This window comes from Colossoma macropomum, unplaced genomic scaffold (genome assembly GCF_904425465.1).
Source record: "Colossoma macropomum unplaced genomic scaffold, Colossoma_macropomum, whole genome shotgun sequence".
NCBI classification, from domain to species: Eukaryota; Metazoa; Chordata; class Actinopteri; order Characiformes; family Serrasalmidae; genus Colossoma; species Colossoma macropomum.
In genome coordinates this window covers 37,249,799-37,312,714 of record NW_023494785.1, presented here as the reverse complement: position 1 = coordinate 37,312,714, position 62,916 = coordinate 37,249,799, and the positions used below count along the sequence as shown (strand labels likewise).

The following is a 62,916-nucleotide window of genomic DNA, read 5'->3' as shown; positions in this document are numbered from 1 at the left end:
AACGATTATTAACCCCAGGAATACTGCTTTGGTATCATTCAGTGTGTGAAATACCCCCTTGGTATTCGGGGGGTGCCATGTTGGCTTACTAATCTAGCCTTGGCTGGATGCTCGCTTGCCATAGCAGCGCTGAGGCTAGCTTCAATTAATTCTTTACACCAATCTCTTGGGAAAACTGTGCAAGTTTTTGGAATTACAAATATGCCACGTCATATCAAAAAGGTATCCTGGACATAATTACAGCTGCTAGGCTATGAGGGGCTAATTGGGTCAACCAAATGGCTACAACGCCACCCTGAGGCAGACCAGTGCTGCATTTGTAGTTAGTTGAGAGAAGCAGACTAAACAATGACCTTTCTCTGAATTTCTATTTGAGCGTCTATTTTACCCTAACATCATCATCATCATCACTTTTATTTATATAGCGCCTTTCCCATGCTCAAGGACGCTTTACAATCGATACATAATCACAACACACACACACACACACACACACACACACACACTCTAGCGGAAGAAATTTCAGTGACCACAGCACAGTCACTCAGCTAGCTAGCCCGGAAAGAGTCGTTAGCGGCGGGGGAAAGTCTCACGCTGCAACTACGGTGCATCACACATGAGGCCGGCCCGGGAAGCCTCGAAGACTGAAGATGTCCTTTGCCACAAAGAGGTAGCATTTTCCTGCAGCCGAACACCACCAGTCCAGGCAGCCTCACAGCTGCAATGCAGCGTTACCCAAGCGGCCGGCCCGAGAGGCTTCGTGGCTGCACCGTAGCGCTGCTCATGCAGCCGAACACTACCGGTCCAGGCAGTCTCACAGCTGTAGTGCAGCGTCAACTAAGCAGCCAACCCAGGTCATGTGATGTCACATCGATCAGGTCCCCAGTCCAGAGAGCCCCGCAGCCGCGCTGCAGCACCACCCGAGTGGCCTGTCCAGGCCAAACAGCCAATCCAATAAGCCCCCAAGCCACAGTTGGAAAACCGCTCTCAGCCACTGTCTCAGTGGACATGATGGCAAACTTCTCAGGCAAACATCAAAACAAACACACAAACAATACAAAGCTAACAGAAAACCGATGTAAAGCGGCAGCCATATTGCGCCAGTATACTTATAGCGGAACACGCACGCGCACACACACACACACACTCACTCACACCCCAACAGACAGCATAGACCACTGTAGTTTGGAAAAATCGCCTCTATCGCACCCTGTGTTAAATAAAAATGTTCTGTTATAAATATTGCTACATGTAAGCTAATGCTACTGCGCACTGAACTCACATCATTAGACTGGCAGTCTCCCTAAGCAGGCTTTGGCAGTGTACAAGAAGTCAGAACAAAATCAGCAGGTTTCCCTGTAGTTCTCTGTTCTTCATCTGAAGCTCAGTGAAACAAGATAGATCTTTCCTTTTAGCTTCATTTGAAAAGATCTACAAACGTACCTGCACTCAGGCTAATCCAGTACAGACTCATCTTAATATCACTGCTCACACCCTGATCAGCTGATTTAGGCTCTCAGAATATCCTAATCATTCTTTTAATGCTGGTAACATTTTCTGCGGACACTTTCTTGGGACATTCGCCAGCTTTTTGTTCAACTTTTCCTGTTCCACCTTAAATGGTACAGCAGCCACATTCTGACATGCTGCGCCATTTAAGATGGAACAGGAAAATTCGAACAAGTAGCCTGCAAAAAAGAGCTGAGTATCTTTAACCTTTTTTACTGTTTCACAGAACCAACAGGTCAGTATTTTGTCTTGTTTGCTGATGTTTGTGATCGCTAGTCACAGTTGCTGTACCATTTAAGGTAAAACGGGAAGATTGAAACAAGAAGCTGTGAAAAAAGAAGCTAAATTCAGCCTCATAGTTTTAACACGGGTAGTATTTTTGATAAGGAGTTTTAGGTTATCAAAATATCCCACCCAGAGGTTTTATTTCCGGGTATAACTGTAATTATGTGCTACGGTAGAAGATTTTGATAAGGTAGCACAGCTCGTCAGAGCACCGACACAGCACGCCTTAGCTTTATGTAGCTTAGTGACATCAAATTGATGCGCAGTAGCTTTAACTCGCATTTAGCAATATTAGTATTAATATAGGGCTCTTTAATGACCTCGTAATTCGGAGGATCCAGTAGTATACGGGAGAAAAACGTACACAAGACAAAACGTATCGGGTTCTGAACATTTTTATTTAACACAAGGTGCGATATTTTTATTTGAGATCGAGACATTTAGGGGGTCCAAGAGGTTAATTAGGGAGTTCTGGACCCCCTGGACCACCTGTACTTGGCACCTTCAGCTCATCATGGAAAAGTATGACATTTTATCTTTGTCATAGTTGCCAAGATTGAAATCTGCTCAATGTCAGCTGAGTTTTTGGTTTGAGCTTGAGCACCTGGGTGTGCCTTAAAATGCCTGTATTCAGTCACCGTATTTCCTGTTATGCGTTTCTGAACCTCTTTCTGGTGTGATCCAGCACATTTCTGCTTTCTTTTTCCAGAAAAGCAATTTCTTAAAAATCTTTCATCCATACACAAAATTTGGCTAACTGTTCGATATGTTGGAGCGTGAAGTTAATTTTTAAACATTCTGCATCACACAAATGATTGTTAAACTCTGTGTTGTGTAAATGATGTTTAGATTATGGGAAATTGCTTATATGTTGCCTAGAAGCAAAATTGTGCTACAGTAGAATGGATATAGCTAGTAACAAGTTTCACATGCCATTTATTTTATTTATTTATTTTTGTTAGGATTTTGTGTGTTTATCTTTTATTTAGAATTCAATTTTACTTGATGTGAATCTAACATTACTGGCTAGAACTCCATTCCAGCCAGTTCTGTCCTTACAATTCTGTCCATAAAGTGGCCTTTAGGGCTCCTCAGACAGTCCACATTCTTCCTCTATTCTTATGTGCACTGTTAGATGAGTTGAAGTAAAAATGTGGACCATCCGGGGGCTCTGAGAACCAGTTTGAGAACCACTTGCAATAAAGGGTCAAAAGGGATATGTATTTGTCTTTAATTATTATAATGAATGTGAATCAGATTATCTCCGCAACCCCTCTCCACTGTAGTGTTCACTGAAATGCAGACATTGTGAAATACAGGGGCATCACTAGAGATTAAGCCTGTACTAGGGGGGTCTGGGGTATGGTCCCCAAAGAGAATTTTTTTAATGGCCCCCAAATATTTATAATGCACTTTTAGAGTGGCAACAGCCAGAAAATGTCAAGTACATCAGCCGTGTTAAGTATATTAAAAATGGTGTGATTTTGCTCTGTGGTCATGTTTAATTAGCTAGGTAACAGAATTTCATGGTCATGGTGACAGGTATTATTATTCTCTCAGTTAAATTAAACTAAATTCAGTATTAATTTAACAGAAGCTTAAACAACTCTCCCTCGCTTTCATCACTAACCTCAAATCTGCTCCTTCAGTCCTGTCAGTCTCCGTCAGCTCCTTCCTCTCCCTCTCCTCCTGTGTTTAGTAATAAAATTTATTTTATTAAACTCGGATTTACAAGAACAAGGAAATAATTATCAATCAATTAAATATTTAACTGGTAAAAAAAAAAAATTCTCACCTGGCTGGCCTTCGACGGAGCTGCTGCCTCCTAATTTTCATCTACAGGTTGAGAAATTAAGGGGATATAAAACTGTGTTAAGATGATCTTTTCCACCTTAAATGCTGCAGCAGTTTCATTGTTTCGTTCAGTTTCATTTTGGCGCCTCGCAGCGGGAAAACTCAAACTACACTCCGGCGAACAGGAAACAACTTCAGCCTCGTCCTTTTCACTGACATTAACTGTAAACAATATATGGCAAATACTGGTGTCATTACTGCCAAATCCTTAAGAGAAACTTAAAAACCAAGAATATAAAGAGCTCTTAATAACGCTATTTCTGTCCCTCTTGTTCGTTCACTCTCACACTCACTATGAACTGAGGTAAACTAGTTGGCTTGTCAGCTAGTTAGCTGATGTTACCGTTAGCCTAGCCTCTTTTTTACCTCACTTAAACCCAGAGATAACTGAAGTTAGCTGGCCAAACAACCGAGTAAAACACAGATAACCAGCTATACTGACCCTAATTCGCCACAAATCCATACTGTAGGTGGATATTCATTCTTTCACTCTGTATATTACAATAAAGTCTGATGTTTATTTTAGTGAGCTTTTAGCCAAAATCCTGTCCGCAGTTCGGTTACCGATTACTGATTACTTTGCAGTGCGTACACAGAGCCCCTCCCCAAGTCTGATCTGATTGGCTTACAACGTATGAGGTCTGATGTGATTGGCTGAACGGTACGTTAATCAATCTCTGACGCTACAGCAGAGGCAGCGCCTCCTCCAGGTCGCGCCCTGCTATTACAGTTTATTGTGACTGAGAATAATCTATAGATGATTTGGACTATAAATGTACATTTAGTTAGAAACAGAGCCCTTTACAGAAGCCTGAAGAAGCTCTCCGTTCATTTCCATTAACTGCATTCTGGTTTCAGTCCAATAATAAAGGCTCATGTGAGCCGTTTTAGGTCCTGTCCATTTCTACAAACACTGGACAGTCAATCATTTTATCCTCAGGTTCGACCATTACTTTATAGCTTCAAAATAAAAGTTTTTTTTCCGTGACAGTACAGAAAATGACGTGACAAGCGCGTAGCGAGCGGAAGTTCCTCAGTTATATAAAAAGTTATATAAAGTAAGTGTACAATATCAGTGTATATACAATCATAATATTAAGGCAATAATAATAAAGTGACATTTTTATATCCTTTGTTTTATGTACTTCTTTATTTATTATATATTTATTTATTTATTCAGTAATGTATGGATTTAATTTGATGTATGCTTTACTTGGAATGTATAATAATAATAATAATAATTATAATAATTATAATAATAATAATAGTAATGATACCTATTTACAATTATTATCATTGTAGAAGAATTAAATGAATACATAATAATTAAATAATAATAATTTAATTCAAGATCTTGAGACTTTTATTTTTATTGTTATAATGTTTTGTGTTTATTTTTTAGCGATCATTATTAGGAAGTAGTCACTAAAACTCGTTATATAGTGAAAGAGAACAGCTGAATGGTTGTGATTCGGCATGTTTTCTAATTGTTGGGCAGCTTCTATAAATAGTTCATGTACATGTTTTAGAGTTGCGTCATTAAAGCGCATGCGCAGTCTCACGCGCTCCTTCTGTCCGCCGCACGAGAAGCCGATCAGGAAACAGTGCGATGACTGGGTCCAGTTGAGCAGCCAACCAACCAGTGGCAGGAGGCACTGCTAGACCGGTCGCTGCCACCTGAGGGAGGCACAGAGCGGCCACTCACAAGCACTTACAATCAGCACAACCTGTGTGAGCCCAACCTAAAGGGGAACTCCACCGATTTTTCAACAGTGTTACATGATTACATTGTTAAGATGTAAACAAAGCCAGTCAGAGTGGTTTGGTGTGAAATGCTCCATCTAGAGAAACCTTCTTAGTCAGAATTGTTCATGGTGGTGATGATAGGAACCAGATGTCTGTAGAGTTTACTGCCTCTGAAAGCTACATCAAAACTTGAAAGCTTCAAGTTATTACATGAAGTGGTTAGATTATATGCTGCCTGGTGCCTGACACATTGTTTTATGATAGTTTTGTGCTAAGGTTTTGGCTTAAGCAAGGCACCTAACCCCCAAATGCTCCCTGGGCGCTGGGATAGGGCTGCCCACCGCCCTGGGCAAGTGTGCTCACTGCCCCCTAGTGTGTGTGTGTTCACTAGTGTGTATGTGGTGTTTCACTGCACGGATGGGTTAAATGCGGAGGTCTAATTCCGATGTGTTCAGACACAGTTGCCTAAAAGTTTCATTTCATTCATTTTCATTTTAGCCCATTTATTTTAATTAATTAATGGTGCAGTGGTACACATAGAGTGTTGTAAGGCAAAATAGTCCCTAAAGAAAACTTTTTTTTTTTTCAGATTTATGATATTTTACCATTATCACTATTACAAATAAAAACTCAGGAGATACATGTAGGCCTGGTGGTTTTGGATAGTAAATAAAATTGCTATATTTGTGTTGTGGACATCATGACTTCAGGTTCCATTCACCACCACTGTAAAGAAATCAAAGTCTGTACAAGAAACCAAAGTTTCTCTACAATGAACCATTTGACAACAAGCTACTCTGAATGACTCTGTTTATATTGCAAGGGCTGAATTATTCAATCATTTTGAAAAATTGGTGAAATTCCCCTTTAAGGACAGCTCTCCTTGCAGCCACACTCTGCGGATAAGAGTGGACACCCCTGATTTAAATGAACGATTCTTTCAATCATTGTACTTTTTTGAGTTGAATAAAGCTAGTTTAATTGCTTGTTACTACATGGAGCATTTTTTAAGTTGATCTGATGAGCCATTACAGTGACTTAGCAACACAAACACATTTCCTAGCCAGCTAAGACTCTTTCTAATCTGGTTTTAGGACTTTTCACCTGCTTTTCTTTGCACAACAGTTCTTGTTCTGCAATATTTCTGGGCTGGCTTGCATGCACAGCATACTTCCTTTCACCTAGAAAATCTAGTCAAGAGTTGACTCAGTTCTGGGCAAGACACAAAAGAGCAGTGAGTCAAGAAAGACCAGGAAAGAGCACTTGCTAAAGATGATTGACATGATGCAAGTCACTGTGTGGATTGTGTGGCTGTAAAATGTCATAACCAATCAAGACGACCCAGAAAGATATTGATATATACGTCATTTTATGATCAGTGAGTGTGTTTATATATACATATATATGTATATATATATATATATATATATATATATATATATATATATATGCCGAATATGCTATTGGTCCTCTGTGTACCACCAAAACAGTCCCATGGACTCTAAAAGACCTCTGAAGGCCCCTGTGGATCAAGACATTAGGTCCTGCAAGTTGGGAGTTGGAGCTGCCGTGGATTAGACTTAGTCCAGCACCTCCCTCAGATGGTTGATATGACTGAGATCCGGAGAATCTGGAGGCCAAGGCTACACCCAAAACTTTTCGTCATGTTCCTCAAATCATTTCCGAACAATGTGTGCAGGGAATACCATTGCCACACTCGCACTCCCTCCACCATGCTTGTTTTCTTGCCACAGTGCATCCTGTTGTGGCATTGCCAGGTAAACACTGCACCTGCACACTGTACTGTCACGCCACCCACGTGATGTAAAAGAAAATATGACTCATCAAACTAGACCACCTTTTTCCATTGCTCCAAGGTCCAGTTCCAACACTCACATGCCCATTGTATGCATTGTGCCACATTCCTTCCATAACCATCACTAAAAATTTGTTCTAGATGTAGTCTTTCTGGCGGTTTGGCCGGAATAGTCTTCATTGTGCTCGTGCATTAATGAGCCTTGGGTGCCAAATATGCAGTTGCTGGATCGTGGTTTGTCCCTCCTCAGACCACCATCGGTAGGTACTCACTTGCTGACCAGGAGCAACGTTTAAAAGATGATTTGGTGGACACTGATTTGGTGCTCAGGGGCCGGATTCACGAAAGCTTTCTTAAGAAAAAACTTGCAAAGCTTCCAAAGACAAACACTAAGAAGTTCGTGAGAATGTTATTAAATGTAATTCTCGGAAAAAAAATTAAGAAGTTCTCAAATATTATCCTAAGACAATCTTAACTATCTTCTCAAGATTTTCTTTAGTAAATCTTTGTTGTCTTCTTATGTAAACTATGGTGCATTTTACAGCTTACCATAAATGCAGCGAGACACATTTTAAATATGTATTAACTGTTATTTCTGATAATTAATCCACTCAGAGGAGCAAAGGGGAGGAAATACATCAAATTAAGCCTTTAAAAAAATGTAGCAAACAAGAACTACAGGTGAAGGAGGAAGAAATAGCCAACAGGAAAAAAATCTCCTTAGAAAATATGATCATTTTGGGGCAACAGCGGAAAGCAAGAGAAGCGGAGAGGCAGGAGCACGTACAGCGTCCGTGTTTCATAAATTTAGATGCTCACCTTGTCAACTGTTACAGCCTAAGACAAGCACGAGTCTGTCATAAGGTTAAGAAAACATTAAGGAATATAACGTTTTCAGGAATACAATTTGTTCTTACAATTATTCTTAAGAAATAGTTAAGAAAAAAATTAAGAGAATTCCTAAGAAGTTATTCGAAGAATAACAATAACTTTTTTTTTTCTCTTAAAAATAGAACGAAGTGAAGAAAAAACACATTTAAGAAGATTTTCTTTCTTAAGACACTTTTGCGAATCTTCCTTTTTTTTAAGATACATGTAATCTAATAATAAGTAAATCGATTCTAATACAATGTTGGCACTAGGTAACTATACAGGGTCCAAGTGATTACTAGGCATGTTAAAATACATACAAAACACAACACAGTTGTAGAACATTAAGAATGAAAGCAGAGTACTGTTAACCCCTTAAATGGCCTGGACTCAAGTTTTATTACACACTCCCATCACCTAAGAAAGGCCAAACCTTTTCAAATCCCCTGTAGTTACTCAGTAACAAGCTTTAGTGTGTAACAAGCCTGGGATTTTAAGGGGTTAGCGTTCAGACTGAAGTTCTAATAAAATGTGTAACAATTGTGCCTGGTGATCAAATCTCAAGGCAGATAAGTTTGCAAAAAATGACTGTGAATCAGATTATTATTGATCATTACATTTCACTGGTCAGTGTGGTTAATCACTAGTATTTTAGCTAATGTTTCACAGAAACAGTTCAGGACAAGCATAAAGTGCACTGGATAAAAAAAACTCCAGTAAAACCAGTCAAAAACTCTTGACAGGTTCTTGTGAAGTAGGAATGCGGAATCAACATATAGCAGCGGGAGCATTACAGGAAATTCTACGTCAGGAATGAGAAAACGTGTCAACACACGTGAACACGAGGGAGTGACGCTGTTGAATATGTAAATGCAGACAGACAAACAAAACATATCACTTAAAACTCTTAATAATTGTTTGTCCTGTTGTCAGAGCTGGTTGAAACGGCCTAGAAGCACAAAAGTTGGTTCCCTGAGATATACAAATAAATGCGATGTATCTTCTTGCTATATCTTTAAAGTATTATGATGGAAGAAAGCCGTCACTTCTTGTCTTTACCGTTTATTTTTACATTTACGTTTCATGGCATGTGGCAGATGCCTTATTAAATCATGCTATACACTCTTTAGAAAGATAAAGTAAGTAAAGACAGTGGTTCTTTTGAGAACCCTGAAACTTCAAAGAATAATTTGCATGCTTAAATGGTTCTTTGCATGGTGAAAAGGTTCTTCAGATTGTTGTGATGCGTTGTATATTTTGAATATAGTCCTATATTCCCTCTATTGTTACAGTATCAAGCTTGCAACAATTGAAGAACCCCTTTTAGTGCTAAGCAGAACCATTTTCAAAAACAACACATTCTCCATCAATCCAAAGAACAATTTCACCTTGTAAAGAACCATTTGAGCTTGCAGATTGTTCCTTAAGTGTTCATGGTTCCATTTTCAACGATTGTCTTTACTAAAGAACCCTTGAATAACCATCTTTTTTAAGAGTGTAGAGAAATGTAGCGTTAGGTGTCTTGCCCAAGAACTATTGCGTGCTGTAGAAACCTATAGGGGGTTCGAACTAAAGGCTGACATATGGAGGGCAGTATTACTACGCCGACCATACAAGCTATACTATTGCATTAACACTTTGGCAGGTCTTGATGAATGGTTTGTTTTCCTATTTGAATCTGACAAAATTATATTTACGGCTTTGATGTTAGAACTGAAGACAAAGTTCCAACAAGGTAATCCATCTTTTATTGTCTGGTATGCACTGAAAAGATTAACCAGATTGTTCCCCTTTAGCCTGTAAACATTTAGCCAGCAAACAAGCTCTACAGCAGATGTCTGTCATCATGAGCCATTAGTAGGTGCAATCAGTTTTGAGACAATGCATCCTATGAGGAAGCTGCTCAGGTGTTATGACAGTGGTGGTTATGTGGATCTGAGATAAGTCTATGTAAGTTGAAAAGGAGAGCAGACAGCTGTTCTGCAAGCAGAGAAAGCCAGCTAATGAGGTCTGTGGTGGTTGATTGATGTGTGCTAGAATAATCATGGCTATGGTGAAGTAGCATTTGCAGACGAGATTGAATGATTTTAGGTGCTGTACTTTTTTTCTAATTCAACTTTTATGTCCACAGGTGCAGAACAGTTAGTGAAACTTGATGAACCATGGATTTCCTTGCTTTTCTCCTGCTGAGCTTGGCTATCGCCCCTGCATCATTCACGGTGGGTCTACAAAAGGAAACATATAGACTCTATTAGTAATATATTACATTAGAGGTAATGATTCAAATCATTGCTTGAAGGATGTTTATGTATATTTAACATGTGATATGGTCTTTCTCCTCAGTCCCCACCAACAGTAATAGGTAAGCACAATATAATTTTCACAACATAATTTTTAGCGTAGATGTTTCTTCTGTATCTCATGTAAAGCTATTATTGGGCCCCGGGCCCCATTTTGTGAAGTGCTAGTATAGGCAGCCCTCATTTGGTTAAGCTTTAAGTTTTCAAAAAAAAGGAAAATACTTTTTATTGAAATTGGCACTGATAAACAGTCCAGATGGATGAGAACATTCAAACTATGTACACCTGATGTTTACATCAAGCCCTATTCACTCGTGCTTCATATCAGTTTTCCTGTACTCACCGCTTATCATCTGTTGTTTTTAGATGTTGATGATGATCAAAAGGACATCCCGGAGATAAACAAAGGTAAACTGCTTTGTTTTATATATATATATATATATATATATATATATATACATATATATATATATATATATATATATATATATATATATATATATAGGTGCACTTTGTAGTTCTATATATATTCTGAAAAAAGGCACTTGCCCCTTATGTTGTGTCAAAATTTCATCATAAGGAGACCAACAGAAATAGTAGTTTCAAAGTTACCTTATTGGAGATACAAGATTTTGTTCCAACAGCAGTGATATATATGTGTGTGTGTGGGTGTATTGTGGTATGTCTGACTCACAGGGACAAAATTCTTAAATACATACCATCACTATAGGGACTTTTGGTGTTCCTGTAAACCCTGCATGTTTAAGGCTGTTCTTTTAAGCATATAAGCATTTTCACTTTGTTAATGTACACTACACATGACAAACTATTAATGGGTCCATGGTTACTTAAATAATTTAAAAAGTGCCATTTTAAACCTCAGACCAGTTCTGTGTATGAGTTTGTGTATGTAAGTGTCGTTTTAAACCTCAGGCCAGTTCTGTGTATGAGTTTGTGTATGTAAGTGTCGTTTTAAACCTCAGGCCAGTTCTGTGTATGAGTTTGTGTATGTAAGTGCCATTTTAAACCTCAGGCCAGTTGTTTGTACGGATGTTTGTATCCATGGAGCCATGATTTCGAACTGCAGCGACTTACGCTTTTGCACCAAACTTCACCCATTTTTGTGGGCCGAGGAAAATGTACAGTCCCTGGAAGTTACAGACAGACATGTTCATCGTGAAGTGAATCTTTTTTTATGTTCATTTACCAGGTATGTATTTTTTCTTTTATATATCATCCAAAAGCATGAATTTTTGATTTTATAATGCATGTAAATACAATTTAAAAGCAGTGATATAAATATGTAGATATATAGTGTCAAGATGTTTTTTTTAAATAAATGAACTATTTAGGTGAAGAAAACAAGGTGACACTTCTTAAACATAACCTACCGTTGGTAGACTTATCTTGGAGCAACTCTCCAACAGCAATATTATGTACATTTATATCAGATAAAATGTAATCACTGAAAGTGTACTTTCCAACAAAAAAGCTTAGCTTAGCCTATTACATTGAGCTTTAGTTAGCCAGTGGGGCCTCACTGATTTACAAAATGACTTGATCATTGAATGGTTTAGATGTGAACAAAATCATTCAGAGTGGTTCGGTGGGAAATGGGCCTTTCAAGAGAAATTTACAGAGTCAGAATTGTTCACTATTATAGCACTAGGAACCAGACGTCTGACGTGCTTAATGGTTCTAAAAGTTACATCCCGTTAAGTTATTACATAAAATGGTTATGAATGCATTGCTTGATGCCTGAGACATTGTTTCGTGATTTTATAAAGTTTTGGCCTAAAACGTATTTTTAGTATAAACTATTACCCTAGGATAGTTCTGTGTTTCCTCTCAAAACCGCATTCTCAACTGAGATGCGCGCAGGCTAACGTGCTTTTGTTGTTACTAGCCTGAAGCTGCAGCCGTTCAACACGGCTAACGCCAGCAGCAGCTTTAGTTTACAGTTTATTTTTACAGTTTTCTTACCTGTTTTGGAAGATGGCAGAGTATGAGGTCTGTTGCTGGTGTCAACAACAAATGACTTGCTACTCTGCTTACCAGTCTATAAGCTAATCGCTAACAGTGATATGTACACAGTGACTAACGGCAACTAATTTATTTCACTCACAAACGTTTCTTACCTTGATTCCAGTTTCTGTGGTGGAAAATACAACAGAGGGAACAACATTTTTTCACTGGTCTTGAGTAAGTTAGTCTTGGTCGGTTAAGTTGTTCAACTTCTGTATTTGTGTGTAGCTTCAAAAAAAATTGCCACAACTTCAGGATTTCAGTTCAAGATTGTAACGGCAACTGCAAAAAATGCACCATACAGTATTTTATCTGCTTATTTTTGCATCCTGGTACAGCGCAGTTCACCACCACTCTGAACAATTAACAATTGTGATCTATCGCAGCTCCTCTGATGAATAATGTACCCAGAGAAAACATATTTTTTCAAATTTAGCACTATTTTACCATTAACAGTGTGATATATGAAGACTTATGAGACACATCTAAGTTCACTGGTCATTTTGGATAGTGGATAAAATAGTGATATGTGTAGTGTAGACATAATGACGTCTGGTTCCTAGTACTACAATGGTGAAAATTTTTGAGTCGGCAAGTTTCTCTAGAAAGGCACATTTGACACCAAACCACTCTGAATGAGTGTGTTTATATCTAAACTTTTGAATGATTAAATAATTTTGCAAAATCAGCGAAGTTTTCCTTTAAATAGGTTAAGTAACTCAGTAAATGCATTGTACTGCAATGCAATTAAACAAACCTGCTGTTAACGTAACGAGTCAGCAATAGGCCATGTATCTGCGCTAGCAGCTGGAAAGAACAAAAACTTGATTTGCCTGTTGAATATTTTACACCAGAATACTGTCGTCATGGTTAAAATGTATCAGATTTATTTATAGATTTTTTATAGATGCAAACAGGTGAATGTGGGTCAGCACAGGTGGGGTGGGGCAAGGTTGGGCTGTGTGTGTGAGGTAAGCTTACGGCTACCATTAGCAACCATTTTGACAACAGTAATGGTCAGTTCCCGGCAAGGTAAATATTCGGAATGCAATAAAAGTCTGAAACAGCAGGATCATCTCATAATTCCCGGACATAAATCTTTGGATGGTTTATGTTCAAACATATTGGCGTTCACAGTGACCGAACTCTGCAGTAAAATTTTGTTTCCTGGTGTGTATTTTTGAGTTTTGTTCATGCTTTTATTAAACTAAACTGGTGTGGTATTTCTACAGTTAGCAGACCTATACTAAGACTTTCATCATTCCACAAATAAACAAAGCCGAGCGCTCATGGCTGAACACCTGAAGGCCTCAAGGTGTTTCTGATTTATACCATTGACCAGGCCAGCATTTGGTGTAACATTTTTTAGATGTAGTGCCTGGCCAAGACTGAAATATATGATATAGGTAGGAAGTCTGTGCTGGGATTTTGATAAATAACTTTTTTATGATCAAATACGATACTATTTATATGACAAAAATGATGATTATAGAGCTCCTGTCTGTAGCGTTGCACATAAAATCACATTTGATGTTTCTTTTTTTCTCATTTTTTAATGAATACTGGCCTAATTCTGTCTGTTAGAATTTATTTATTTTTTTTTTTAATGGCATTGGTCTTTTCATATAAACACTATTAAGGTGGAGTAACTTAACTCAGTGGTACATCAGCAACAAATGATAGAAATTTAAAATTTAAATACAAATTTATTATTAGTCTTCTATGAAGTTCTCCTGGTTAACTTCAAGATGACACTATTTATCATTATACACACATTATAAATTTCTATGAATGTACAGAATAGGTTTTTCTGCTGACTTTGTTCATTTCATTCTGCCAAGTTTTGTTTCCTGGTACAGCAGCAAGACTGAAAAATATAGAGGACTCAACCCAAAAAATATGTCTCATTATTAGGGAACTGATCAGCACATCATAACTGAAGAAAGAAACAGAAATGAGTAGAAATGAGTGTGAAATTTGTCTGAATTAGCTAAGTAGTTTGTGTATTTTTTATGTGATTTTGATTACATCATTTTTATGTGATTTACATCATATTTTTGAAGATCTGACCTGTAACTGGTTTATAATATGTTGTTAAAATGTGCCATTGATACATTACTTACATTAAATAGGTGTATTGTTGATTTGTTACAAGTAATAGACTTAATGTTACTTAGATTAAGCAAAACCTAACATTACCAAACCTTACCCTTACCCTGGCCCTAATCCACCCCTAACCTCAACCTCAACCCAAAACCTAATTCTAACCCTCCAAAACTTAATCCTTATACTTAATCCTAACCCTGACCTTAATCCTAAACCTAACCTTGACCTCAACTCAAAACCTAACCCTAACCCTCACCCTGGCCCTTATCCTAACCTTAACTTCAACTCAAAACCTAACCCTAACCCTCACTATGGCTCTAATCCTTACTCTTACCTTTACCAAAACTTAATCCTAACCCTCACTCTGGCCCTAATCCTTACCAGTGTGTTTATAACAGCTTGTTGAGGATGTTGAGATGGTCTGTATTAAATCTGTTACATGCTCAGTTCCTCTCAGGTTAAACATCTACAGATACAAATTTAGATTCAGATTATCATTTTTTTACGCAGTTAATTAAAATTCTCTTGATAATCTACTGAATGTATTCACAGCTGCTACCTCATTAATATTCTGCTGATATGTTACTGAGAGTCTGTTGAGTGTCTGGTATAGTGTGTTTGGTATAGTGTAGTCAGTAATACTTCTACTTGCTTTGTTGCACACTGGGAGTTTCTCTATGAAACAAATAGGTTATGTGTGATTGGTATTACACTTTGGTAGATCCTTCCAATAGCTTGTTTATGAAGACAGTAATTTGTTTGTGAGGGCTTATTGTGCAGCTGGGAAAAGTGAAAGGTCATAGTCCGTATTTAAGCACTTGGTTTAAGTAAATTTTTGTGCTGTCTGAATTTAGTCTTATTTTCTGTACACAATAACCATATACTCTTCGTGGTATCAGCAAGTATTAGTATTGAGGTTTTCTGAATGTACATTGAAACGCATATTAATTTAATGCCTAAAATATGTTTTTTAAATTATTCTGTAGATGCCAGTAGCTAAATGGCTGTATCCTGTAATGTCAGTCTCAGGTGAGCCTGCTGATCCACATTTACAGGTAAGCCATTAAAGTCAACTAGCAATTCACAAGTTCAAAAAACGACATCTGTACACCAGGACATCATCAGGTGGAGTTCACTGAAACCAATTCGACTGCATTCCTTGCACCAAGAGATGGAAGAGATTTTAATTGCCAAGATATGGCCTGGGGCTGCTTGTGGAACAGATCATGCATTACTAATGTGCAATCTCTAAGTAAAGTTGAGAAAAAAAGACAATCAAACCATCAGACTTCCAAAATATGACGTGGAGAACATATCACCTGTCTTCAAAGTAAACATCAGCAATAAATTTCAAATGCTGGACACAATTGACAGTAAAACCAGAGGAGCTATGGACGGAACTCAAAGAGGCCATCAAGGAAGAATCAGAGAGACACCTGGGAAGAATGAAGAGGAAGAGAAAGAAATCAAAGTGGATGTCAGTGCAGATTGCAAAAAGAAGAAGAAAGAAATCAAGAAGGACAAAGATCTTTTAAGAGAACTCATGGGTTCCAGACTTTAGGCAGTTACTACTTAAACAGGATTTGCATCCAAGTGTTAAAAATAAACCTTGTAGTTATAACTATATTAGTTAGTCCAATTACTTTTGAACCTGTAAAAATGGAGGGACAATGTAAAAATGATTGTAATTTGTAAAGTTAATGTTAATACAATATTCCTATGAAAGACCTGAATTAAAGCTGAAAGTCTACATTTCAGTCTCATCTTGACTGCTTCATTTTAAATCCATTGTGGTGGTTTACAGAGATAAGATTACCAAAATATTATTACTGTCCAAATACTTATGGACTTGATTTTATAACATAAGAAACCATTTTCTTCGATTTGACTTGAACTTTTACAGGACACATGTCACATGGAATTCTGAAAAAAATCAATAAAATACCATAAATCGTCTTTAAACGCATCATTAAGATCACCAAATAGGCATATGCTTGTTGATTTCATGCGTTGTACGCTGTTATATTGTGAATGAATGTGTTGGCTAATCAGTCTTAAATTGTAGAACAGTTTGTTGGTGGATTTAGGTAAGAGTAGTTTTTCTTTCTATCAGCTCAAATATTTCTAAGACTTTAACTATTTTTTTCTTCTCTTTGTATAGTTTTACAGTTTTGTAATTGTTTGATGTACCCACAACGTTTGCATTAAAATTAAAACGGCCGTGAGTTACAGGACTGCCTAATTTAATGCTTTCAATAAAGAAAACAAAGAGTTTATCCATTATACATTAGCCAACTGCTGACTTGAGTTGCCTGATACTCACAAAATAAAAGATCTGTTTATTATAAAACCTATTTGATGACAGATTGACCATAATAAAATCTTCTTTAAAATACTGGTTGCACTTGTTTAAAATAAAGGTCAGATGACATATTCTTTATAGGTTAGCTTGGCCTTCATTATTTGTTCTTTTATTCCTGGGTTGTCCTCCTTAGGCAGTATCTGCTGTGTGTTGTGGATGTGGCCTGTCCTGATAGACCATGAGTCCTCACTAACACTCCTCTTGTCATGTCACAGTAAAGTTGTAAAAAATCAAGTACATGATATTACCATGATATGAAAGTAAAAACTGTGATTTTTAACTCAGATGTATCAGATAAAAATGTATTTTTGAAAGTTACTTGCACATCAATTACATAAGTGAAAGTGGTGTCCCCATAAACCAGTTAGTAAATCAGGTGTCCCCATATACCAGTTACCAGTATGTGTGTGAGTGTGTGTGTGTGTGTGTGTGTGTGAGAAACTGATCCTGATTTGGCCTTTTCATATATATTCAAACACAATACAAACCAATGGTGTGTGCCTTACACATACAAAAAATACAATAATGTCAGATTTATAGAATGTTATCATTTATTCTTTCATTTATTCATCATTCATTTTTCAGGTTTAAACCTCAGAGAAGGAGATATAATGGAGGTAAGTTTTAAGACAGTATTTCATGGTACATTACTTTAAATACAAATCCTTTAAGACTCTCTGTTGCCTCCACTTAAAAACTAGGACCCTTCTAAACAACTTCAAAGGAGTGCGATTTTGCTGAGCCAGTATCGGTGGAACAGATATATCCCCTACGTGCTGAATGGATCTCTCAGTAAGGAAAATCTTCAAATCTATTGTAGTCTTTTACTGATCTATGCTTGTATTGTTTGTGCACTAAAGCATATTTGGATTATTATTTCAGGCCTGAATTACAAAGGAGTCATCTTAAGAGCCTTCGAGCAGCTGAGACTGAAAGCGTGTATTGATTTTAAGCCTCGGACAACAGAGCAAGACTATGTCTCTGTGGAATCGCAAAGCGGGTACAGTGAATTCTGAAGGAAATCTCTGCATTAGATGTGATGGGTTTTCATTAAATGTACTTCACTATGATTGCTTAAATTACAGCTGGACACTCAATCACAGATTATCCCATTTATCTTATAGAAAAGAGGTTTATCTCGTCGTCATCTTTAGCTTGTTGCATGACGTCAATGTCCAAAACAAACAGGAAACAGAAACTCAACAGGCTGCATACTTCAGCGTAGGCCTACCACAAAGATCATCAAAATGTGATACCTTGTACGTTGCTTTGATTAACAGTTACTGATCTCAGGGTCATTCCACATTGACTCATATGACAGGTCATGCGTTTCAAAACATATTTTAGGCAAAAAAGCAGTCTTATGTGCCTTAATAAGGTACTGTAGTAAGGTGTCGAGACCACATCAAGACAAGGCCTAAAGGTGGCCAAGACTGAGACTGAGTCATGACCGAGAACCCAAGAAATACAAGTCTGCTTCCAGTGCAATGAAATAAAACAATTATGCTAACTAAAGCTACTGAGATGTACCTTTTAGGGGAACCACCCCAGTGACAAGAGGGGTACTGCCCCAGTGACAGTTCAGTGCCTTTATTTCTGATAGTGTATATGTGGTATTGTACAGAGATCTCACATTTGTTTCTGTGTTATTGGCTCAATTAAGAAAATGTTGGTTTGGATTCTTTTAAGCATATCAGATTTGTAAGTTCCAGCATCAAAATTGTATCAAAATGTCCAAAACATTAAGGTTTTAATTGTCTTAACAAGGAGTCATTAGTAGGTAAAGTAGCCAGAAATAAACAAATAAAGTAAGTTAGTATGAGACAGCTTTTCACTATGATTTAAATGTTGAAGTCTTGTGGGTAAATCTGCAAAAAGCCTTTCACAGAAATAAATTATTCTATATTATGTTTAAAAATATTGGTTCCACTCATCACTGATGGCTTCAAACAATTGAAAAACATTGCCAAGCTAGTTTATGTTTAATCTGAGACCAATTGTTTAAATCTGGTCTCTGACTTGGCCAAAACCATCAGTAAACACCATTATTATTATTATCATTATTTTGTGCATTGTGATCACGTATGTGGGGTGGAGTGTGAGCGAATGTAACTATTTTTACAGTTTGTTGTTTCACAGCACACTTTTACCAGGTACTCAGTGTTCTTAATGGCTTTGTGTGGATGTCTGAAGCTGCATTAGAGCAAAAATGTGCACTGGTTGAGGTCCAATTAAGCATTTTCAGCAGTGTAACAGTGTAGATCGTGCACACAAAATTTTAAATCTTATTCCAGTCTCATTCCAGTTATGTGAAAATCTCACTCCAGGCTATTCACCCAAATTGGCAACCCTGCCGGTTTAAAACTTGGTTTTGATTTGCTTGAGTACAAGTTGTATTATTGTAGAATTATATAAGCTGGATTCAATTGAGATCAAAGACTAAACTTGGTGATGCTGATAGCTAAAACCAAGACAAGCTTGAGCACAAATACTATTGAGACTGAATTAAAGTCTTACATAACTAGGAAAGGGCATTATCTTACAATGTGTCTGTATATGTACTGTGATGTCTTGATGGTTTAACATACATGATCAAAGTTTGTGGAAACATGAACTTCAAATCCGTATGTTTGGATAAGTACCCACCACTTTTTTTAATTGAGTTCAGGACATGTCCAAAAAACAAAACTCCACCCTCCTAAACTTCACAGACCACTGACCTATAGGCACAAACAGTCAAATTTAGAGGTAGAACCAATCAAGTCCTCATTTCAGCTGGGGGACAGGGCACTATTCGAACAGTAAAGCATTCCTGATTTTGTGTTCAGTGAGAGAAGCTGCAGCTCACTAATCCAGTAAAAATGTTTTTACTGTGATAAATGGACTAAAGCACTTGGTAACCATTTATGAAGTGTTTCAATGTTGCAAAATCGCTGCTATCACGATCCATAGTACACAAAAAGATCCCAAACCAGATACATTTTGTATTACGAAATGGTTACCATACCTAAAATGACAATGCATGGAAATCTACTTTTAACTTTTAATACTGTTATATAGTGTTGTAGTCAAGACTACTAGATCGAGTCAGGACCAAGACCAGATTGAGATTTTTATTTTCAAAATATATATGTGCATTCTAAAACTCTGAAACTGTACATTAATTATCATTATTATTAATTACATAGTATTATATTTTTTTAATATATTCTGTAAATCACAATATATTTAGTCAAAAACATTCTTAATTATTATTATTTGACTCAAACTTTGCCTTGTAACTGGAAGCGTTAGTGAGGTTATTGTCTTTTCTTCTCTAAAACATATTCAGAATCACCACCTAAAGTCACCTGAACGGAACCTAAACTACATCCATTTTTATTATTAAATAAAAGCATAGTAAAAAATAACATTCCCATCTGCTCTCAAGGGACGTTTGAATTTTGGAACCAATGAGTTTCAAATAGAAGTCAACTACAAAATGACAACAGCTTCAGTGGTTTATGCTCCATTCAAAGACCTTTTCTCTTAACCTTTCTCTTAGTCATTGGGCTGGAACCAAATCAGACAAGAGCTTTTTTTAAGCACCACACAAGTTGCTAAAAATCCTGTGACACAAGTCAAGAATTTGAGTTCCAAAAACTTGCTTAGCTAGAGTGACATTCCAAAAGTACATATGCACCTCCGTCACTTTCCACATAAAACCGGGGCTACAATGCAAACTGCTTTCTTCAAAATCCAGTTTGTGAGAATGTCAGCTATGAAATCTCCCACTGACAATGTGTGTTAAGGTCAAAATATCACAAAAAGGCCATGTACGGTTGCACAGCTGAAGACTTGCATAACAGAAGAATGGCAAAAAATTACACTTTCAAGACTGGATCAGTTTGGGTCTTCAGGACCAAAATGATTAAGTGTTGTTAAAGGAGAGGCAATGTAACACAGTAGTAAACATCCTCCTAATTTGCCTGTGCATCACAAACGGTGGAGAAAACTACACTTAAATGAGGCTTTTTGCATGTGCTAAATGTTCTCAATAGCTCTAAGAAGTTTTTCAAAAACTTTTTTCTAGACATCATTCACCGATATCTTCTTACGTTTTTCAGTAAATTTGTTGTAAGAAAAAGTCTACGTCATATTTATGACGTGTTCTTAAACCACAGAATTGTTCGCACCTTTGTGCTCTTGAGTGGGTGTAGATTCTGTTCTTAACTAAGAACAAACCCCAAATAAGAAAAATTGGCGAGTGTCAGAATCTTCGTGAAAACTGTGGGTGTTAAGAAGAAATTTCTTCTTGAGAGCGGCTGGTGAAAGAGACCTGATGTTAATCTTCTTAATTATTCTTGCTGACTCGGTGTAGAATATTTATATGCTACACAGAGAAGACAAAAGTGGCTTTTCTGCAGAACAGACGGATTCTGCTGATCATTACAGTTTATCTTTGTTGGTTTTCTCTATCCAATCAAATCCTGAAGAATAAAATCAATTATTTTCCACCCATATATACATTCTGCTTTCCGATTCTCATTACCTTTAACTAGGCTGCTTCCCCAGTATGAAAGGCCATCCGCTCCTTCGCTTCTTAATCGTACAAAATACACTCCTGCAACATTTTTCCTTTGCATAGAAAAGTGTCACCTTTGCAAAGTAATGAGGTCACGATTTAGCTGCAAATCATCATTTCAAATCACCTTTCAATCAAAGAACATGAACGCATTCAACAACTAACAACAAAGGGAAAATATAGGTAAACATTCAAGTATAAATTGAACTATAATATCAGAGTGAAAACGAGTCTTTTTATAGAAGATAGAGAGGTGTCGTCCCGAGTAGACTGGGGCAGAGTATTCCATAATTATGGAGCTGAGTCTACATATTGATACTCAAAGGAACTGATGCTATACAGTGATTTATCAAAACACCAAAAACCTTAGTTGGGTTTTAAAATGTGTAAAATATGTTTTAAAACTGAGCCCAAAAAAGGGTTTTAAAGTTTTGGTGTGCTCTTTTAATAGTGCAGTCTTTCACTGATCTTACAGGTGTTGGTCCTATATTGGGAAGATAGGTGGGCGGCAGCAGCTCTCTATTGGAAATGGGTGTGGATACATCGGCATTGTGGAGCACGAGTTTCTTCACGCTCTGGGCTTCTATCACGAACAGAGCCGATATGATCGGGACAACTACGTAACCATCATTTATGAAAACATCATTGCAGGTCATTACCATGTTTCTGAAACCTTTTAACATGTCTCAACTGTGTTTTTGTCCTTTAAACATGTTGGTTTTATCTGAATAAGAGACCGTAAAGCATGGATAAACCAGAGTTAATCATTTAATAAATAAATCTACATCACAAATTTCTGTGAGTTTTCAGGAATGGAATATAACTTCAATATATTTTTTATACAAGCCATGCTAAATCATTATCATACATTTCTGTGTATGTGCTCACTGGTTTCAGGATACGCAAGTAACTTTGAGAAGGCGTCTGAGCAGATAAGCACCATACAGGGAACTCCATACGATTACACGTCTGTGATGCACTACGGACAAGATGCTTTCACCAATGGGAGCGGACACACCATAATCACCAAAGTCCCTCAGTTCCAAGATGTTATTGGTCAGCGCTATGACCTGAGCCCTTTAGATGTGTTGGAGCTCAGCAAGCTCTATAAATGCAGTATGTATTTTTATACATTTTTTCAATGAGCGCCAAAGGTTGAATTGTTTGATTTCACCACACAATGAGTTTGAATTATTTGACAAAGTTTCCACAACCCATTGCCAACCTAAATACACAGTCTTAGGTGAATACATTTAGAATGCTTAAAACATACAATCTTGTAAAGGAACATACAATCTTTAAAAGAAACACCATTAATCAGCACATAGCATGTATCAAATATTCCAGATATGAGAAACTCTAAAGAGGATTGTAACAAAAATCATCTTTGCAAACACTAAAGTCCCTGCTAAAACCTGAGTAAACTGATAAATCAGATGACCAGTTATTAATCTCAGTGTTACTGAACTCTGCCAAAGCCTGAGTAGACTGATAAATCAATGTGATGATCAGTTATTAATCTCAGTGTTACTGAGCTCTGCTAAAGCCTGAGTAGACTGATAAATCAAAGTAATGATCAGTTATTAATCTCAGTGTTACTGAGCTCTGCTAAAGCCTGAGTAGACTGATAAATCAATGTGATGATCAGCTATTAATCTCAGTGTTACTGAGCTCTGCTAAAGCCTGAGTAGACTGATAAATCAATGAGATGATCAGTTACTAATCTCAGTGTTACTGAGCTCTGCTAAAGCCTGAGTGGACTGATAAATCAATGTGATCAGTTATTAATCTCAGTGTTACTGAGCTCTGCTAAAGCCTGAGTACACTGATAAATCAATGTGATCAGTTGGTAATCTCAGTGTTACTGAGCTCTTGAGGGATAAATGAACTGAATGGTCTTCTTAGTACCACCACTAAATGTGTACATAGTGATAAGCTTAGCATCAGTGTTGTACTGGACTCATGCATACATTTGTGGGATGATGGCACATAAATGTCATTAAACATAAATCATGTACCAATTTTTCGAGATTTAGTGGTTGTGATTGGGCGAATTGTTGCCTTTGTTCATGAGACAGATAGTGGTCCTTCTGATGGGACTTGGGGGGGGGGCAGCTGTGGACTGAAGCAGGCCAAAAACATATTGAGAATTCTGTAACTTCATTTTAATGAGCAAAATGTTTCAGGAAACTCCCAACCAGTAACAGTGAGGAACAGTGTGAATGAAGTAAGAACAGCAGAATACTTTACAGAATACATTTAGTATTTCTTGAGGTTTTCTGCACAGATCTGCTTCAGTGTTCTTTGAAATTTCTACTCTGTAACTGACCCAACTCACTGATCATTTCTGCTACACAGACATTCCAAATCAGTAGTTATGAGACATGGGAAACTTCAGTGTTCACAGTGACAAAAAAAGACATAAAAAGACAAAAGATCAATTGCTGCTGTGTTTGTGTGTTCAAAAGCATTTATGTTTTGCTTCATAACAGATTCAACCATTTCCTTTCTGGACCGCTGTAGCTTTGATAATGACATGTGTCAGATGGCAACCTGCTCTTCCACCGCTAATGGATGGAAGATGGCGAGCAATGTATCTGGAGGTCCATTTAGTGACCACTCCAACCTGGCGTCCATAGGTGATGTTTCTAGTTGTCATCAAAATTTAATTTGAATAAAACTGGCATCAATTTGGATGTCATTAAGATATTTTCAATTTTCTTTTTCAGGTGTTCCTGCTGTGTCTATGAACACCACTTCATCAGGTATACATTTGAGGCGGAGCATGTGCTGCTGTTATATATATATATATACACACACACACACACACACACACACACACACACCGATCAGGCATAACATTATGACCACCTCCTTGTTTCTATGCTCATTGTCCATTTTATCAGCTCCACTTACTATATAGGAGCACTTTGTAGTTCTACAATTACAGACTGTAGTCCATCTGTTTCTCTGCATACTTTGTAAGCCCTCCTTTACCCTGTTCTTCAGTGGCCAGGACCCTCATGGACCCTCACAGACCAGGTGTTATTTGGGTGGTGGATCATTCTCAGCACTGCAGTGACGCTGATATGGTGGTGGTGTGTTAGTGTGTGTTGTGCTGGTACGAGTGGTTCAGACACAGCAGTGCTGTTCGAGTATTTAAACAGTGTCCACTCAATGTCCACTCTTTTAGACACTCCTACCTTGTTAGTCCACCTTGTAGATGTAAAGTCAGAGACGATAGCTCATCTGCTGCTGCACAGTTTGTGTTGGTCATCCTCTAGTCCTTCATCAGTGGTCACAGGACGCTGCCCACAGGACGCTGTTGGCTGGATACTGTGGGACTATTCTCAGTCCATCAGTGACACTGAGGTGTTTAAAAACTCCAGCAGCACTGCTGTGTCTGATCCACTCAGACCAGCACAACACACACTAACACACCACCACATCAGTGTTACTGCAGTGCTGAAAATGATCCACCACTACTGGTGCTTGGCTATGAAGGACCCACTGGGTGTTTACAGTGCCACCCTGAGGCAGACCAGTGCTGCATCTGTAGTTAGTTAAGAGTACCAAAGACAGAAGCTCGCCGATTGTGGGTGCAGCAGCTAAACAACAACCTTCCCCCGTATTTGTTTTTTGAGTGTCTATTTTTTTCCTAAAGAAAAGCATAACATCATGATAAGTTTATTATCAAGGACCTTCCAGAATTTTAGATTTCGAGACATTCCAAGACGTCCAAGAGGTTAATTAGGGACCCCCTGTATTTCACAGTTTCGTCACTGAGGGGACATGTAAAAAAAAAAAGATAACAAATCCAATTTAAACAGGGCTTAAGACACGTCTGTTACATTCTGAGAGTGTTCTCGGTCTGCTCAGTAGTTTTATTCGAAAGTATTCATGGGTAATTTACTACAGTGTACTTTCATGCAATTGCTCACTGTTACTTTTGAAAAACTAGATATTAATACAATGTTTGGAGCTTTCAGCCTTATGATGATCTGCTTTAGTGGCACTGACGCGTCTTTGGTTCACGCTTGGTCAAAAGATAAAAATGGCTAATTCCAGCTGTAGAACTGTAATGTCAGTTGCGTTTTATCCTATTTAGCCTGGGCATCTGGGAAACTTCCACTTAGTCCTCAACAATGAGCTTGTGATTCCTACATTGTTCAGCCAAAACAGAAGTAAATTTGCTCAATTTTAAGCAGAAATTTGGCACTTTTAGTTTTGGATATATTGTGTTGGAATGTTGAGCCAAAACAACTAAAATAGAGTCAAATCACTTGCAAACGCTCCTATACTTACAATAGTTATTACTTGTTTTGGACGGTGCTTATGTGTACTATTGTCTGCAGGGCCGTCTTTCTTCATGCACTTCAGCACAAAGACTGGAAAGGAAGGAGACTCAGGCCGACTGGCGAGTAAGGAGATGACACCCCGCAGAGACTGCCACGTCCAGTGCCTGCAGTTTTTCTACTATCACAGTGGGAATGAGACTGACCAGCTCAACATCTGGATCAGAGAGTACCAGAATGACATTGACACAAAAGGAACCCTCAGACTCATGGACCAGATCACAGGTGATGGAACCGATGATTTCCTTTTTGTAACAATGCAGCACAATTCTAACCGTAAGATAAAACTTCTTTAAAACATTACAGTTGAAATCTTATCACTTAAACCAATTTGCCAGTTAATGATATCTACAAGCCCATTTCCAAAAAAGTTGAGACGCTGTGAAAATTGTAAAGAAAAACAAAGTGCAATGATGCGCAAATCATTAAAACCCTATATTTAATTGAAATTGCATCAAAGACAACATATCAAATGTCGATACCAGGAAATGTTATTGTTTTTTGAAAAATATATGCCCATTTTGAATTTGATGCCAACACCACGTTCCAAAAAAGTTGAGACGGGGGCAACAAAAGGCTGGTAAAGTTGTGTAATGCTTAAAAAACACCTGGTGGTTAAATGGCAACAGGACTGGGTATAAAAAAGCATCTCAGAGAGGCTGAGTCTTTCAGGAGTAAAGATAAGGAGGGGTTCACCACTCTGTGAAAGACTGCACGATCAAATAGTGCAACAATTCAAGAATAACATTTCTCCATATAAAACAGCAAAGAACTTTTGTGATTTTCATCATCTACTGTATATAATAACATTAAAAGATTCAGAGAATCTGAAGAAATCTCTGTCTGCAAGGGACTGTGATCTTTGGGCCCTCAGATGGCACTGCATTAAAAACAGACCTGATTCTGTAGTGAAAATCACTGCATGGGCTCAGAAACACTTCTGAAAAACACTGTCTGTGAAAACAGTTCGTCGCAGCATCCACAAATGCTAATTAAAGAAAATCCTATGTTCCTATGTTTAGCAAAAATGGGAAAACTTTTCACTTTCAAAACTACAGCAGTGTCTCCTCAGTTCCCAAACACTTACAGAGTGTTGTTAAAAGAAGAGGTGGTGAAACACAGTGGTAAACATGCCCCCGTCCCAACTTTTTTGGCTCATGTTGTTGGCATCAAATTCAAAATGGGCAAATATTTTTCAAAAAACAATAACATTTCTCAGTTTCAACATTTGATGTCGTCTTTGTAGTATTTTCCTTTAAAATATGGTTTACATGATTTGCATATCATTGCATTCTATTTTTATTTACTTTTTGCACAGCATCCCAACTTTTTTGGAAATGGGGTTGTACTTCTATCAAACCTGATCGGCTATTTTATCAGAAACGCCTCCCATAAAGATGCACTCTGTTTACACTTAATGCAGATTTTGCAGGAGTGTTAATTATACATACAGCTTGATCTTTAGGTCTCAAAATGCAAAATCATTATTATACTGATAAAGATATGATGACAATAGTAGATATTGGGTTCTCTCTGAATACTCTTTTAACACACTCACAATTATCTGATTCATCCGCTTGGGGAGGGGGTCTGACACACTATTATAAAATGTTCTTCCCTACACTGCATGCAATTACATATTTCCAACAGAGAGGTCTCCAAATCCCGAGTGTGAAATCTTTCACTTTTCAAAATTATTTTTGCATTTGAAGTTGGAAACTTAAGTGCACCTTAATCTACCTGATAAAATACCCAATGTAGGTACAAAATAAATTGGCAACTAACAAAGTACATAGGTTTGAAGATTTTAATGAATGATATAAATTATGTGTACCTAATTAACAACTCAGTGTACATAAAAAAAAAATTGTTTTCAGGACCTCCCACTGATCACTGGCAGCTCCGCTATGTTCCGCTGAATGCGGAGAAGCCATTCCTAGTGGAATTTGAAGCACGGAAAGGAGCCGGATATTCCAGTGGAGGCTTCTCAGTGGACGATATCAACCTGTCGGAATCAGAGTGTCCTCATAACGTATGGCAGCTCAGGAACTTCATGGAGCTTTGGAACAAATCTGCACCTGGCACTTACATATTCAGCCCAGCCTACTACTCACCTGACGGCTATCGCTATCAGGTACTTCTGAGACTGATTCAGGACCGCCTTTCCATCTTCGTGCGACTGGTGTCTGGTGTCTATGATGACCAGCTACAGTGGCCCTGCCCATGGAGACAAGTGACTTTCTTACTGCTGGATCAGAACCCTGACATCCAACAGCGCATGTCGAATCAAGCAAGCCTCACAACTGACCCAACTATGATATACGGTGAGACCTTGCAAAAATTAACTTTGTGCTCTCAAACATCATCTGTACAGTGTAAATACAATGTTGATTTCACCCTGTTCATTTTCCACTATGAATATGATCTATTATTCTAAGCTGTCGCAATCTTTTATTTTAGGAGGAAAGTATGTGTGGGGCAAGCCTAGTGATGTGGGAACTCTCACAGTCATCAATGGTAACGAGACAGTAAATGCGACTGATGGATGGGGTTATAGCATGTTTTTGGAAAAAGGCCAACTCGATGACAGGGAGTTTGTCAAAGGCGGTGATCTCATCCTTCTCATCAGCATGCAAGGTTAGCTTTCATTTTACAGTCTGACATTACAAGGTTTTACCCATACTTGTCTACACACAGTGCTGTGCAAAAAGTCTTAAGCAGCCACGAAAGTGTATTTGTGCCTGTAAAAACGTTACAACTTTAAAATAATTGTAGATATTTATGCAGAATCCTGATTTCATTCAATAAAGGACTGATGAGCGAAGTACCCCATGGTACTTGACCGGGTCCCACGTTGGCTCGTTAATCCAGCATCGGTTGGCTGCTAACTCACTCACCATAGCAGTGCTGAAGCTAGCTTCAATGGCAATGTTTTGTTTAACAATTCTTCTTTTAGAAATGCTCTTTTTGGGCTCCCGAGTGGCGCAACCGTCTAAGCGTTGGCCCTATCATCAGGAGATCATGAGTTCGATCCCAGGTTCAATCCTAAGAGAGCACAATTGGCCTCGCTCTCTCTGGGTGGGTAGGATGGCCCCCCTTCTCCCCCATCACTCAAAGCGATGCTAGTCAGCGCAGGCGTCTGTTAGCTGACGTAACAGATCTGGCGGTTGGCGCTTTCCTCCGAGCGCGTTCAGCTGTCCAATGACGCTGCGTGAGCGGCAGTTAAAAAAATAAAGAGGTGTTTCACAGGTCTCGGAGGAAGCCTGTGTTAGCCTTCACCATCCTAGCACTGGTAGTATCGAGTGATTCGGGGAGTCCTAACTAGCGGGTGGAACTAGAGACAACTAAATTGGGGAGAAAATTGGGTAAAAGATCTTATCTCCTCTTCTGGCTTCGGTTTGAGAAATGAGTGATGACTCACACTTTCTACCAATGTCTTGGGAAATTGGGAAGTTTTCAGATTTACAAATACACTGTGGAATGTTTGAAGTTTTTCAGAGGTATCCCAGGCGTAGTACCAGTTGCTTGGCTATGAAGGACCCACTGGGTGACCAGTGTTGCATCTCTAGTTAGAATAGAATACCAAAGATACTTGCTGATTGTGGGTGAAGCAGCTAAGCTTATTTGGATCTGTTCTTATGGTAGTATTTTTAACAAATAAATGCTTACTGCTAGAGCAATGTCTTTATATCTTCTGATAGATGGCCTAGGACTTTGCACAATACTGTATATGGGTCATTTACTTGAGATGCATTTTTTGTGTCAATTATTTTCCCAAAAAATAATGTAATAAACACATGAATTATTCAACAGTACCTCTTTTATGTCAAACAGTTTTCAGTGCATTTTCAAAAGTCTTAAAATGTAGGTGTTGCAACCGTCCAACCATATATGTTGATTAAGTAAACTAACAAAAAAGGTAATTTAGTTACATAAAATTCCACATAAAATAGTTTGGCATGTTTTTTTTTTGTTAAAAAAAAGGCATTTTCGAGTCATAGTTAAAATAATAATAATAATAATAATAATAGTTATAAAAAAAAGATTTTTAAAAACTGTAATTTAGAAAACCTTATTTGTGGGAGATGGCAGGGAGGTCCTTGGCGACATGGACCCCTGTGGCAGAAACTGGCTCTTGGCACATGGAACGTAACCTCACTGGGTGGGCAGAAGCCAGAGAAGTATCAACTAGATATAGTTGGGCTCGCCTCTACCTACAGTTTCGGCTCTGGAACCAAACTCTTAGATAGGGGGGTTGGTCCCTCTTCTACTCAGGAGTGAGAGGTGCCGGGCAGGTGTGGGGATACTCACAAGTCCCCAGCTGGGCGCTGTGCAGTTGGAGATTGTCCCGGTGGACGAGAGGGTCACCTCAATGCGAATTAAAATCGCAGGGAGGAAAACTCTGACTGTTGTGTGTGCTTATGCACCAAACCAGTTCAGAGTATTCGGCTTTCTTGGAGCAAGTCGGCGGGGTTCTGGAACGGGCCGTAATCTTGCTGGGAGACTTCAATGCTCAAGTTGGCAATCACTGGGAGACCTGGAGAGGGGTGATTGAGAAGAACGGCCTCGAATGTTGCCATTTATTGCTTTGTCTTTTTTTCACCTCTCAGCCCACCGCAAATATTGCACTTCAGCCCCCAAGATGAAAAGGTTTGGCCAAGTTAGACAGATAATCAGCTGATACTCCATAAGTGGGGGTGGAGGGACTTTACAATGTGTGTGGCCTCATGTTTATACCCCAGGGAAACAGGAAATGGTCATAGACACCAATGGGGTTCCTGGAGACTAGACTCCCCTCAGAGATGTGCACTTCTTTGCTTTCATTTAAAATGTTCTTGAGGGTGCCAATAATTGTGCACCTTTTAGTTTTTAGAGAGTACACTATTGTTAAATCAACACTAATGATTAGATAAATGGTAGGCCTTTTCTCCAAACGTCTCCACACGTTTCATACAAAAACAATCACAGAAGTGTTTTCCATCGTGCTTTAAATAAGGCCCTCAAGTACTGGAAGAAAATTAAAAATGCTAAATTTTCTAAATTCATATTTATTGTTTATGATTGTTTTGCCGATTTTCTTATTTGGAGCCAAAAATTCAGGAGTTGACTGCCTTTCCTGTCCAAATCAGCTATAATTTGTGTCTTTGTGTTTCTGATTGTGGTCAGACGTCTCAGCGCTGCAGCAGAATAATTCTCTGCCCTGCCCCAAAGTGCCAGCGAAGACCTTCAGTGTCTCTCCTTATCAGGGAGCTCAAGAAGGATCCTGCACAACACAGTAAACAACCATTCACACTTTTCATACACGTTTCATACAAAAACAATCACAGAAGTGGTTTCACATCGTGCTTTAAATAAGGCCTTCAAGTACTGGAAGAAAATTCAAAATGCTTACATTAAATGGTTTCATTACAAGAAAGGCAACTTAACCATCTTCATTTGCTACAACTATTTTTTGTAAATGCCTGTCAATGTGTACCATGTACCATATGGTCTGTCAGCAGATGTGAAGTTTAAATTATATCACTGGACATGTTTTTGAAGATAAGATGCAATAATTACGTAAACCTTTCACCACAACCAGGATCACACCCCCAACCATGACCACGACCACAACCAAGACAACCACAACCACACCCAGAACCACAACCTTCACCAAGACCACCACAGACGAAGACAAGTACATTGATTCCTACTTTTTTTTTTTACTGACAATAAATACACTTGACTGCTACATTTGATCACTTATTAATGCAAATATCAGTGTCAGTATTTAAGGCCATGTTCTCTGATTGAACTTCAATGTTCTTGAAATATAAACTTACTGTGTTTTAGGCAATATGGCCCAATATATTTATAGGCAGACTTATAATGAAGGTTTAAGTTAGGGCTGCACAAACTTAAAGTGCAATGCTTGTGGTGGGCTGAGGGCCAAAAACAAAATAGTATACATATAAAGAAGATATGTGGGTTTTTAAAAAAGGTTATTATTAACTAATGATATGTTAATAGAAAAGTAAGAATTTAATAAACTATATATACACAACCCCACGCTGTGCAAAATGTAAATAAAAACAAAATGCAATTGCGATGTGCAAATCATTTAAACCCTATATTTTATTGAAAGTAGTACAAAGACAACATATCAAATGTTGAAACTGAGAAATTTTATTGTTTATATATGCCTATTTTAAGGTTGACGCCAACAAGGTCCAAAAAATCAATTGTGTAATGCTTAAAAAAAAACAAACAAAAAAAACACCTGGTGGTTGATTGGCAACAGGTCAGTAACATGACTGGGTATAAAAAAGCATCCCAGAGAGGCTGAGTCTTTCAGAAGTAAAGATGAGGAGAGGTTTACCACTCTGTGAAGGACCGTACGATCAAATAATGCAACAATTCAAGAATAACGTTTCTCATCATAAAATAGCAAAGAACTTTTGTTTTTCATCATCTACTGTATATAATAACATTAAAAGATTCAGAGAATCTGGATAAATCTCTGTCTGCAAGGGACAAGGACAAAAACCAGTATTTGCTGGCCGTGATCTTTGGGCCCTCAGGCAGCACTGCATTAAAAACAGACATGATTCTGTAGTGGAAATCACTGCATGGGCTCAGAAACACTTCTGAAAACCACTTTCTATGAAAACAGTTTGTCGCTGCATTTACAAATGTAAGTTAAACGCAAAGAAGAAATCATACATAAACAGGACCCAGAAATGCTGCCACCTTCTCTGGGCCCGAGCTCATTTAAAATGCACTGAGATTTGGAAAAGTGTCCTGTGGTCCGACGAATCAGAATTTAACATTTTTTTTGGAAATCATGGACGCTGTGTCCTCTGGGCTAAAGACCACTCAGCTTGTTATCAGTGCACAGTTCAAAAGCCTTCATGTTCATGAAGGTATAGTGGTGCATTAGTGCACATGGCATGGGTGACGTGCTCATCTGTGCAGGCACCATTAATGCTAAACGATATATACATGTTTTGGCAACATATGCTGCCATTCAGACAACGTCTTTTTCAGGGATGGCCTTGATTATTTCAGCAAGACAAAACCAAACCACAGTCTGCATGTATTACAACAGAATTGCTTTGTATTAAAAGAGTCTGGGTGCTAAACTGGCCTGCCTGTAGCCCAGACCTGTTACTCACTGATAACATTGGTGCATTATAAAATGAAAAATACAACAAAAGAGACCCCAAACTATTGAGTAGATGAAATTCGATATCAAGTAAGAACGGGAAAACATTTCACTTTCAAAACTACAGCAGTGTCTCCTCAGTTCCCAAACGCTTTGAGTGTCGTTAAAAGAAGAGGTGGTGAAACACAGTGGTAAACAAGCCCCCCTCCCAACTTTTTTGGATCGTGTTGTTGGCATCTAATTCAAAACGGGCATATATTTTTCAAAAAACAATAACATTTCTCAGTTTCAACATCTGATATGTTGTCTTTGTAGTATTTTCCTTTAAAATATGGTTTACATGATTTGCATATCATTGCATTCTAATTTTATTTTATTATTCTGCAGAGTGACCCAACTTTTTTGGAAATGGGGTTGTAGTATTAAAATGTCATTTGGTGAATGAGTGGATTTAGGGCAGGCTTAACCAAACGTCCTCATGGATGTCATTTGATCATTTTAGGTATGTCTCTCAACAGCATGTCATTCCAGCTCAGTGAGGACTGTGTGAGGCTTTTGGTCAAAGTTTCTTTACATACAGTGTTTGGTTGAAGCTGCGTAGGTCTCTGTTAGTAGCGCGAAACCATTTCCATATATTCTATATATTCAATATGTCAAACCGTATATTCAAAATATTCAGTATTTTCCCAGTTATTTGATTCAGTTGACACAAAACATTAATGTGTTGGGATTTTTTTTGTTGTGCAAAATGTTGAAAGCAAGTTCTCAGTTAAACCGTTCAGTGGATCAAGTAAATTATTACTGATGTTTCAAAAAAAACACTGTTTACAAGTACTTTCTGTTTATCTCTCTCTTTCAGGGAATGCTTGGACATCTTTTGTTCCGGGGCTAATATTGTGCATCCCTCAGTCGCCCTCCTGCTGGCTTTCATGCTCTTGGTAGTAAACTAGCAGTCAGGAAATATTCATCAGAAATAAACTGATAATGCACTAGTAGCCAAGTCAGAATCCAAAGCCATGCAAATGTAATCTTTGCCAGTTTTGTTGGCCATTATGTACCAATCATCTAATGAATTTGGTTATGGTTATGATTGTGAGTCTAAATCAAGGAAATCAAGATCATTCTGTAATATAAATTTTTAGACGTGGCGATATTCTTATATTCAAAAGATGATTGTTTTTAGCTTTTTAATTCTGTTTAGCCCAATTTACTCATGACATCCAGGAACTTGACACTTGACAGTTATCATTTACAATACTGTTTTAGGGTCTCTTTGCTATTATCTAAAGAAAAGAAAACAAAACAGTTAAACCAAAACAAGTTATGCCAGCTTTTTACATTATTTTATCATTGAAAGCATGTGTTTAACATGATCTGATACCTGATAATGCTGGCCAAAAAAACCTGACAGCACTAAATCAGCCTGCATACTGAACTTTTTTGAGTGAGACCTTAAATCAGGATTGTAAGCACTTACATTAATCTTTTACACAACATGAAAAAAACCCTTTTTTCAGTATAAAAATATATATAGGTTACGGAACTTTTTACATCTGACTTGACTTTATGATACACAAAATATATTCGCCATTGTTTTTTCATGAATCAAACCTTAATGCTTGATATGCTTTGGACTGTTAAATAGAAGTCATGTTTCCTTTTAATTACCAATCAGCTGTCCAATCTCATTTGTGTTTTCTGTGTAAAAATCAAATATGAGATTAAAATTTGGTTACAGATTAAAATTGGCCTTAAGTGAATTTTACTGCATATATTAAAGACATTTTGTCTGGTATCGTTAATGAAAGTGGATCAGACGATAAAAAACAGACAAAACTGCAGTAACACTGACGTGGTGGTGGTGGTGTGTTAGTGTGTGTTGTGCTGGTCTGAGTGGATCAGACACAGCAGTGCTGCTGGAGTTTTTAAACACTGTGTCCACTCACTGTCCACTCTATTAGACACTCCTACCTTGTCAGTCCACCTTGTAGATGTAAAGTCAGAGACGATAGCTCATCTGCTGCTGCACAGTTTGTGTTGGTCATCCTCTAGTCCTTCATCAGTGGTCACAGGACGCTGCTCACAGGACGCTGTTGGCTGGATATTTTTGGTTGGTGGACTATTCTCAGTCCAGCGGTGACACTGAGGTGTTTAAAAACTCCAGCAGCACTGCTGTGTCTGATCCACTCAGACCAGCGCAACACACACTAACACACCACCACCACGTCAGTGTTACTGCAGTGCTGAGAATGACCCACCACCAAAATAGTACCTGCTCTGTGAGGGTCTAGGGGGGTCCTGACCACTGAAGAACAGGGTAAAAGAGGGCTGACAAAGTATGCAGAGAAACAGATGGACTACAGTCTGTAATTGTAGAACTACAAAGTGCACCTATATAGTAAGTGGAGCTGATAAAATGGACAATGAGCGTAGAAACAAGGAGATGGTCATAATGTTATGCCTGATCGGTGTATGTATATATATATATATATATACACACACACTTGTGTATGCAGTAACTCCTGGAGAGTGTGATCTAATGATAGAACCACTAGATGGCAGTCAAGTTGTTTCAAATGTTACACTTTTAACAACGAACACAGCCATCCAGAAACTGAATGGATGTCTCAGAAGACAAAAAGAAACACCAGCAACTTTTCACAACATGAAAAAAGCAAACAAAAACCTGTAATTTGATGCTCTAGAAGAACAAGAAAGGTTTTACTCATTTACTCGTAAATTAAAGTCATAAATAAATGGAATCATTCGATTCATAAAAGAAGCCAAAAGACACAACTCAATTGTCTACACAGTCAGCAGGTCTGAGGAGGGCTGTGAAATTCTTTTCCCGTGATATTAATATGATTTGAATAAGATCAGTGCCAAAACACCAAAAAACAACCTTGTCGGGTCATCGTTCTGCAGCTGGCATCATTCCCACATTAGGAAACCAAGGGTTGAAGCTGATTTCTCAATGTGAAAAATCAATAACGCTTTTAAAAGTCTTCGCTATTGGCCCTGTTTTTGTTCTATGCATATATTTCCCCCCAAATTTCACTGGATCCTTAAAATTATGAGGTCATTGAGCACCCAAAATATCAGTATTGCTACATCCTGTCAATGGAATAACTTTGCATGAAAGCAATTCTAATACTACACGTTAACACTATTATATACCAACACCACCTACTCAAACTTTAGGCTGCAACTGCCAAAGCAACTTTACTACACCTGACAAAGCCTGCTGGTTAGTATGGTGTGTTTTGGTGAATTTGCCAGTCTTATGATGTCAGTTCGATGTGCAGCCAGCTTGTTAGCTTGCATGTAGTAATAATCATATTTAGATTCTTTAACGACCTCGTCATTTTTAGAGGATCCAGTCACGCTCAGCAGAACAAATGTATGTATTGCAAAACGTATCCAGTTTGGAACATTTCTGTTTACCACAGGGTGCGAGAGCAATTTTCAAAAAAGATTTAGGCTCAGTTCTTAACACAGGCATGACATGGACCAACTTTAATATAGTTCCACTGAACTAAAGGGTTAAACAAAACAGACTCCTGTTGGAATAGTTAATTATGTGAAAGTACGGTGCAAACCATCGGTCATCAATCATTTCAAAAAGGCACCAAGTCCACTCCATTCTACAGAGAAAATACATCCAGATGTCATTACAGAATTTGTAACTTTTAGATCTATTACTGTTTCACGTGTAATTTAAATGTAATTTAAACCTTAAATAGAAGTTGGGAAATATGTTGTCACAAAGATTTGTCACACCAGTCTGAGGGCATCGTGGACATCATCAGCACCCAATCACAACACTGACCAGCTACACTTCTTTAAAAACAGGCCTGTTTCAGCTTCACTCCATTGACAGGAAATCACAGGATCGATTCCCAGCTGATGAGAGCTTAACTGACTCTGATGTGGAGATGCCCATTTTTAAATGCTGCACTATTGATGTATTGTGTCTGTTCCAATGTACATCATGAAAATGTCATGATATTTGACATTTTTGCCATACTGCCCACCTCTACCGCTGTAGTTCCAAGTTAAAGGCTCTATGAGGGCTCCCAGGCTGACTGAGGCCGCCCCCAGGCAGGCTTAGCAACGACAGGAACCTCCCTTCTCAGCTCCTGCAGTCTCTCTGTACGCCGGCTCTCAGTTTCCATGGCGTCCTGCTCTTCTAGCGACTGGCGGATGAGGGCTTTGAGGCGGGGAAGTCCGAGGCCGGTCAGGGCGGAGACAGGAACGGTGTGTTTGAAATGGAGAAAAGTGCTGGGGATCATGTCCTCAGGCAGGAGCTGACTCAGCTCTGAGCAAGAGAAAAGAGCAGTGAGTCAGGAGAGACCTACACCAGCAGATAGAACTGTGTGGTCAAGCATTCGTTAAAGATCACTGACATAACACAAGAAGGTTATTCAGAAAGATTGTGTTGCTGTTCCAACCACCTGGCGACAACAAGAAAGCTATATCTTGAATTACCATTCAATACAGTCAATGTTTCATCAGTGTTTTCAATAATATAAAAGCATTTTTGGCACATACATATATAAAATAGCTCTAACACTATGCGTGTACTGGAAAATGACAGCTAGCATTAAGAATAAAATCACTAATAATAACAATACTACTAACAATAACATCACAAATGAAGTTATCTGTGTCATCAATATTACATACAAAAGAGAGCCTCTGAAATTCTGAACAGCCGTGTATGTTTTTCTTGTCTTACAAACTCGTCAATCAGAGTTTTGCCTCAGTTTCTACCAGAATCGTAACCCAAGCCTTGCTGATTTTGTCCATTTTTGAGTAACATGCTTACCCTCCTGATTCTCCAGCTGTGCCTCTAGGTCTCTGAGCTTCTCTTCAGCCTCAGGAAGGTCCATTTTATTGACCACCAGGATGGCCGGCTTGGCCAGAAGCTCCTCTTTGTACAACTCCAGTTCCTGAGGTAGAAGCCAAAAACCAGAGCAAGGTTAGCACAAAAAATTAAACAGAAAATTAAAAGCATGGCGAATAGACTGAAAGCTTGTATTGAATATATATTTAGCAATAATATTCCATAAAAGAAACGATAAAGAATATTGACAAATGTTACTGACACCATATATGGGCAAGAATCATTGTAATATACTTGACTAATGAACAAAGGTATAAAGAATGGTAGAGTGATTAAATATTAAGGGCCAAGTCCAATTAACTGCTTTGGCTATACTGTGATCAGGGGCCCTGGGCTAACTCCGTATGGGGGCCCCTAAAACACCCCTATCAATCCAGCTCTGGGGGATTTCCAAGGCACCATAAGAACATTTAATATTGATTCACATGAGAATAAAACAACCTAAATCAGTCTCAGAATTGTTCACGGTGGTGGTGATAGGAACCAGACGTCCACCTCTAAAAGCTCCCTCACAGAAAGTTATTACATGAAATGGTTGCATATGCGCTGCAGGATGTCAGACATTTTTTAAGGTTTTGACTTAAAATCCATTTTTTTAGCCATTCATGGTGGAGGGGTACAAAACAGTCCCCAGTAGAAAACTTATATTTATGATTATTTTACCATCATCAATATTACATACAGTATAAAAACATGACACATGTAAGTGGTTTTGGATAGAAAATAAAATGGCTATATTTGTGTTGTTGATATATGTATACATTTAGAAAAATTATGGAGTTCCACTTCAAGTCTCCAGCATTCCTTGTTGAGCACGATTCCAAAAATCATGCTCACACGAGTTGGTTATGAAATTTATTAAAAATCCAATCACATTAACTAGATCTACTTTGAAGACAAGGAGCTTATTAGCGTTAGAAATAGGGAGCTGGTGGATGAGAGTAAAGTGATTATTGTTGTAGTTCATCATAGCAAGTTTTCACAAAGACGGTTTGCACTATAAGAGCATAGTTCCATCTGGCGTACATATAAACCAAAGGTGCTGGAGTGACACTCAGTTCATGCCAGCTCAATATAATCTCTGCAATGCCAACAAAAGTCCTTGCAAAACTATGGACAATGTAGAAGAACAAATCTCCAGCTACACAAGTGTCCTTTCCAGTTACTTTTATTATTCTTCCATTTACAGTAATCAACAGGGCTGCAGCCCCTAAATTCCATGAGATTAATACAGTCCTGACTGTGATTCATCAGACACTTAATACACTAAATAATAAATATTGATTGAATATTGTTTAAAACATTTTTAGGCATAAGAAAAGTTTAAGGCAGGACTTTCATTTAAGGCTACGTTCACATTACCAGGCTGAATCCAATTGTTTGCGTGACACACGAGGACACACAAATCTGATCTTTTCAAATTTGACCTGAGCCACTTTCATATGTGGTGCTACATCGGATACATATCTGATTCATGGCTGTGTGACCTTAATGAGAACGCTCAGATAAAAATCGTGCTGAGCTGCACGTGTGCCATCATTCAGCGTTGTGGTGGCAGCGGCGCCGAACCTGAAATTAGAGCCAGTTAACGATGGAAAAGTAACACATCAGACCCTTTTCGCCTTTGACTTGCTCTAATAATGAACAGCTGAGAGCTGTTCAGAGCTAATTAGATTAGCAGCGAAAGCTTATTCTGCTGGTTAGTTTGTTTGTTGTTCATGACGCACGTGACTCATTCGGGGGAAAGTACTGAATACGATGTGTGCATGCAGGCCGTTTCGGGTTTGATTAAGATCTGACAGGTCAAGATAAAATAGTTCACAATTTTCTATTTAAAAAGCAAATCTTATCTTAATTTAGGAATCTTATCTTACAACATATTTTATTTTAACACAGGGAACCTTCACCTGCTCGATCAAAGTCGACACTGAACTGTTCATCAGAGCATCGCCGCTCTCCAGTTTCAGTTTCCATTTGCAAAATGCTTACAGAACTGTTGTTCTGTAACAGCTACACTCTTAAAAAAAGATGGGTTCCTTAGTGAAGAAAATGGTTCTATATAGAACCATGAACACTCAAAGAACCCTTGCAACAACATAAGAACCCTTTCTGGTGCTATACAGAACCCTTTTCAAAAAGGTTCTATACAGAATTCCATCAATCTGAAGAATGCTTTCATGATGCCAAGTTTAAAAGGTTTTAATCATGCAAACGGTTCTTTGAGTGGTCATGGTTCTACAGAGAACCATTTGATCCACTGAAGAACCCTTCAGGTACCATCTTTTTAAAGTGTGTACTGTCCTATTTCAGAGTTAGCATGTTTCTGTGATACTGTTTCCTTATCTGGAGTTAATGAATAAGATTATGAATTTAAGAACTGTTGTTCTGTAATGGCTTCTGTCTTGAATTCAGTCCTAACTGACGTCATCATGGTGACTAAACAGATAAGATTTCAGAGTTAAGATGTTTCAGTAATACAGCCCCAGGTCTGAATAAGCCTGAATAGGTTTTCTCACTGCTCCAGTTAGCTAGCAAGGCAGCACCCTCTCATTTACCAGCAGAAATCAATGTAATTGAGATTATTCCAGCCCAGCTAGTCTAGAGCAGTAGGAAGCTTGTTTCTAGTCAATGTAGGGAAATGCATCAAATTCTGCAGAATTAAAAAAAGGTGTTAATAAAATATTATTCTAATTATTATACCATTTTTTAGTCTTGTAATTACAAAAATGTATCAAATAGTTGCACCCCTATACACATCATTATCTTGCCCACATCCTACTTGTATATGATGACTGTAAAGTATGAAACATGAAACTAGTGAGCCAAAACAGGGTCATTGACCTTACCTTTGTAAGCAGCTGCACTGCCTCAAAAGCAGATCTAAACGGTGTGTTACTGGCCAGCTGAAACCCGCACACATCAACCTGCAGGAGAAGACAGACAGTTTAGATACTGCATACAAGCATGTCTCAAACTCAACTCTGAAGTCAGTGATTCCAATCATTCGACGAACCACAAACATGAGCTGCTTCGTTCTCTCAACATGCTTTAGAAACTTGTGGCCCATGCCTCTGTTCATGTGAGCGCCCTCTATCAAGCCAGGCAGATCTGCAACCGACACCTACGACAGGAAACAAAGGCTTGTTACTCAGAAGCTCAAATATGCCATTTTTAACTGTATTGGTTATCAGAGTCAGAGACCACCCTTCATTTATTTATAAGTATCATAATTTCCAATCTAAAAGGCCATTATGTTCATGTTGTTAGCTTCAGTTTTGGGGAAAAAAAGGCAGGAAATTCTATTTAATAGAAAAGCAGTATTTAATGTGTCCACTCTTTGCCTTCATATAAGAGCTTACAAACTTTTCAGGAGAAATCTACAGCGATGTTTCCCCACACCTCCAAAGTTCAGTCTTAAAAGTTTGTTTAGCATTTTCTGCTTCTCAAAATCCAAGATATCCAAACACATTCAGTGATGTTGAGGTCTGGACTCTGGGGTGGTCGGTCCACAATTCTGAGAACATCAGCAACTTCTTTATTTGATGTGTCAACTTGCTTCTTTTTTGTCCCTTTCCTTTTTCTTCTTGACAGCTACACATCCTTTCAGACCCATAGCGCTGAGTTGTCTTCTCACAGTGGAAGGACGGCTGTGGATTTTTTCAGATCTGAATCAACAGTTCAGCTTGATTTTCTTCTCTCTCTCAAAGATGGAAGCTTTAAGTGCTGTTTATCTGATGGGGACAGTTTTGGTTGGTCTACCTGGTCTTGCATGGTGGCTAGGAGTCCCATTTTCTCTACAAATTTTAATACAGTTTTGGAAACTGCACTTATTATCCTTTGACTTTCCCCTTCCTTATGTAAGTGGATTATCTCATACTTCTCATAAATATCTCCTGGAAAATGAATAACTTGTAGTTAATAGCCATTTTGTCTGGAAACTAAATAAATGAAGGGTAGTCTCTGACATTTTAACAGTACTGTACCTGCATGTTTTATATAGGCCTGTCTGTGGTGTAGAAAAGTGAAATGGTAAGGTTGCCACCAGGTGTGTACTTGCACAATATTTGTATTTCGTATAACCACAGCTGTTTGCATATACAGTCTTGTATGTATTTACATAATAAAATGCACAAAGCTAAGAAGGAGAACGTAACGAAGGATCAGCTGAGGTCACACTACGGTTTCTGAATAACAGTATGGAGCTAAACTTGTAAAATATAATTCACAAAGCTACTCTGACAAAGGCTGGGGACAACAACGAAGCACTGATGAGGTCAGCCTCCTTTAATGGACTGCTAGGTGGTAAGAGGTGACCGGTTAAAGTGTGCAATAAGCAGCCTCTGAAGACCACAAAATTCAGAAATATCATGAAGTTAAAAATTATAAAGCAAAATACAAGAAATTGAAAAGACAATTCTAATGTTAAGAAAACAAAAAACATGTTCGCTTTATAACCGTGTAGAGCAACTTGATCAATGGGAATAAAAGCGTAAGTGACCACAGCGGTCATCATAGCTACACAGATATGCAGCGCATCTACTTAGACCAATCACTTCTAGGTAAACAAGGCAGAAGGTCCTCTCATTAAGGCCACAGACCACTCATATCTGGCTGTATACGTTTAACAAGACGCAGGTTCAAAATAAAGCAGATACCTGCTTATGGTCCTCATATATGACCTTCCCAATCTCGGGCCTCATGGTTGTGACTGAAAGAGAAAACAAAGGAAACAACAGTTTAACAATGTGTTCAAAGGCATGTTACAACATTAATAGAGGTGTCATACTATCTGAGCACGCACAGTGAAAATTTGCAAAGTGAGAATTTAAAGGCTCCTAATGGTTTATTATGTAAATTCATTGCCAGCTCTGTTCACAAACTTTGATTCCAAAAATTTAGAACAGTATGTGAAATGCAAAAAAGTACCAAAAAAGCTGTCTTTTGTATTTCCACCCAGGAGCCCTATATTAGGGGTGAGAATCTCAAGGCAAAACATGAGTCGATTCAATTACGATTCAGAGGCTGCGATGCGATTATAAAACGATTAACGATGCATCTCGATGAATATTTTTTTTTATGATCCATAATGAATTTACTTCCAATAACTTTTATTAATAAAACAAACGGAACAATGTGGCAAGTGAACTGGAAGGCTCTCATTCACTGCTCGTCTGGAGCACATGAGACGCTGCTGCCACATGCGCAGTTGCGGTGAAATAAGATTCTGTGGCGGTGGATGTCAGCGCGTCATGTATTACAGCTCCTTAACTTTCCATAACTTCGGTTTTGGTCTCGTTTACATGTTTTTACAAACGGTAACTGATTTTGGTAACTCATGATATTTCATACTTTAATGGACCGTCCTGTAATCACAGGTTATTGTAGGCATTTTACAAACAGTAGAGCTAACATTTATGTGTATGTTTTTTTCTGTGGTGAGTTGAGTTGTCCAGCAGTCTCCCAGCCCACACAAAAAAGACACAAATGGATGAGTGAGAAATCCGACCGGCACCCTCCGCATTTAGCAGACGCTCTTATCAGAGCGACTTACAAAAAGTGCTTTGTCTACCTAGAGAAAGTATCATTGCTAGTTACAAAAAGGTTAGAGAGAAAGCCAGTCCTGAGCTCAGATACTGCTAGAAACAAAAGCCCATGTTGATACCTAAAGAAAAAGGAAGAGAATTAAACACAGCACAGTGCAATACATTTCACTGTTGAGAAACGAGAGTTGGGGTCGCTGTGTTAGGGAAATATCTTTGAGACGAGACGCTGTATCTCGGCTCCAAAATGTGCAACATAGTGCGAAAGCCCTTGTTCTCAATGACTGAGCACGGACACAAATCCTTGCGATAGAGTTTATAATTCGCTTCCCGAGTTGGGTGGAAGCTTTGACATCGCTTGCTCGATGGTCCTCTGGTTGGCAGCAAATTCTGCTAATTCACCACCCTATAACCCTGAAGGGTGGCATGCAGACTGCAGGTCACATAGCAACGCAATCTCGTCTAGCTAGTAACGTTATGCAGCGGCAAAGAGAGAGATTTAAGATAAACATCTGGAGACGAATGGACTTGTTTGCATTTATAAGCACTGCAGTTGGCTTACTGATACGTTACATCTGCAACGAGAGACTGTCGAACACTAAAAAGTTGCAAAGATGAAGTCAGTTTCTCTTTCGAATTGTCCCATTCCACCTTAAATGGTGCCGCATTTACATCCTGGCGCCTCGGGCAGAATTTAAGGTGGAACAGGAAAATTCGAACAAGAAGTTGGCAAATAAGAAGCGACTTCAGCGGCTTTTGCCTACTGTTAAAGCTTATAGCAGAGCAAAGTAAGTCCGAATTTTTGTTTATATTGTTTAGCCTATACTAGGACATTATCACACACTGAGACATACTGGACATTAAATGTTGTGTCTCCCAAGATGGTTTCATTTTTGTTGAAAAGACAAAATGGCTCTTCTTATCATTTGGGTTGTGACTCCTGACCTAACCTGGCCTTTAATGCAGAGGGTGCCGGTCGGATTTCTCACTCATCCATTTGTGTCTTTTTTGTGTGGGCTGGACAACTTAACTCACCACAGAAAAAACATACACATAAATGTTAGCTCTACTGTTTGTAAAATGCCTACAATAACCTGTGATAACAGGACGGTCCATTAAAGTATGAAATATCATGAGTTACCAAAATCAGTTACCGTTTGTATAAAAGCATATTTCACAATGTTCTTTTGAAATTATACAAATCTGTGTCCTGCATACAAATCTGATGGTACTCACAAGGGTAGCTGGCAATCGCAGGAGTGGCATGAGACAGGGCAGTCAGTAAAGAGGATTTACCCGCATTGGGGAACCTGTTAAATTCAAAAGGACAAAAAATGACGACAATAATAAAAATTAAATAATTAAATTCTAGACATATACATATATACATTCTAGACGTATAAAGACATCAGATTTTCTAGCAGATAAGTAAGCGTTTTGCCACAGATTTACAGGACAACTACATTTTATGCATTTGTCCCCATTTCCTATCATTTTACTGTGCTAGGAGCAATGCTTATACAGTATTACAGCTGTATTCTCAGTGCATTTCTGCTTCCTTTATGTCATGACTAGGTTGAATTCTATATAAAATGAACAGATAATTATTTTGCTTTTGTATGTAGCTCTTGTGCTCTGCCATTCGCACAAAAAGCCTGAAACACATGTAAATATGGCTGCCCTTGTTCATCAAAGCCATTAGAGCCATGAAATCACTGCAAATATAAGATGTAACCTTATCTTTCAGAAAAAGGCTTATTTTGACGTACATCATGTCCCAGAAATCTAGGCTTTAGAATAAAAAAGCTGTAGAGTCCACCAGAGTACGTCAGTAAGAGTACTGCTACTGCACTGATAATTCACCAGTGAGTGATAAAGAAATGTACTCAAATGGAAAACTACAAATAATATTTTAAGTTATCTTTTTGTAACAAAAACTCAGTAAACACAGTAAACACAGTACGGCACATGGCAGATGCTCTTTTCCAGAGCCACTTACAATTTAATCACGTTATTGAGGGAAGTGAAGCTGACATTAGGAGTAAAGAAATGAACTAGGCAGAGAATTAAACCCCACGGAGGCCAACAGTAGCCACATTTACATGCAGACTAATAATCCGTTAATCGTCCGACTAATAGCTCAACTGGAATAGAATACGTCCATGTACACACTTCAATCGGAATAGTCTAGTCCGATTGAGGCCATTTGGAATACAATTTATATCTGAGTGAACGAGGTGGGTAATTCTGTATATAATCCGTTAAATATAGGAATAATATCTGTGTGAACGCCTGTATCTGATTACATTCCCAATCGGAAAGTTTAAGTCCGTTCTGATCATGTTCGTCACGTCATAGTGAAAGTTTATAACGTTCAACATGGCAGAGCAGAAACTGGTCTGCAGAGGAGACGAAGTTTATGCTCTGATCTTTAAAAGACGGCGGTGGGACGGGCGTCCAGTTTATGTGTCTCAGAACACGACGTCTTCTTTAATAAGTACATGTACATTTTTCTGAGTCTGACATATTTTTAAAGCAATTAAAAACACAACTCATCTCACTGACTAGACCTTACGTGATGTTCGTTGTCATGGTAACGTTTACTCTAAGCGGTACTCCACGCATGCGTGTCATTTTGGATCAAATTACTTGTAGTGAGCGAAGATTTTCCATCAGATTGGTGAGCAGAGTGAGCATATAAACACCTCAGTCCGTATCTGTAATCGGAATGTATTCAGTCGGATTGGGAAAAATCTTTGCATGTAAACACAGCCAGTGTTGCCCACTACATAGAAAGCCCACTAGGTAGGAGGCATGCTTTATAATGAAAAAGCACATGTAACTGCAGAGTTTGAGCCACAGTATACACCTGAAAAGTCGTGTGGTTCATGTAAAAGACAACGATTTCTCAGAAAAAACCCAAAACTGGGCTGAAACTGGACTACATTATGTCTATGTAGATTCTCCATACATTATCATTTTAGGACAAAAATATGATCTTCCAAACAGCAACTTTTCAACTTTAAAGTAGTCTATTAGACCTGCTGCACCACTTCCCTACTAAAAGGAATTGAAAAAGAAACACCTAAAACTTTCACAGAAGATGAGTAAGATAAGATATTCTAAAAAGAACGTATTTATTACTGAGTGTCAACACAGCCTGGGCAATTTCCAAAAATAATTAGCAGAATATTTCTTGTGCTTGGAATTATTAATTATAACACACAAACACACATAGTCAGGCCACTACAGACCTACTTTCTATACAAATTAACTGACTGAATGAATATTTTTAATCACTTGTTTAACAATAAAACACAAAGTAACATTTTTTGTTTAAAAAAAAAAAAAAGAAAGAAAAAAACAAAACTTTCACCTTTCAACTTTCACCCCTCATTTTGACAGTTGCAACTCTAAACTTGTGCGTTAGTGAGCTCCTGCTGGTGTGGGTTTATGACTGTTTCTGCAACTGACGCTCACAAAAGCAACTTGCGTGCTAATAGGTGCCCCTCGTGATAAATGCGTACAAGTGTGCGAGTTCCACGTCCAACTAGGGTTGGCCAATATGACAATATTTAGCATTATTGTGATAAATTACATCAATATGTCACAATGCATTTCAAAACATACTGTGGATACCATCAGTACTTAAAAGCACTTTCCAACTGCATGACTGATTATAAAGAGGGCATAATTTGTCCTGTTTAATTGGATTCAGGAATGCACAGTGTGTGAAATGTTAAATTCAAATTAATAGTTTTATTTAGCTTTTTTTTTTCTTGAATTGATTCTTCTTACAGTTCCATGACATTATAATTTCAGTATAAGCACTTCATGTAAATAAAAGAATGTTTTGTCGTTATAGCAGTTACACTCTGGAATTTAGTTAAGGGTGCCTGTGGGGAAATCATTAGGTGTAATAAGTTACAGTTCATTTGAACCATCGAGACACTTAATCTGTACAGAAAATGCTTACGGTTGCGGCGCACTCTGGGAAATCTGCAGCAGAGACAGTAGCAATTTACTGCACCGTAGGCTAATAGTTATTAATGTCCCATAATAAGTTAACTGTTTCAATGGTAAAAGGTAAATTATTACACATTCGTTACACTTTATTTGAAATGATTTAGTGAATCTTTTTGAAATAAATAAGTCCTATTTGGATGTCTATCAGTTTTCTTTCCCCAATATGACAATTATTGCCTTTGAAGCATCGGATAATCTGTCAATCATTGCCAAAACCTCATTACATGGCCCTATCACACAGGCCTTATTCCAACACACATTCAAACTTTGAAAGTGTATGTCTCAAACTATTAAAAGGTTTTGGAAAACAAGTAATACTATCTCCAAAGGGCATATAGAAAATGTGGCTGTGTATATGTTTGAGTGAATGATCGCAGATTCTCTCACCCTACTAGACCCAAGTCTGCAATGAGTCTGAGGTCCAGACGGACTTGACGGATTTGGCCTTTACTGGGTAAAAATGCAGACTGAAGAGAGCCCCCTTGACCACCTCTAGCAACCAAAACCCTTTCCCCTTCACAGTTCAGCTCTCCTACAGAGGGAAAAAAAAGGGTGAAAAACGATTAATAAACTACATCTTAGAAACAAGGAAAACACATGCTGGATAAAATACAGTGTGTGTTAAAGCACTAAAATGCAAAAAGTGGGTCAGACAAGGACTGCAAAGCACAAAGGACATTTGGTGTGCGTGTCTTTTACCCAGGACCCTTCCATCGTCTGCAGTCACAGAAATCCCAACCGGAGCAAAGATCTGTACGTCCTCTCCTCTCGCCCCTTTGAGCGCACGGACGCTGACAAAACAACAGAGCACAGATCACATCACATGCACGATCTGAACACTTCAGGGACAAAACCACACATGTAAACCAAAAATCATTGGGGAACCTTTATTTTTAAGAGTGTCACAACAGCCACACTGATTTCTCGTGCAAACAGAGACATTTAAAAACTCCCAAAGCACATTTATTAGAAAGTGAATGCTGGTTAAAAAGAACCTGATATGACTGGACACGCACCTGCTATTGGAGCCCACACCAGCGACAAAGCGCTTCTGGGGATACCTGTCCTTTATCTGCTTCAGGGTGAGGTCTTTTTTAGCCACCACCCACACGTCTCCTCCACTTCCACCCTGCCCACCCAGACGGGGTAAGCCCATGCCACCGCTCCCTCCTTTAACGTACAGCCGCAGGTTATCCACAAAGTTCCCATACTGCAAACAGAGGGAGAAGAACGAACCACAATTAGATTCATCTCATTTGTTGTAAGCATATCCACCTTAACACGGCCATGATGTACATTAGGGCTGCACAAAATGTTTGTCTGTTAATTGTTTTCGTGATATTGGCCCTTGCAAGGCTGACAAAACTTAATATGCAAATGAGCAAATGATTGTGAATGATATAGTCGCAATGCTTTCTACTGTGTGCTGTCAGCACCTTGACCAATTACAGCTCAGGGTGAGCATTTCTATAATCAAACAAGTGTAAATACTTTTTAACACAAGGTGATTTGACCTGCAATAAAACCAATTATTGATTTATTGTTGAATTATTGAAGTCAGTAAGCTTCTCTACACTGAAACATTTTACACCAAACTACTCTGAACGAAAGTGTAAACCACAAGCATTGAAATATACAGACAACAAAAAACAGAATTCCCCTTTAACTCCAGTTGATCATCAGATGGTTATTGATTAGGTGAAAATAATAACCTGTCATGTGCTCATGAGTTTCTAGATTTGAAAAATGTTCAGGCAATAAAGGATTTTGCCACCCATTCACGTAAATGTGATGATATTGCTAACATCACTAATGAATAACAGAACTGACATCTTTTTCAGTGTTTGAATATTATTCAAATGTTTTAGCAGGCCTGATCACTTGGATTTTCTACTACTAATGAAAACGAAAACACTACAAATTTCCAATGCAAGACTGACCATCTTACGGGGCCCCTAAATTGTCACTGTGAGAGAAAAAAAAATATGCGCAACGACATTGTGCTCTCTCGCAAATGTTTTGCGTTCCCTTGCAATTGTTTCTTTGAAAAAGGTTTGTGTTCCCTTGCAAAATCCACTGCATTAGCAAGGGAATTCAAAATTATGGCAAGGGAATGCAGAATCACCTCGAGTGAACTTATTGTGAGGGAAAGTACAATCAATGTGACGGAACGCAAAATTACTGCAGGGGAACGCAAAGTCATTGTGAGGGAATATAAATTTATTGTGAGGTTGTCAGGGTACATAAAATTATTGCGAGAGAACACAAAATTATTGCGAGCGAATGCAAAATTGTTGAGATTGAACATAAAATTATTGAGAGTGAACATAAATTATTGCTAGAGAACACAAAACTCTTGTGAGGAAACACAGAATCATTGCGACGGAATGCAAAATTACTGCGGGGGAACGCAAAATCATTGCAAGGGAAGGTAAAATCATTGTGGAGGAACATAAAATTATTGCGAGGTTGTGAGGGTACACAAAATTATTGCAAGTGAACGCAAAATTGTCGAGAGGAAACAAAATCATTGCGAGGGAATGCAAAATTATTGCGAGGGTACATAAAATTATTGCGAGAAAACGCAATGTCATTCCCTTTTTTAACCTACGGCCCCTTTGGGGCTCTGTACCATCCAAATGTCTCTGCAGGTTTGGACTCCAATTCTTGAGTTCTGTTTCCAGGACTGTATAAATACTGTAGCCTTACTGAGGCATGAAAACACTAAAGGAAGCGCCGTGTGACGGGACTTTATCACACAGCACCCGCTTTAATGTGTGTCGGGACTGACCGAAATCTCAGAACAAGAAGTCAGTGAAGTACATTAGTAGAAGTCCGGGTAGATAAAGAAGCTGAAGTTGAAGAAAGTATATTAATTTAGCTGACCACACTGTCCTGTCTGTAACAGCAGCCGCTGCTCTGCTGTAACGGTAGTAACCCACCTTCCGCCAGCAGGCTCTGCTAATCCAGACCATACCGAGACAAACAGCTCCAACCCGGTCAGACCTTTCAGGAATCAACGGTATAGCTGTGTTTACAGACGGACTCGACGCTGCTGCTCAGCTAAACTCAGGCCAACAGCGGCCATGTGTGCGGTGACGGAAGTGGAGAACGTCCTCTCTGTGCTGATTGGTCTAAACCGCTGCAGAGCTCGCTCTATTGGCTAAAGCCTCTGTCAGTCATGATCTGGTCCAACCCCCTTCTCACGATTGGACAACGGCCGTAGTGGATAAAGCGGTGTGCGCTGGAAGTGTGTGTAGTGAAAGGGAAACTCCACCGATTTTCCGATTTTTCAAATTTCATAATTACATTGTTAAGATGTAAGCAAAGAGTGGTTTGGTGTGAAATGCTTCGTTCTAGAGAACCTTTATGAGTTAGAATTGTTCACAGTGGTGGTGATATATATATATGAAGATGCTGCCTGATGTCTGAGACATTGTTTTACTAAAGCTTTGCAGTAAGGATTTGGCTTAAAACATATCACTGTTGTCAGAAGAAAACCTTGTATCTCCAAAATGATAACTTCACAAAAAAAGGAAAAAACCTACTTTACTTTTAATGTAAGTCAAAGGAACCAGACATTTTACCAAGTCCTTCTGGGCCGTTTCTTTTGGTCCATTCATCATGAAATTTACACACAATGTAAAGGGCAACAGGCATTTTCAAATTATGTCAAAAACTGAAAAACAGACAAAAATGGAGATACAAGGTTTTCTTCCAACAGCAGCGATATATATTCTTAAAAGCCATTCTTGGCGGAGGGGTACATATGCTGTTGTGAGGCAAAATAGTCCCTAATGAAAACATATTTTTTTCCAGATTTACCACTATGTCGTCATTATCATCAACATATAAAAATATCAGAAGACACGTGGAGGTTCACTGGTGGTTTTGGATAGTACATAAAATGGCTATATTTGTGTTATAGATATCGTGACCCCTGGTTCCATTCACCACTGTAAAGAAATCTAAGTTGGCAAGTTTCTCTACAATGAATCATTTCACATCAAACCTCTCTGAATGACTTTGTTTACATCTCAATGACTGAATTATGTCACTGTCATGTTTTCTAGAGTACAAAGCCGCTGGTTGAAATGATGGCTGTATATGCAGTAGTCAGAAATCTACCATCACATTCAGTTCGTTTCATACACTCCAGAGATGGAATAAGAAACTCTTTTAGCTTCTCGTCAGACTGCTTGGAGATACTGAGTGAAGCAGCTGGTTTAATGGGGATCCACAGATTTTTCCAAATTTCCACACAGTTCAAACATTATAATATAAACAGTCATTCGGAATGGTATGATGTGAAATTTTATTGTTTATTCTGGAGAAACTTACCACCTTGGATTTCATTGCAGTGGTGGCAGGATGCCATGTGTACAACACAAACAGAGCTTATGTATTTACTATCCAAAAGCAGTCAACCTGTACATGCTTTCTGAGTTTTTATGTGTAATGTTGGTAAAATAATGGTAATTCTGAAAAAACAAGATTTGCTAGGTTTCTTTTCTTGCATGTATCTCTTCAACATGAATGAATTAAAAACGTTTTAGGCCAAAACCTATTCTCAAAACTATCATAACACAATGATACATAACAGCAGGCAGCATATTCTTAACCACTTTGTGTAGTAACATTCTGTAAGGGAGCTTTTAGGGACATTAACCGATTCAGACGTCTGGTTTCTATCACAACAATTCTGACTTGATCAGTATTAGGCCTGCAGTAAGAGCTGGACCATATGACAATATTTATCGTTAATGTGATAAATTATATCACAAAGAGCTTTTCTAACTTTACTGTGGATATCGTCAGTACTTTAAAATCACTTCCCAACTACATGTTTGATCAAAAAGAAAGCATGATCATATTTCGTTGGATTTAGTGCAGGACAGTGTTAAATGTTGAATGAAAGTAATTGGATTCATAGTTTTTGGTTATATTTTTAAAATGTGGCACTACTTTGTCCCATGATGTCCTAACATCAGATGTCCCTAGACCCTGGAAGGATTATCCTTTTGGTCAGATTATTCCGATTGGTCGCCATGTCTTCCAAAAGCAGTCCAGCCTGAAACACTCCTTGCAACTTCAGCATGAATGGACAGTGCTAAACTGCCAAATAGGTGTATATATGTAAATGCACTGGTTTTCTTGACATCACAGACACAATGAATTCAAAACAGGCTGTTTTTTGCAGGTTAGCTTCCATACGTGAACTTTATAGACCTATTTGTTTTTTAAATTTTAGCAATATACTATATAATACCATATCAAACTCTTATTTAAAAAAGTGGGAACATTTTTTCATGATATACGAGGTTGAGACAAAATGTTATTTTAAAAAGTGTAGGTAGTCTAAGTGGGGTAAGGCTGAAATGTTGAGGACAGCCATTCTGAGCAGTAGGTTGGCTATTGCCAACAGGTGCGTAAAATCAATCATATAGCCATGCAGTCTTCTTACACAAACAATGGCAGTAAAATGGGTGCCTAAAGAGTTTGGTGACTTTTATTGTGCATTGTCATAGGATGACACCCTTCCAAAGTCAGTAAGCGTGTGAAAATTGTCTATTTATGGCTGCAACCCCCACAACTGAGTTCCAACCTGCCTCTTGAAGCAATGTCAGCACAAAAACTATTTGTCAGGAGCTTCATGGCCAATTCATGGCCAATCAGCCACAATCTGCAATGCCAAGTGTTGATGTTAAGCACAGTTACTGGACTCTGGAACAGCAAAAACGTGTTGGAGTCATGAATCACGCATCTGGCAGTCAGATGGACGAATCTGGGTTTGGGGAAGCTGCCTGTCTGAATGCATAGTGCCAACTGTAAAGTTTGGTGGAGGAGGAATAATTGTCTGGGGCTGTATTACACAGTTTGGGCTCCTTAGTCCCACGGAAGGACAATCTTAACGCATCAGTGTTAAGCAAAATGTTGTGCTTAATGCAATGTGCACAAAGCGAGTTGTATACAAAAATGGTTTGCATACAAAAAATGCTCTTGTGGCTGAAAGGAAGTGAGGCCCTGCAGCCATATTCCAACATCTAGTGGAAAGCGTGTTATAGTAGCAAAGGTGGGACCAACTTCATAGTAATGCCCATGCTTTTAGAATGAGATGTCGGGATGTCCACATACTTTTGTGTAGATTATGTGGATAGATATTTTTTTACAGTTAAAATAGACAAAATAAACTGTCTGAAAGACATAACAAAGAAATAAATGAGTGTGTCAGTAAATCATAACTACATTGCAGTGACTCTTGGCCTTTGCGACAGTATGAATGGAATACATCACTCGCGTCATCCTGTTGAAACTGCTTCGCAGGTCATTTGGTTTTGCGTTAAAGCCACTAGAGGACCGCCATACACAATGACGTTACTCAGAGCAAGGCTAAGTGAAGGTAGGAGGAGGGAGGGAGCAGTGAGGGGCTGCTGCTGGACTTAACAAGTCTGACCAAGCAGGAGGAGAGCACATACAAACACACAGACACAGAGGAGCTGCTCTTCCACTCACCGCCTCACTGGAGTACAGGTACGGCTGCTTTATGATCATTTCAGTGCCTTCACAGAACTTTTGGATTCATGAGAACACAGCCTACACTCTTAAAAAGGGGTTGTTTAGCCAAGACAGTGGTTCTATTTAGAACCATGAACACTCAAAGAACCTTTTGCATGCTTAAATGGTTCTTTGCATGGTAAAATGGATGGAGATTGTATAAAATGATGGAGAATGTCTTGTATTAAAAGGTGCTATATAGAACCTTTTGACATTGTAACAACAGAAGAACCCTTTTTGACGCTATATAGAACCACTGTCTTTACTACAGAAGCCTTGAAGAACCATCTTTTTAAAGAGTACCCAGTCCATTGACCACTATTTGGTTAACTCCAGGGCCGCCGGGAATCACGGTGGCGAGCAGGCATCTCCCCAACACTTTTCAAAGTACTGTGGCGACGCCCCACCATTTTTTGAGTTCAGGACGCACATGTACACTGCATGAAGCGCTGACCAGCATGAACAGGCAGAGTCAAAATCAGAGCCAATCAGAATCTCGATTTCGGCTGGGAGCCGCTTTCAGACCTGCCTTGGTTGGTGCGGACCTGTTGAACTTTTTCTTTGGTTTGGTTTTGCCGTGCGAAACTCTACTTGAATTCAGGCAGCACCAAACAGCTGAACCACGCTAATTCATGAGGGAATTCTAAAGACAAGCAATAAATTAATGATATGCGTTTGATTATGGATTGTGGAGCAAATTTTGGACCCAGCATCTGATCAGTTAAACTTAATTTGGCATTCACAAAGATGAAAAGTGTCTCTATTTTACGCTTTTCTGTTTTCATGGTGGTGAATGTAAGAGTAACAAAGTGCTTGCACGCCTGCAAAACTTCTGATCAATAAACAAACACACGTGTAATTTATCACAAAATCAAACTGTGGTGCGGACTTTAGAAAATTAATTGGGTATGAAAACAGCCTAAGGTTTTTAGAGATGCTAGCTAACAAATACTGCTATTTGAGGCTGCACCTACCGAAGCAGCATCAAAACTAACACTAACTCTGTTCATGATCAGGTTCAGAGGTGGGTAGATTAGTCTAAATCAATACTCAAGTAAAAGTATTGATACTTATATAAAATCATTACACAAGTAAACGTAAAAGTACTGTCTCCAAAAGAACTTGAGTAGAAATACAAAAGAAGCAGATTCAAATTCTGAAATCTCAAAGTACTGAGTAGAAGTGAAACTTCTTACTACATCCAGCATTTATCAGCATAGGAACTGAAGATTGTGCAGCTCTGTTCTCCTCTTTTTGGGATTTTTTTGGTTTAGAACACAAATTATTGCCACCATCAAAATAAGCTGAAATTAAAAACAAAGAAATGGAATTAGTAACTAAATACAATTGGCTAAAATGTGACAGAGTAATAAGATTCCTTTACTCGCCTTGGTAGAAGTAATATGATTTTAAAATTCCCAGGAAAGTAAAAATCCATTAATATTTAACTGAAGTAAACATACTTGAGGAAACAACTTGTTGAAACAATGTTTTGCCTCAGCACTTTTGGAAGTGTGGCACCACCCCTGGTTAACTCTTAAAAGTAGAGGTGCTAAAATGGTTCTTTGTGCGATGCCATGGAAGAACCACTTGTGGTTCCCTTATAAAAACTTTCAGTTGATGCTTCTTTCGAGAAGCTTTTTTGGAAATGGGATGTGAGAGTGCGAAGAACCTTCACATTATGTAAAGGTTCTAGTAAAAAGCTTTAACATTACATTATGTGAGGGTTATTTAAAAGGTTCTTGAAAAGCTTCAGTCACAAATCTCTTTGAAGCATGGTTTCCTACAGAACCAAAAGTGGCTCTTGTATAGCATCGCTCAAAGAACCCATTGTGGCACCTTTTCTTTAAGGCTACTTCAGTACCCTGGACAGGCCGCCAGTCCATACACATTTGATGAATGTCCACCTGGTTATAACTATACATAGTATGCTATATAACTACAAGTCATTACAATACAAATGGCAAATTATAATATATATATATATAGGTGAATGTTTTCTGTGCAAAAGTCAGAGACCACCCTTCGTTTATTTCCTTTCCAGTAAAAACGGTCATTAAGTATACATCATTTTTCAGGAGATATTTCAGAAGAGATTAGATAAAAGGTAAGGAAGTGGAAAGAGAATGAAGATACGTGAAAAATAGGAGTTTCCAATACTAGAGGACTCAGTGCAATCTAGACCACCAACACTGCCCCCATCAGATAAACAGCACTTAAAGCTTTCATCTTTGAGAGAGAGGAGAAAATCAAGCTGCTTCAGATCTGAAAACATCCACAGGTGTTTCTGTCCAGCCTTGCACTGAGAAGATGACTCAGCGCTATGAGTCTGAAAGGAGGACTCCATACACCCCATCTTACATCTTGACTCCAGATTTTAGTTTAGTTTTAGTTTTTCTATTTGAAAAAGTTATGAAAACATACAAATGTGTACCTTTATATATATGCCAATCAGCCACTCACTGTCCATTCTATCAGCTCCACTTACCATACAGAATTGTAGTTCTACAATTACAGACTGTAGTCCATCTGTTTCTCTGCATACTTTGTTAGCCCCCTTTTTACTCTGTTCTTCAGTGGTCAGGACCCCCACAGAGCAGGTGTTATTTGGGTGGTGGATCATTCTCTCTCTCTCTCTCTCTCTCTATATATATATATATATATATATATATATATGTGTGTGTGTGTGTGTGTGTGTGTGTGTGTGTATTTATTTATTTATTTATTTATTTATTGTATTTTTGTATATTGAACAAGATGTTATTTGCTTCTCTTCCAGATTTTTACCCAGCCTCGTGCACGTTAATCTCTCGCCTTCACTCGTCACTCATGGATTCCAGGCCGGGGCCGCTCGGGGTTCGGTGGCAGAGGTTCGCGGGCGTGTGCGCGATTCTGCTGGCCGCGGCCTCCTCGTGCGCCCTGAGCGCCCCCAACATTCTGAGCCCCGAGGCCGGAATGCCCGCGCACCTGGGAGAAATCGACACGGCGTGCTGGGACGCCTCCTCGCTCGCGGTCATTGAGGCACGCAAGCTGCGCGTGGCAGACAACGTGGGCGCCTTCTGGGACTTTATGACGTACCTGCAAGCGTCCCTCCAGCCGGGCCACCACGACGCGTTCATGAAGCTTGCGCAGCTCTTCTGGGAGCGCTACGTGAACTGCGTGCTGTCACGCGCGCACGGACTGGGCAGGAGGGCCTGGAGGAGGGCGACACGAAGAGCGACACTGTAATTAAATAAACAATAATAATAAAAAAGAGTCAGACTTTATGGCGTTATTATGTTGTTGGTCACCTAATGTTCATTTAAGTCTGTGCGGTATTACTGTTTGTGTTATAATGAACTGAAGGGGCACTCTCCAGAATTTTCAGAATTTCTGTACAGTTCAGTCGCTGGGGTCTAAAGTCATTCAGAGTGGTTTAATGTGAAATGGTTTATTGTAGAGAAACTTACAGGCTCTTGTGGATTTCTTTACAGTGGTGGTGAAAGGAACCAGGGGTCTTCTACAACATACACTTGTATACCGAGTTTTTCCCCAACGGTCATTAGGTAGAAGGCAGAAAACACCCTGGACAGACAGTCAGTCCACACACACTCACACCTAGGGGCAGTTTAGCATCTCCAATTGGCCTGACTGCATGTCTTTGGGAGGAAACCCACGCATACCATGCAAAGGACCCTGGATGCCCGGCCGGGGAATCGAACCCAGGCCCTTCTTGCTGTGAGAAGGGCCGTGCTGCCTGAGTTTTTATATGTTTGTAAAACAGTGGTAAATCCAAAAACAAGGTTTTTGCTGGGACTGTTTTGCCTTAAACTGTCACTGGGGCAGTACCCCTCTTGTCACTGGGGTGGTACCCTCAAGGGTACATCTCAGTACCTTTAGTCAGGGAACATAATTGTACCATAATCCATTAAAATGATATTTTCTAAGTTGTACTGACTCCACACACCCTGTCTCGTCTCATTGTTCTGTTTTAAAACATGAGGTTATGAAAAGGTACAAATACGTACTTTTCACCTGGGAGAACCGTATTTAAGGTACACAATAGGACCTTAAAACCACTGTTGTACCTTTAAGGGTACATTTACATTGATTGTACGCTGCATTAACATGAATGCCATGAATGGAGCTTAGAAAAATACACATTTTACATCAAAACCTTATCTATAAACTACCATAGAACAATGTCTTGGGCATTAGGCAGCATATTTTGAACCGTTTACTGTAATAACACTCTGGTGTCTGGTTCCCATCACCACCACAGTGACTCGTTTCTCTAGAGCAGAGCATGTCACACCAAACCACTCTGAATGACTGTATTTACATCTTAATAATGTAATAATGCAGCGATTATGACTAACATGGACTGATAGCTATGGATGCTATTCTAAAGTGATGTGAAATAGTTCATTGTAGAGAAACTTACAGACCCAGATTTCTTTACAGTGGTGGTGAAAGGAACCAAGGGTCATAATATCTATAATGCAAATATACCCATTGTGTTTACTATCCAAAACTACTAGTGAACCTACACGTGTCCTCTGAGTTTATATGTGTAAAGTCGATGACAGTAAAAGTGTTAAATCTGAAAAACTATGTTTTCTTTAGGGACTATTTTGCCTCACAACACTAAAACTCACCTTAAAACTTTTGTAAAACAATGTCTCAGACATCAGGCAACATATTCGCAACCATTTCATCTAATAACTTTCTGTGGGGGAGCTTTCAGAGGCATTAAAGTGTTCAGACGTCTGGCTATCGCCACCAGGTGAGCAATTCTCACTCAGAAAGTTTCTCTAGAATGGAACATTTCAGATCAAACCACTCTGAATGACTGCTTACATTATGCAACAATTGAATTATGGCATTAAATAAATCTGTGGAATTCCCCTTTAATAATAAGCTAAGATGGGTAAATGCTAAACTCTGCATTCTCCTGATTAAACGATAGTTTAGAAAAAAATAAATTCATATCATTTTCATGTAACTCCACTTCAGATATGGTGAACCAATTTGCTCATCTGGTTTCTGACACTGACAAAACGGTTCTTTAAGGGTTTTATACACACACACACACACACACACACACACACACACCGGAATGTTCTGTCCTCTCTTCTGTGTCCACTCTTTACCTTTATTACAGCTTCAGTTCTCCTCAGGAAAACTTCCTTTTTTTTCCACAGGGATATTTTTCCGCACCTCCACAGTTCAGTCTTAGAAGTTGGTTGCATTTCTGCTTCTCACAATCCAAAATAATCCCAAATGATGCTGAGGTCTGGACTCTAGGGTAGTCCACCGGCATCATTTCTTATTTTACCTCTACCCCTTGTTTTCGAGTGTCTCCTTGCCCCTTGGAACTGAGTTATGATGGGTAGTGGTTGAAATCTTTCCTACAAAATTGGACCCTCAAATAAAAAATAGCATTACTTCATTAACAGCTACTAGCGGTGCTCTGTGGGCGACCCTGCCGGTCTGCAGTGACAGCAGAGGAGGGTAAAGTTCAGCAACCTCACTGCTAGGCTTTAGTTACATTTAGAGCATCATTTGCTTTCATAGAGGGGATGCAACTATTATTTATTATCACCCACCCCTAATTCTTCAGTGATACGAAGCAGAAGTCAGTTATTCTCCAGCTTCTTGTTCGAATTTTCCCGTTCCACCTTAAATGGAGCAGCAATTGCATTCCGGTGCTTCAGGCATCAGAACTGCTGGACTATTTAAGGTGGAAGGGGAAATTTAGCTAGCTAGCTACCGAGACATTAGCATACTATAGCGATTTTTTATGCCTGCTATGAAGAAAAGCACCATAATACATTGAAACGACATTAAACTAAGACAATACAAAGGTTATCATTGTACACACCCAACCCCTAAGAGTGAACATGCAAAACAGAGAGCTAAGGGCTAAGTGGTAGGGGCAAAGGGTAAAATGGGATTGGGCCTTTGTTTGATTTGTCTGTCTCCTTTTCTCAGTGAGGGCTTCTTCACAGCTACACATCTCTTCAGAGCGATAGTGTTGAGTTGTCTTCTCACAGTGGAAGGATGGATTTTTTCAGATCTGAATCAAGAGTGGAGCTTGATTTTCTCCTCTTTCTCAAAGATGAAAGCTTTAAGTGCTGTTGATCTGATGGGGACAGTGTTGGTGGTCTACCAGGTGTTGCAGGTGGTTGTTAGGAATCCCATTTTCTCTTTAACTTTTAATCATTTTTAATCTTTTTTTGCTGTATTATATCTAATCTCCTCAGAAATATCTCCTACAAATGAGTAACTTGTACTTTTAAAATGAAGTAAATGACTTGTTGCTCCAGTGCAAAACTAAAGAAGTAAACACATCTTGGCTGATACATTTGGGGCTAAGGGAGAAAAAAGTGTGTACAATGGATTTGAACAACTGAACAAGATTCAGTCAAAGAGTTTAAGAAGTGAGAAATAAGCTGTGACATTCCTCTTTTCACAGAACATTAGCTTCATGCCTGTGAAAGCCAGTCTACTTTATTATGTCCTTTTATCACCTTGTTTTCTAAAACATTTCTTTCAACTCATTTGAAGCGACGTTTATGGGAAATTGAATCAATTTCGCCATGTTCTTGATATAGTGGACGCAAAGCATAAAGATGATTGGGGGTTTAAGCAGCCATATTATAGATATGGATGGTAATATCAGGCCGGCAGGCCGAAGCGCTGATGAAGCTGATTGTATGGCTCCAGAACGACCCCTCTGAGCTCAGGAACCCTGCTGTGCCCCCAGCGTCTTCAAAACAATAAAAGTAATCACCTACAATGCAGCCAATCAACGTCCAGTCAACACACACACACACAGGCTCATGCACACGTACGTTTGTATTCCTATCTTTGTGGGGTTTTCCTACTAACATCTGTATGATTGCACTTCAACACTTAATCACTGACCTTAACTTACAGTCTTTGGGATCATCTTTCCTCGCAGCTGAATGTCCCTACAATGTCAAAGCGTTCAGGTTTTCAGTCGTCCTGGGGACACTGGGACCCTACAAGAAGCTAAATACATGGCCACACATACACAGTCATCAGGAGCCACAAGGCACTCAGTCACGACCCAATTAGGCTACAGTAGCCAGGCCTGGCCACGCCCATTGTGTTGAAGAGTCAACACTGCAATTTGAATGCAATTCAGCCAAAGATGACTGTGTACTTCATAACCAAAATCTAATGCACTTTGTTAACTGATTGTAATGTTGGGACTCTCTGAAGGCTTAATGGTGGGTTCGTTAAAATGATGCACCTCTTGATGACCTTTTCATGACGTCAGTGCAAAGGGAATGACGTCTAGAGAGAGCAGTTTGCACTTAACGCATTGTACTTGAGCAATACCATTCAAGAACCACTGTTGAAGTATGTTTGAAAAAGATTTAACAGTGAAGAACTTTCACATAATGTAAAAACATTTACACCAATTTCAGGATTCATCACGAAACATGAAAAGATTCTTCAAACTTTAACAAAAGATTCTTCGCATTTACACGTCCACTGAAAGGTTTTTTAAGAGGTTCTTCTATTGAATCACTCATACAGCCATTTTCAGCACCTTTATTTTGTGCCCTATGTCTCAATTTTGACACTGTGCACTATATTTTTCATTATATGTACATCACTCTCTAATGCCTAGATACCATCTATAACTGGACACTATGTTTTCTTCTAAACGGAGGTGAAAAATTACTATGCTGCTCTTCACATCATTGAATCACACCTAAATAGCCTTCATATACACACCCACTAATTGTGAAATAAAAAAAGCATGCTCTAAAGCCTACATTGTATTTTAAAATAGCCAATGTCCAGTTAACACACACTCTGACTTATGCACATGCTTGTATTCCTATCTTTGTGGGGTATTCCTACTAACATCTGTACATTTGTAGTGAAAGGTTTAACACTTGATCACTGACCTTAACTTACTATCTTTTGTATCATCTTTCCTCATAGGGGGGCAGCCGAATGCTTACAAGTTACTCATGTTTCAGGGGTTATTTCTGAGGAGGTCAGATAAAAGATAATCCACTTGCAAACAGAAGAGGAAAGTACAACCCCATTTCCAAAAAAAGTTCAATGATGTGCAAATCATTTAAATCCTATATTAAATTGAGAATAGTACAAAGACAACAAATCAGATGTTGAAACTGAGAAATTTTATTGTTTTTTGAGGAATATATGCCCATTTTGAATTTGATGCCAACAACACGTTCCAAAAAAGCTGGGACGGGGACTTGTTTACCACTGTGTTTCATGACCTCTTCTTTTAATAACACTCTGTAAGCGTTTGAGAACTAAAGAGACACAGCTGTCGTTTTGAAAGTGATATGTTTTCCCATTTTTGCTTAACATGGATTTCAGTTGCTCATCAGTTCAGGGTCTCCTTTGTTGTATTTTTCATTTCATAATGCACCAAATGTTTTCAGTGGTGACAGGTCTGGACTGCAGGCAGGCCAGTTAAGCACCTGGACTCAGCCATGCTGTTGTAATACATGCAGAATGCGGTTTGGCATTGTCTTGCTGAAGTAACCAAATCCTTCCCTGAAAAAGACGTTGTCTGGATGGCAGCATATGTTGCCAAAACATGTATATATCGTTCAGCATTAATGCTGCCTTCACAGATGTGCGAGTCACCCATGACATGTGCACTAATGCACCCCTATACCATCATGAATACTGGCTTTTGAACTGTGCACTGATAACAAGCTGAGTGGTCTTTAGCCCAGAGGACACAGTGTCCACGATTTACAATAAGAAATTCAAATGTTGATTCGTTGGATCACAGGACACTTTTCCATTTCACCTCAGTCCATTTCAAATGAGTTTGAAATGGACTGAGAAGGTGGCAGCATTCCTGGATCCTGTTTATATATGTTTTTTTCTTTGCGTTTTAGAGTTTTAATTAGCATTTGTGGATGCAGCACAGTTTCACTGACAGTGT

At 38.7% G+C, this 62,916-nt stretch overlaps 2 protein-coding genes and 1 long non-coding RNA gene across 5 annotated transcripts; 1 reads left to right on the top strand and 2 right to left on the bottom strand.

The window, feature by feature from the left end:
- Positions 1–3,279: 3,279 nt before the first annotated feature.
- Positions 3,280–4,399, bottom strand: LOC118814171. Its single transcript, XR_005007709.1, has 3 exons — positions 4,091–4,399; positions 3,590–3,630; positions 3,280–3,483 (listed from the first exon to the last, which is right to left on the bottom strand). It is a non-coding gene; the product is annotated as an uncharacterized LOC118814171 (long non-coding RNA).
- A 5,551-nt stretch (positions 4,400–9,950) lies between these two features.
- Positions 9,951–33,909, top strand: LOC118823472 (meprin A subunit beta-like). Of its 3 annotated transcripts, none has more exons than XM_036593139.1 (17): positions 9,951–10,030; positions 10,212–10,299; positions 10,424–10,442; positions 10,747–10,788; positions 17,459–17,490; positions 17,575–17,665; positions 17,756–17,873; positions 21,913–22,088; positions 22,335–22,553; positions 23,930–24,076; positions 24,167–24,202; positions 25,793–26,017; positions 27,670–28,116; positions 28,253–28,429; positions 30,959–31,067; positions 31,374–31,469; positions 33,796–33,909. In XM_036593139.1, the coding sequence occupies exons 2-17, from the start codon at positions 10,243–10,245 to the stop codon at positions 33,884–33,886; spliced, it is 2,082 nt and encodes a 693-aa protein (XP_036449032.1). In that variant the 5' UTR covers positions 9,951–10,030; positions 10,212–10,242; the 3' UTR covers positions 33,887–33,909. The 3 variants fall into 3 exon arrangements, with proteins under 3 accessions (XP_036449032.1, XP_036449023.1, XP_036449040.1); XM_036593130.1 differs by having other exon boundaries at positions 9,979–10,088; XM_036593147.1 differs by lacking the exon at positions 9,951–10,030 and adding an exon at positions 10,091–10,133.
- A 2,513-nt stretch (positions 33,910–36,422) lies between these two features.
- On the bottom strand, positions 36,423–50,513 carry gtpbp10 (GTP-binding protein 10 (putative)). The gene is made up of 10 exons (XM_036593114.1): positions 50,351–50,513; positions 48,425–48,618; positions 48,108–48,199; positions 47,796–47,940; positions 44,619–44,692; positions 42,498–42,550; positions 40,856–40,963; positions 40,689–40,766; positions 37,765–37,888; positions 36,423–37,254 (listed from the first exon to the last, which is right to left on the bottom strand). Exons 1-10 carry the CDS (start codon positions 50,381–50,383, stop codon positions 37,001–37,003), a joined length of 1,155 nt encoding a protein of 384 aa, XP_036449007.1. The 5' UTR covers positions 50,384–50,513; the 3' UTR covers positions 36,423–37,000.
- Positions 50,514–62,916: the final 12,403 nt, after the last annotated feature.

What these genes read in the sequence shown, in the direction of transcription:
- LOC118823472 (XM_036593139.1), top strand. Translation starts at nt 10,243, where the DNA reads ATGGATTTCCTTGCTTTTCTCCTGCTGAGCTTGGCTATCGCCCCTGCA. An exon ending in CAGCAAGCTCTATAAATGCA is followed by an intron (nt 22,554 to 23,929) that starts GTATGTATTTTT and finishes GCTTCATAACAG; the next exon opens with ATTCAACCATTTCCTTTCTG. An exon ending in TATGAACACCACTTCATCAG is followed by an intron (nt 24,203 to 25,792) that starts GTATACATTTGA and finishes TATTGTCTGCAG; the next exon opens with GGCCGTCTTTCTTCATGCAC.
- gtpbp10 (XM_036593114.1), bottom strand. Translation starts at nt 50,383, where the DNA reads ATGGTCTGGATTAGCAGAGCCTGCTGGCGGAAG. An exon ending in GGTGTGGGCTCCAATAGCAG is followed by an intron (nt 48,200 to 48,424) that starts GTGCGTGTCCAG and finishes TTGTTTTGTCAG; the next exon opens with CGTCCGTGCGCTCAAAGGGG. An exon ending in CAGTGCAGCTGCTTACAAAG is followed by an intron (nt 37,889 to 40,688) that starts GTAAGGTCAATG and finishes CTTCTACCTCAG; the next exon opens with GAACTGGAGTTGTACAAAGA.